This window comes from Zea mays, chromosome 1, assembly GCF_902167145.1.
Source record: "Zea mays cultivar B73 chromosome 1, Zm-B73-REFERENCE-NAM-5.0, whole genome shotgun sequence".
NCBI lineage: Eukaryota > Viridiplantae > Streptophyta > Magnoliopsida > Poales > Poaceae > Zea > Zea mays.
The window spans coordinates 26,960,610-27,032,433 of record NC_050096.1 but is presented as its reverse complement, the minus strand read 5'-3'; the positions used below and the strand labels follow the sequence as shown (position 1 = coordinate 27,032,433).

Genomic DNA, 71,824 nt, shown 5'->3' with positions numbered 1-71,824 from the left:
AACCAGAGAGCTATCCCGCAGATTCCGTCGTCCCCCACTAGAGATCCCCCCACTCTCCCCACCGACGCGAGATCCGCACGGACGCCGGTCGCCGCTGTCTGGGACCTGATTCAACAGCGCCGCCCGTGAGTTTGTGATTGTTGTTCTTCATTCATTGAACTTCTCTCCCTCAGTCGTACCCTACCCCAACCAGATTTAGCTCATTGTCATTGTTCAGTGGGTCCAGCATGGACGATTTGGAGCTGTATAATGACGCAGACATTGTGATTTCTTCGCCTCAAGGTACTTATTATTGGTCGGCTGTGGTATGAATCGTGTGCATTGAAGCATTGATGCTGTAAATCTTTGGTTGAATTATTGGCAGGTGCCGTAATTTCTTCACCGCCTAGCTCAAGTTCCTTACGACTAGTTCCATTAGGTGGTAATACTGCTAATAAGGTTAGTTTTGCTTCATTTTTGTACACTATAGTGTGGTTAGGATTGTATGTGAGATCACTTAGTCATGCAGGTCAATGATTGGGAATCTTTTGTACTATCTGATTTTTGGGATGACGAAGGGAGACAAGATGTTCCAAGTGAGATGGAGATGTATTCTGAACTAGGATTGAATGAAGAGGACAAGGCAAAGGAAAATAAAAGAGATGAAGCTGGTTTAGGATGTACAAGTAATTTGGATCAATCGGAGCCTATTAAATTTGGAGACAATAGTGACGACCAACCTTGCGAGGACTTCCTACCAAATGAGAAGAGGGTTATGTATGATAAAATGAATCCGTCAATGCAACCTGGTAGTTTGTTCCCCAATATGAAGGAATTTCGAATTGCTATGAGGCAATATGCCATAAAGCATGAGTTCGAGCTTGGAATCGAAGTAACTTCGACTACCAGATACGTCGGATATTGTAAAGGTGGTGATTGTCATTGGAGGATTTATGCTCGAGAAGAAAAGAAAGGATTACCAACCATTGTGGTATGTTAATTCATAGCTATGTTGTGACTTTAGGGTTTGTTTGTGTACAAAGTTGTGATTCGACTATTTTTGCAGGTTGCGGTTTTGCATGATTCGCATACTTGCACATCCAGCGGTAGGCGGAAGACGACTACACCAAGCTGTGGATGGGTAGCTTTTCACGCTTTACCACTACTCATGAAGAAACCCCAGATGGGTGCCAAGGAATTGCAAGACACACTTCAAGGAGTTCACAATGTGACTATTGGTTACGACACAGTTTGGAAGGGGAAGGAGAAGGCATTAAAAGAGTTGTTTGGCAGTTGGGAGGAGAGTTTCAAGCAACTATTCTCTTGGCGGGAGGCAGTACTTGCTATGGAGCCTGATAGCATTGTAGAGATTGATGTGGTTTTAGAGGATGGGAAGTACTATTTCAACCGATTCTTTTGTGCCCTAGGTCCGTGCATCTCAGGATTTAGGGATGGTTGTAGACCGTACTTAAGTGTTGACTCGACCGCACTTAATGGTAGATGGAATGGCCAGCTTGCTTCAGCAACCGGTGTTGACGGGCATAATTGGATGTATCCTTTAGCATTTGGATTTTTCCAATCAGAGACAGTAGATAACTGGATTTGGTTCATGTCACAATTGAAGAAGGCTGTTGGAGAACATGGAGTACTCGCTATTTGTTCGGACGCTCAAAAAGGCTTAATGCATGCAGTGACGCATTGTTTCCCTCATGCTGAGAAGAGAGAGTGCTTCCGACATCTCATGGGCAATTATGTCAAAAGCTACTTAGGTTCTGAACACATGTATCCAGCTGCCAGGGCATATAGGAGTGAAGTGTTTGAGCATCATGTCAGCAAAGTAAGAAGTGTTCCTAAGATAGCTGAATATTTGGATCAACATCACAAATTCCTTTGGTATAGGAGTGGTTTCGACCCATCTGTTAAATGTGATTACATAACAAACAACATGGCTGAGGTGTTTAACAACTGGGTGAAGGATCATAAGGACCTACCAATTTGTGACTTAGCTGATAAGATTAGGGAGATGACCATGGAGTTGTTTCATAGAAGGAGAAAGATTGGTGAAAAACTGCATGGTCTGATCTTGCCATCTGTTATGGCTACATTGAAAGCTCAGACTAGAGGGTTGGGCCATTTGACAATTGTCAAAAGCGACAATTACTTGGCAGAAGTGAGAGATAGTACAAATTGTTTGACAAAACATGTGGTGAAGGCAGAGTCGAGACAATGTTCTTGTGAAGAGTGGCAGCACATAGGGAAACCATGTCAACATGGATTGGCGGTGATTATTGCCCAGGATGTAAGGAATGTTGGTATGGAGAACTTTGTCGATGATTATTATTCTGTTGACAAGTTTAGAAAAGCTTACATGGGAAAGATTCCACCAATTGGTGACCGTTCTTTTTGGCCGAAGGTGGATTTTGCAAATGAAGTATGTGCACCAATGGCTAAAAGAGGGGTTGGTCGACAAAGGAAAAACAGAATCAAGAGCTGTCTAGAGGGTGGCAGTGGGAAAAAACGAAAGGTCGTAGAAACTGCTCAAGGAACATCAAAGATAAAAAGACAGTACACTTGCCCAAACTGTGGTCAACTAGGTCATCGAAAAACCAGTTATAAGTGCCCTTTAAATGGAACAAAGAAAAGGTTATAACTTGATTTTTTATTTTATTGACCTCTGTGAGTCGTCAGTACTTACATATTTTGTTTCTTTGTAGGAAGAGGAAGCCTAGGAAGAATACCACTAAAAATTGGATCCCGAAAGAGTTGCGGACTTCAACATCACAACCTAGTGGTCCTAATGAAGATGTAGAAGCTGTTGGTGATGCAGAGGCGACTCAAGATGCAGAAACAGTTGTAACAGACCATGGTGCAGTAGTAGTCCGTGTGCCGGCTGAAGATGCAGCAGTAGTCCGTGTGCCGGCTGAAGATGCAGCAGTAGTCTGTTTGCAAACTCCTCCTAGTTCTCCACCAACAAGTGTCAAGTGGCTCGTCAAGAAAATTACTCCGAGGAAAAACTTGAAGCGTGCTGCGCAAAGTCCGTAGATGTGTGTCTGTTTGTGAGAGACTACTGATGTATTATTCTCTGTTTGTGAAAGACTACTGTTGTATGAACTCATCTGTGCTTGCTGTTTGCTATCTAGGAAAACACACCTTCTTGCTGCAATCTGAGAAAAAATACTGCTTGCTGTGTTCCCACAAAATTTCTGGGAAAAATTACTGGGAACTGCTTCTGAGAAAAATTACTGCTTGCTGTGTTCCCACAAAATTTTTGGGAACTGCTTCTGAGAAAAAATACTGCTTGCTAACTGTCTGCGTGCCCAGAAAAACAAACAAGCAGTTCCCAGAAAAATTTCTGGGTGCCCAGTTCTGCTTGCTAACTGTCTGCGTGCCCAGAAGCAGTTCCCAGAAACAAACCAGCATGTAAGCTTTGTGGGAAAACAGCAAGTTAGCCTTTTCTTCGATGAGTAGTCGCAAGCAAGCAGTAATTTCTGGGAACTAGTCGTAAGGAACTTTCTGGGCACCCATGTTAGCCTTGCTGCGTTCCCAGAAAGTGAGCTGTGAGCCCAGTCCCCAGAAGCACGCTGCTCCCAGAAGTACATAGCAAACAGTTCCCAGAAGTAAACAAGCAGAAGCAGAAGCAAACAGTTCCCAGAAGCAAACAGCAAGCTAACATGGGTGCCCAGAACTAAGTGAACCAGAAGCAGTTGCCCAGAACATAGAGAATTAAGTGAACCAGAAGCAGTTGCCCAGAATTAAGTGAACACAATAATAAAATAACTGAACACACTAATACATTAACTGCATAGATAGTCTTCAGTACATAGAGAGTCTTACATAAACACAAGCACATCACATAGTCTTGACATCACAAAAGTCTTGACATCACAAAAGCCTACATAGCCAGTTACAAGTTCATCTCATGAGAAAACTGGTTACAAGTTCATCTCATGACCACAAAAGATACAATCACAGAAGATTCATTTCGTCTCGCGATCAAACATCTGGTCGTAGTCGTAGCCCATAATACGACAATGCTCGAACAAAGAGACAGGCACTTTGTTCTGCTCCCACTTCATGTCTTCAAAAACCATTTCCCACAGCTCCGGATCTTCTGACACATATCCATCCACTTGGTCCTCAAAATCAGAAGGGTGAGAGTTGTCATCAACATCTGAAGGGGGATGATCAAGGTCCCAACCAGGACATTTGTTCTCTAGATCTTCTTCACACACAATTGAAGTCTTCTCGAGACTCTTGCACACTTCCTTCAAATGGCCAGCAAGCTTTCCAACCTTACCCCCTTCAACTTCTGGGATGCTACAACACAACCTATTCATATTTTGTAAAAGTGAACTTTGCCTCCTCATCTCTTGAATGGCATATCGCAGTGAGTTCTTGATGCTAATATGATACTTCAAATCAACATGTTCCTGTACAACATTCAACTACTTGTTGGTCCAGTGGACGACATAATTACCAGAGAACAACAACCATGTACCCTATGAAGAACTAATTACCATGCTTGTGAAGAACTAACCCTAACTAGAAAGAACAACAGCCATGTACCCTATGCAGCAAAATAAGAGAGAAAAAATCAGTCACCTGTGATTCCACCGTGGAGTCGTCTTCAACAAATCTTCGATAATTCACAGCAGAGACGGCCAGGTTAACCTTATCTGCGGCAATGGTGGCATATTCAACAGCCGCACGCGCCTCCTTCTCAGCAACCAACGCCGCACATCTCGCCTCCGCAGCTGCAACAGCCGCAGCACGAGCAGCATCAACAGCTTCTGCAACAGCGACGACCGGAGCTGTGCTATCCATCTCTGCGATTTGGGTGAGGCGCCTAAGGTGCGGCGGCTAGGGTTTCTGGGGCAGGAAGAGAAGAGATATCGGAAGAGAATAGGAGAAACTAAACGGCGGCTGCAAGGAGAAAGGTAACGGATCAAAACGACGTGAGCATCAACGACAGTAATCGTTTAAGTTACCGTGTAATGTCGTGGTCCAGTCCATTTTGGAGTGTGGGTTGTCCCCAATTTTTCCATAAGAGCGAATCCCTCGCCTACGCCTCCAAAATGTCGAAGCCGCACGTGAAGATCTCCATAATGGCAAATTTCTCGGCTGGGAGGGAGGCTCGTTGCCTCGCGGCCGGAGTCCTGGAAGAGGTGTCAGCGGGTGGGACCCCACTGGAGAGCCTGGGCTGGGTGTTGAGTACTAGGAGAGTGGGCCGGGCTGCGTTGTTCACTGCGGGCCAAATCCCTCGTGAGAGCCACGGAGTTCTTAGCCCAGTGCTCCACGCAGTTTTTTTACGAGCCAATTCGAGATGGGCTAAACCGAGGCCCAGCTTCACATGTTGGAGCTTACTTCGACGCGCTGCCATCATTGAAAAAGATGATGACGACTCATGAGGCAAGTGAAAGTCATTTGTTTTTCCCAGTTATATCATCAGTTGTGCATGCACACTTGCAACTGCTGCCTTGCCATCTAAGGCACTCGTCGCCGGATCGGAGCGAACCACATGCACCACAATTGTTGCCCATGATGACGCATCATGGCGTGTGGCACAGGCATGTCATTTACGTTGTTATTATCAAGCAGGCCTGCCAAAAGTGCAAAGACATCCGAGCGAAGCAAATAACAGCGGAGAGCCCACCAAAAGTCCAAAACCCATCGATATGCTAATTGATGGCTAGATGCACTAAAAAGCTTAGAGAACATAGCGAAAAAGATTGAAATTGGGAAGGGAAAGAACCACAAAAAGGCCTTACAAAATGCAGAGTAAAATGAACCTGCTCAGGGTGCAATATCGGATCCTTCGATATGAATATCGGACCTCCCTGAGAATTCAGTCCAACGGTTTTCAGCAAGCTTAAAACATCATTAAACAGTATAAAAACCCATAAAAATTTTGAATCACACACTCACAGCACCATATAGAATATCTCATAAAAAGATAAGCTCAAAATCCTAGAGTATTCGTATTGGATCAATAGAAATTCACACCGGATCATACGGTATTGACAAACTGCACGTTAGAAAATTTAATCCAATGATCCAAACTTATTCAAATCAATTCCAATTGATTTCAAACTTTGCACTAGGAGTGTTGGAATGATATCATCAGAGCATCAACATCTCGAAGAACTCAAAAATGAGTTTTTTTTTAAAAAAATTGCTTCAAAAGATATGAAGCTGCGTGCTCGCGAGTAATCTACCAAACTATTTCCATAGGGATGATTTTCAAAGGTCTTGACCCGTATCCATCCAACCAAAGCAACCCAAAAATATTGGAACACAAATCCATAAAAAAGTGAAGAGAGGGAAACCAGAGAGAAAAAATGAATCAAACATTAGTAAAGGAACTCATATTCAATTCAGAGGAAAAATTACTTAATTTCAACACCAACCAGATCTGAAACTTATAGAGAAAACCTTACAGAGCAGAGCAATCACTCTCGGATCTCAACAGTTAAAACTAAATGAAAGATCAAAACTACTACAACTAGACTCTTGCGCTAGAAAATGAAAATTGAAGAGATGGGCTGGTTGGGCATCCTCCTATCTAATCAATTACACATTTTCAACTCACGCTTATATTTATATATCTTGGTTAAACCACTTAACCCAAGGATAAAATGATCTAACTCAAGATCTATGCATTCGAGAGTCACGAGCTCTTCACGACTTTGCTTCGTCTCGATGCAATCTTTACCATGACACTAGTGGAAGACCCACCTCCCGGGTGGGGCGGACGGACACATGACTCTTGTTTCTGTTGACAATGGCTCGATAGACCCGTATCCTATCATTTGTATTGGATAAAACACAAGTTGCACACCTTGACGCCTGCACATATGATCATAGGTCTGCTGCTATGGCACAGGCCGTGGCGAGACCATGGCCCAAACGTCGCTTGCTACAAATTATGACCCATTTGTTTCAGCTTAAATCCATATTCTGGTCAACAAAAGCTGCGGGGGACTACCAAACTCCTAACTTTTTAGCTTGCTTGTGAGAGAATCACTTTGATGAAAATAGTCCAAAATCAACGTGAGCACACAATCGACCGAGTCGTCCTGATTAGAGAAATCTTTCACTTCCTAGATCCTAAACCCTACGACATATTCATCTTCTTCCGGACGTAATCCCCACGATACTTAGATCCTCTCCACAGTCAGATTCTCCGAAAAGCTCATTGGAAAAAAAGTTGAACCAAACATGCCCTATATACGCTGATTGTTGGGAGCGCTGCTTGCTGATTTCATACGTGATGTTTGGCTTTCCCTCCTCGCGCACGCGCTACAGCGGCGTTGGACCTCGGCTCGTCCTGTTGTCGCCTCTTGGGCCTCGATAAGCGACGGTCGGTGACGCCTGCGTTAGCATTTGCAGTTCTACTCAAAGGCTCCAAGTCTAATCCAAAATCCTGTAAAGAGCTATCGTCTGTTCGATGTTTTTCTTCCTGTAGATTTGTACTATTTAATGTGTTTTTATATGGACATTAAGTGTGACTAGGACATGAAACCTTGTTTCAATACTTCAACTACTCAACTTAAATAAATTGTTCAAACTTTCATGATCTATGATGTGCTAATCATATACATTTATATTGCAGGGTTTATTTTTATAAATTATAATATATTATGCATAGTACTTTTGGAGTGCAAACCATTCAAAATCTTCTACTTCTGCGAACATTTTTAGAAGTTATGCTCTTATTTTTAAATGTTTGCACGTGTATTAGGTAACGTATCCAGTAAAAAATGTCGGTGATGAATAAATTTATACATGTCTTTATATATGTATATGTAGTCGTTCATAGACTAGCCTAGGCTCTTTATGAATCTTGCCACCAGTACCTTCGCGAGGAGTATATTTGACACGCTCTCTCCACGATTTCGACGTTGCGAGTACTCAACCTTCGACCATTAAGTCACTTGGGATCTCCACTTGATTTGATCGGCCACAATTTTGACTTAGTCAACATGGTTAGCTATATGTATTTCTCCTCTTATCGATGACTAGTCCCTCAGTCTAATCCTCAGTATATGTCTTCCTCCGTTCTCAATCTAGCAAGGCATCAACACGAACATGATTGGTCTTTATCTTCACCGCCAATCACCTTTAAGTTTTATATCTATGCACCATAAGACCGTTTCTAGCAGCTTGCTCATATGGCAAAACACTGTTTTTACATTATACATTGTATTGTTTTGCACTGTAGACTGCACTATTTATAGAGTTATGTTTGAAATAGAAGATATGATGAGTAAGATGCTATAGACAACTAAAACTCAACCTAAGCCAAGAGTAGTATATAAAACGGAGACCTTGTGTTTCATGCTCGAAGAAGATCTATATCTATCTGCATGCCTAGCCAATATAGCCATGATTTTCAGTTAAATTATCCACCGAAATCGATCCTCCATGCATGCTTGGTTGCCATGATTCCGGTCTGACCCCATATAGCCGCCCTCGCTGGTATGTTCATGGTTAATTATACCTACTCGAAGTGGGAGCCGGCCTAGAGTGTTTTGGCAATTATGATTAGAGCGTGTGTATAAGCCGTGGAGGTACTCAGAATTTCAGTGAGCTAAGAGAAGGCGAGGCCCATGAACTGCGGCGTGTGCGTACTCATCACTTTGCTCCGTTCCACTGCTAAGTGCGTTGCATCATGCGCATTATTTGCCACCATACCAATCGGACTACTCTATCAAATCATGCCTGTCATTCGTCAAAGTAACAGTATTAATTGTTCTGAGGTCATAATTAATATCCACACAAGCAAAAAGTCTTGTTATGAAAATTTCCATCTCTCTCAAGCAGTGCCGGAGTAATCCCAAAACCGAAGCTTGGGCACGCTCCACTTTTGGATTGGCTCCGTCGTCACTGGGCTGTCTCGCCGCTGCTTGGGGTGGCGGTGCGCCGGCCGGTTGGTGGTCTCGTAGTTAGAGGTGTCAACTGCCCTCTGCCGTCGTCGCTGCATTAATCTCTAGAACTCGGCTTGCACGTTTGTCCTTTGTACTATATAAACAAATGTAGGGGTACTCTAACGGTAATACATTATAATGGGCAATCCAACGCAAGTCATTACGCCACACAGTATACAGGGTATTACGCTATCTAATAGTTGAAGCCTGTATAAATCATTGTCTCGCATTCTTCATCAGATTATGTTTACGTTGAAGCCTACCAATTTTTACTATGGGTAACTCGATACTAGATTTATCGGTCATCAGACACACAAATAGAACATTGACATGAGCATCGACGTTGAAGATCGGCGACATCTTCAACGGTGGTGTCAATGTAGAGCTTGTTGTGTTGATAATGTGTCCTGAAACATGTCGTTTGCCTTTAAGACATTTTCTTTCCTCGTCAACACTCAAAAACCTGTTCGTTTGGTTTTAATCCGTACCGACTTCTACTGTTTATACAATATTTTGTTTCTATCGATTGCAGATGCAACAGTCTGAACATCTGGCTTTAATCTGAAGCGAAGAACCTCTACATAATAGATAAAAGTAGAACACAAACACACAAGGGATAGAGATACTGTCGTTACTCTGACTATTGGTGATTGTAACATAGAGCTACCATATGTATATATATAGCCCTGTTAAGGTCTAAGGTTTCAGTAAAAGCACACGTACAAAACAGACTATAACTATTGTTTCTTCTACTCCTTCCGTATTAAGATAGAGTTCCTATATTTTACATCAGAACCTATTAACAAATTTAAGGTATATTAGTGTATCTACCATGACGTGCGATCTCATGAGTGTGATCTCATGACCATATTGTTCTAGTAGTCCATCTAGACAATCGCCTCTGCGTCTTCCTGCGTAGACTGCGCTAATATGGCGATCGCAACACCGTCCATTTCCTTTAACTTAAAGAAAAGGCTCTCGATCAAGGAGTTACTAACTATATATTTGGTTTGAGATTAAAGTAGAATGAGGCATGAACGATATCGTCCACTTGATGTTTTGGGATCATGCCGTCACAAAAAATTCTCCGGTGTTCATGTCGCTCCTGTGTGACTTTCATTCAAACACTGTAGAAAATGTGGCCAGCTCTTTTAACCAAACAAATGGTAAACAGTGTGCATAAAAAGGCTGAGGCACTGCAGCCAGCAAAAATCATTGACATGAAGCTTCAAACATGCCTTTCGTTCCTACATAAACCGATCACCAAGGCAAGCCGCGGCAACCAATCAGCACCATAGCAAGTTATCGACGCGCGCGCAACTTGGAACAAAGACGTGGTGATGGCACCTGCGGGCAATGGCGCGGACGACCATGAGCTGCCACTCTTCCATCCGTCCCCGTGCGCTCACTACTACGTGCAGAGCCCCTCCGCGGCGTCGCACACGCTGAGCCACCCGGCGTCCGACTCCATGGCGCTCATCCTCTCCCCGTTCCCGAACCTCCACCACGACGCGGACGCCCGCCACTCCAGCGACGGCCGCGACCACGAGCACGACCACGAGGAGGCCTCGCGCCTGACCCTGTCCCGCTACTCCTCCTCGCGCGGATCCAACAGCTCCTTCCCGGTCGGTGACAAGAAGCCCGGCCGCCGGCGGCATGCGCTGTCGGGGCGGTCGTCAGGCCGCCACGACGATGGCGACGACGACGCGGACGGCGAGGCCCAGAGGAGCGGGGCGTGGAGGTACGTGAAGCTGGACCCGGAGGCCCCCTGCTGCTGCATCGCGTTCCAGGTGGCGTGGAGGGTGGCGGCCAGCGCGGCGTTGGCGCTGCTCGTCTTCGTCCTGGCCACCAGGCCGCGGCACCCCCGGGTGTCCTTCAGGGTGGGCAAGGTCCAGCGGTTCGCGCTGGGGGAAGGGCTGGACGGCTCCGGCGTGGAGACCAGCTTCCTCAACTGCAACTCCTCCGTGGACATGGCGGTCGAGAACCACTCCAAGGTCTTCACGCTGCGCGTCGGCCCGCCGCGGCTCGAGATGTCCTTCGGCCGGTTCGTCTTCGCGACCTCACAGGCACGCCTCGTGCTCGATCTCTCGTCTCGATCGATTAACCGACAAGCTGAGGCTGTCACTACAAGGCCGGCAAGATTAATTAAGCCGTCCCGTGCGTGTTCTTGCAGGGAGACGGCTGGTCACACGACGTCGGACCGCGCGGCACCTCGACGGTGAGGCTCTTTGTGGCGGCGCAGGACAAGCCCATGTACGCGGCGGGGCGGGGCATGCAGGACCTGCTCGAGTCCAGCCACGGCCTGCCACTCACCGTCACGGTCAGGGCGCGGTCCCGGTACCGAGTGGTGGGGAGCCTGGTCCGGCTGACGTACCGCCACGACTCCGAGTGCGTCGTGCTCCTCAGAAGGACGCCCGACAGGAGCAACGGCATCCGTGCCGCTGCCGGCAGCAGGGCCACGACCACCTGCTCCGCCTTAAGCTAGAGTGCCCGATAGCTGCCGATGTCGCTTCTGCCCTTCGCGTTTTTTTCACTTGATTCTCTACCCTGAAGGGTTGAAGTTTGTTGGCATGCAGTGTAGCGTGCATTGGCCAGTTCTCGGTATTGGCTCGTTGAAACCGCGTGTGATCTAGAAACATGGATGTTGAGGTATTCATGTTAGGCTCGTTCGGTTGCATAAAAATCCATATAAATTAGAGAAGATCGGGTGTGTTTCAATTCATAGCAAGTCAAGATACTTCATATTGTTCTTAATTCCTTCTAAATCCATGAGGCATAGAAATAGCTCAACAAGGCTCGTGATGCAATGGGCGAGCCGTATCTCGGCGTTGGGCTGCAGCCATGGACGGAAGGACATGGCGTCGAACGCGCGGACACTCGCTAGCCAGCGTGCGCAGGACCTCGGCGCGATGAGGAGCAATCCACGGCTTCGGGGCTCCGTCGCGGGGGTGAGCCCTTGGCGATGGTGGACCTGACCGTGGGACGTTGTTGCCTTGTGCTGGGTGTGTAGTGCGTACACCAAGTGGGTAGTGCGCGTCGAACAAAGCCCCTTCGTCAGCGTACTCTGCACGTTGTGGCATTCCACGGGTTCTCCAGCCTGCGGCAAGCTGCTGCACTCGGACACACTAAAGAACCCAAAAGTGTTGTTTTATACTATTTGTAGAGTGGAGTTTGAATATAGGTATGAAGATGGGTAAGCTGCTGGAGATAGCATCAAGTGCGGGAACACCCGGATGGCGTTGAGGGAGTTCGACTTCGACGAGATCTTCCGGATTAAGATCTGCTACTTGATAGGCCGACGCTGCTCTTCTCTTTGATGCTGCCGGCACAAGTCCATCGGATCGTGCGATGTGTTCCTGGCCTGCTCTCAGCTGGAATAGCTGCCAAGCCGGATTGACGAACCAGCCACTGCTATTCATGGACTGTAGGGCGTAAATGGTATACATATTATCTATTCGTATTTAAATTCTACTCATCTAAGAGGAGAGAAAGTCCGGGTACTTACGGCGTGTTTGGTTAGGGGATTGGCTCCATCCGGAACCAGCCGATCCGGAATGGATTCATTCCTCACAGGATTGGATGGTTTTTTCTTTATGTTTGTTAAAGAAATGAGGTGAATCCATTTTTTGTTTGTTTTGAGGAAGCAGGTCATCAAGCGACGCTCAATCTGCTTTCACTCACCACACCAAAAAGGTTGCATTTTTATCCAACATACATAAAAATTGAAAGTTATAACATAGATAAAACTAAAAATTGAAACTTGTATCTTCACGAGTACTTATCCAGCATACAATTTCATCCAGCATTATCCAACATACATTAAAAACTGAGAATTTATCCAACATACATATTCAACATTATCCAGCATATAAATAAAATTGAGAAGTTATCCAGCATACATATCAATGTTCAAAGAGAAGTTTCAGAGACGCCATCCATCATAGAAATAACTAAAAAGTTTCAGATACAAGTTTTAGGCTAATCTGCTTTTTTGATGCATCAATTAGAAAGATGACTCTTGATGTACCTAGACACCCATACCATTTGATCAACTAGTCCCATCTCTAGAAAGGCATAAGCAAGGGCTGGATTCTCACACAAGTAGCCATAGTAGTGTGCTATATGTTCTCTTTCAAAGACAAGAATATGTTTCATCATAGTCCATAGGTTGGGTGGGATTATCGGACGTGGTTGTGGTGCTGACTGCTTGATTGCATCTGAAAGAGTCTTAAAAGCTTCAGTGACAGTGCATATCAATGGATCCTCATCTTCCATCATCATGCGCCCTCTCTTCCTTCTTGCACCACTTCGAGTAGATGAGTCTCCACCATCACGAATTGGACCACTTGGGTTCAATGATTCTCCACTATCACGAGTTCGACTTGCTTTGTTACTCTCATGACCAGCCAAGTCTCTAGAATAACCCACATCATATGTACCTGCACTTTCAGATGTGTCGAAACCTAGGGGATCACTGGTGCATTTTGCAAACAGTCCAGTTGCTTGTTGATTCCCAAATATGACAGCCATGTAATGGTAGTTCTCAAGTGGCTTGTTGAAAAATTTAGCTTCGAATGGTTTTTCTGAAATAATGTATAGATTCAAATTAAGCAATATTGTTTACAAAAATTGTAAAATCTGAAATAGCTATAGCATTTTGTAGACACTATAAAACAGATTATAGTAACAATAAAACATAAATTGTAAGACAGTAAAACAGCTTACTGCTATAGCAACTGTAAAACATTCTAACAAATCATACACACCTGCACCCGTTCCAAGTAGTTCTTCTCATCAAGCAATATTGTTCCAGTTTGCTCATCAAAATGGGCTGAGCTAATCTTCTTATAATTGCATATGTTTGACCAGCGAGTTCTCCATGTCTTAAGATGATTAGTAACTTGAGAACCAGAAACTTGAACCTGAAATCTTTCCTTCACCACTTGCACATTGATTATAGTGCGAGCTTTTGAAACCTTTGTCTACTCGAATTCCATCAGCAACCAACTAGGCCAAATATTTCAAAGCACATGCAGACATTTCTTGTGTCCAAAAAATTTGTGGTTGGGACCTTTGTTCAATTTCTTGGACATCATCCATCTCCCTACAATATTAGAACATTTGAGAATATATATCACATCTAAGCAAATGAGCAAATAGACAAAACAACAAAATATCTCACATCCAAAGAATGATGCCATTTTTCAATTTATGCTCTAGTTTTCTTGTACATTGGAAGCTGCTCTAGTTTCCCACATCCAATTTGCACGTTGCTGCCTCCACTGAACCCATTGTCTGTTTTCTTGTACTTGCTCCTGATGGGAACTTGTTGAACTAGAAGGTTGGTTTGTTGTCCATGCTTCCTCAGGTGGGAGAAAAAATCTGCCCCATGCGATAATATCCAATTGTGGAGGATGCAACATGCAAGGACAACATCTACTTGTGTTTTGAAAGGAAAGAAAGGTCGAGCATCATCAAGAAACTTAAAACGGTTCTTCAGGGATCCAAAGGCACGCTCAACAGTGACCCGTAGTTGTGAATGCCTTAAATTAAATAATTCCTTCTCATTTTCTGGCATGTTATCATTACCCCCACTCTTTTAAGTGGTATCGGACACCGCGAAAAGGTGGTAAGAACCCCGGTTTTGCACCATAACCACAATCAACCAGGTAATATTTTCCTACAATACCATGATGGCATGATAACATCGTTAGGGAATGATCTATCTTATGGTGGTGCACATTTTAAGTGGAATCGTTACAGAATATTACCTTTAGGGACGACAAGACCATTCTGCCTTTGTAAGGCATCGACTAGAATGATGGCATCATGTGCCGAACCCTCCCAAACAGCTAGCACATATGTGAAGCGAAGGTCAAAGTCTACCGCGGCCATCACATTTTGGGTTGTGAAACTCTTTCTACCTCGAAAAGCAGCCTCACGAGACTTGGGGACACTAGCTCGTATGTGTGTACCATCAATTGCACCAATACAGTTCTACATTATAATTTTAACTTGATGAGAAGTAAGAATACGATTATGTGCAACTCAAAAACCATTTATTGTGCCTAGACCAGACCTCAAAGTAAGGATACCATCGAGGACTTCCAAGGATTTTGGCTGAAGTTTCAAGAGATGGAGGCCTAATAAGGTCATCACGAAGTTCACCGATAGCACAGAGTACTAACTTAAAGTAGCGACTGACAGTTTCCCTTGATCTCTTGAAATTTTTCCCTACAACAGCATTCCTCTCGTTGTGGCCAATTGCGTGAAGGAACATCGCTACTTGTTCCTCAACACAACAATGGATACTATCAGAAAGAAGGCCTCTTTGTTTCAGTGTATCACACAACAAAAAGAATGGTGCTCTCCTCAATCTTAGCATGCCCAAACAACTCGTGTCATCTTTATGGTAAATACTAGAAAGGTAGTCATTTCGTTTCACTTCCATATCAATCATTGGGGCATATGAAACCCGTTTTCGTTTCATCTCCCCCCTCACAATCAAAATATAATAAAATGTAGCAACAGCTAGAGCAACAACTTTAATAATTAAAGATCTTATTTCATTTGCATCCATCTACATGAAGGGCGTCATAAAATTTAGAGAGCATGTATGCTAGCAATTCAGGATAACACAAGTATATAGCACAATACAGAAAAAATACATAAGCAAGGAGACTTATTACCTATCACACAATACATAATAAATATAACATAAACAATGCATAAAAGGGATGAAAGAAGACAGAAAAAGATGAAAATAAACATAACAGATTTAATTATTACCTTAAAACAGGCCACCAAGTGAATTAGTAATCAGTTCAACAAACAGGCCACCAAGTGAATTAGTAAATATGTTGCAATCAGTTCAACAAAAAGGCCACCAAGTGAATTAGTAAATATGTAGAATCAAACAGGCTAGGGTCAAGTTATCTGCCAATACAGACTAAACATGTAGAATCAAGCCCTAACCAACAAATACCATCAAATCTGGTAAAGTTATTAGGCAACAAGTTATCTGGCTAGAACAAATAATACCGCCTCTGCATAGAACTTCTTTACAAATACCAATTAATTCCAGGAAATACAGATTGACAGCAAATACAGATCTGGCTGAGCAAAATAATGTGGAAATACAGATCTAGCTTAGTGGTTACAAGGGCCACAATGCCGCATTAGTATTTTATGTTCTGGCTTCGACACTCTGTAGAAGGAAAAAAAATACAAGAGTTTGTTGAGGAAGATAATGAATTCAGATGGGGGACGATGAATGGCATGTCAATTCGGCCATTCTTGTTTCTATTTTTCTCTTGGGGTAGGGGCCGGGCCGAGGGCAGATAGAGACAAGTACTCAGATGAATGAAGACTATTGAAAGAATACGTTTGTAAATGCCCTGACTGACTATTGATAGCAAATACAAATCCGTTTTCGCAGTTGGAAAGGGCGAGGCGATTTGCTGGAAACGACCATAACAGGGATGAAAACAGAGAGACAAACTAATAAAGGGCGAGGCAGATCAATCAGGCAGATGCAGTTTTCACTCACTGGCTCAATAATAGGGATGAAAACCGCGAGGAGCTGGAAAGGGCGAGGCGAGCGACTCACAACCAGAACCCAGCTGACGCGAGCACCGGAATCAGAGGACCTCACCTGAGGCGAGCGACGACTAGATCTGGTAGTGTGAGGAGCGGCGGTTGGGTGAGTGCCTCGAGCCTGGGGTGGAGGGTTGCTGTCGCTGAGGCGAGATGCCCCTGGGAGCCACGTCGCCGTCGCCGAGGTGAGATCCCCTCAGAGCTGCCACGCCACCACCCCTGTGCGAGATGCGAACGGGAGTGAGCTCGTCCGGTTGATTTGGAGGAATGGGTCGCTCCTAGGGTTCCGTTGTATTTTGGAATGAGTGGATGACAGATGGGTGGGCTCCGTGTCGCTATCCAAACGATTTTGTAGGTTCGGATCACTCTGGACCATGCTGCGCTGCTAACCAAACACGCTGTTAATGTCTATCTAATAAACTACTTACGTGTATACAAAACCACGCAAGAGGAGCGGCTGGCGTTACCCTGCATCTGGCAGGTCACTGTGCATCACGCTTGCACTGTAGCAATTATAGCGGTGAGCGCTGCAACATGTAGGGTTGCTCTACACACACTAAGCCAAAGGGAGGGGGTGCCTGGCGGGATACGCTGCGCATAGCCTCAGAGTTGCCGATGTCGGAGGGAGGCGAACGGTTCTGGACATTTTTTCTTTAAAAAAAAAAAGAGAAATGTACGCCGGCAGGGGCACGAATGCTCACAACTCTCGAAGTCACACTGCCTGATGCTGGGAGATGGAATGGGTGCATGTGCTGTCAGGGAGAAAATGACTGCAATATGGAATAAAAATTATATAAGTTTATATGAAATGATGATGTAGATGCAGACGTTAAAATTTCAAGAACAAACCCAATTTAATTTATTAGATAGTATATATGAGATTGACAAATCATGGACACAAAGTGAAGATAATACAGGTGTTCTCTTCTGTCAGTTGCATTTGACATTAAACTTTTACATGCGTGTATATCACACTTTCTCTACATGTATGTATTTTCTTTTGCGAGCTTTCAAACTTATATGTTTTTTAAGATTGCACCTAGAAGGGATTTGTACAGCACCATCAGTCATACCTCCTAGGAGAAACTTACAAGTTACTGTACCACAATCTCATAACTCATGAGGCCCATATAACCATATTGCGGGAAACAATGATGCTTTGTATATACTCAGGCACAAGGAACTAGCTCCAACAAGGAACTTTAAACGGTTCTGTACCTTAAATTTAGAGGATCAGAACGTCCTCTACTCACTCCAACAACGTCCTCTAAACAATCCTCTAAATTTAGAGAACGCTGTTGGATCCTCTATATATAGAGTTTCTCTAAACGTTACTCTATCCATTTGAATACTTTAAACAACCGATTTAGCAAAACTAAAATATGTACAACACATTTGAGAGTATGACAAATATGTATGTACAAAAATTAAAAATTAAAAAATGTCTCTAATGTATGTATTTGCGTATAGAGGACGTGATTTAGAGGACGTTGTTGGAGAGGAAGGATATATAGAGGATGAAATCTTTTAGAGTAGACTGTAAAGGACGGATATAGAGGATAGATATAGAGGACGTTGCTGGAGACAAGTTATCTCAGGCTAGATGAAACCTATCATCATACTGTAAAAGCTTGATCCAAACGACTACATACAGGAAAAGTGATCTCCTCTAACAGCATAGCTACAGCACCATAAAAATGGCAGCGTACGGTACCCTGAAAGTTCACACATAATGAGATATTACTTCATTTTGAGCTGATCTGGCTGTAAATACTTGATAAAAGCTGTTCAGAAACTAGTTCTGACTTCTAAAGTCGTAACAATTGAACAGTTGTCAAGAACCTACACAGCAACTAGTTGCAGAACCAATGACTAGAATGCTGTATCGCGATGTCATGACGTGGATAGTAAGAATTTTAAGCCTTAAATTCTGAAGTATAAGAACAACAAAACAATGGTATAATTGGTGATGAAAAATCATGTGATCATGAAGTTGTTCCTAAATTTAACAGACTGACTAAAACAACAAGAGCAGCATAAACAACTTATTGAAGTGAAGGATTATAGAAAAAAGTTAGCAAGCAACGTAAGGAATATCACCAACTTGTTTTCATCTGATGCCAGAAGTTGATTTAGCGGCCAGGCTTGCCCACTCACGTTTGATTCCTGGTCCAGGCGAATGGCAGGTGCCACACCGGGGAATTCCCGCAGACGAGTTCTGCTAATTCTCAGGCAGTCTCAGCACATAGTCAAGTGTAGTTGCTCATTTAACTGGGGGAGGCCCTGTTTGTTTGGGCTTTTTCCAGCTTCTGGCCACCAAAAGCTACTGCAGATCGCCAAACGCCCCAGCTTTTCAGCAAGCTTCTATAAGAATCGCTTTTGTAAAAATCGTCTAAAATCAACATGAACACAAAATCGTCGAATTGTCACGATAGTAGGAATCTGTTGCTTTCTAGATCCTAAACCCTTTGGACCACTTCGTCTTCCTTCGCACGCAATCCACACAATACTCAGATTCTCCCTAAAGTCAGATTCTCTCCACAGCTAGATTCTCAAAAAAGCTGTCCAGAAAAAAAAGCTAAACCAAACAGATGTACGCTTGTGTGGATTGCATAGGATAGTACGCCAATGCTTCTGGCGAGTTAAGAAAGGCATTGATAACCCAAACAGTGAAAATTCCTTAAACCCTCTTGGCCATACAAGTCCATCACACCTATTTAAGCAAAGATAACAATCAATAAAAATCAGCTCAGCAATATACTTAGACTACTGATGACTGAAGGGCAACACATTGTTGAGGTAGTCGTAAACACGCTGTCCTACATACATGCTCTTCTAATCATTCAATATATATACAATGAAGAGGCATGCTGAAACCTTCCAATTGACATCAAAACATATTTACATCCTAGTGTCAGTTTACAGTTTTGACAGGAGTGGGGAACATGCCAAAATTTATAATGTTATACAGTACAACTGTGACAATGAGAAAACTAAAGTAAAAAATTATTGAACATCTAAAAATTCTACTGGAAATAACAGCACATTGCAAAACTAATGATGAATTAAAATTTAGCAACTGTATTGTCCATACGAGAAGAAAATCATAAGCCAAAGAGCATACCTTTAGGCTCCACGATAACCTTGTTTGGACTGCTTGAAAATATGTGCCACATAAAGCCATAGCTTAGTCCTACTAACCTGAAAAGTTAGAAGGAACTGACATCATGTATACGAACCAATAAAGCATATAAACAGGATAATATCTGTTCAGAACCTAGTTGACTTCTGAAGTTGTAACAATTGAATTGTTGTCAAGAACCTACACAGCAACTAGTTGCAAAACCAATGACTAGAATCCTGTATCGCAATGTCATGCTGTAGAGAATAAGAATTTTAAGCCTTTAAATTCCAAAGTATAAGAACAACAACACGATGGTATAATTGGTGATGAAAAACCATGTGATCATGAAGTTCTTCCTAAATTTAACAGCCAGACTAAAAACAACAAGAACATAATAAACAACTTAATGAATTCAAGGACAATAGAAAATAGTTAGCAAGGAAAGGCATCTACTTATCACCAACTTGTTTTCATCTGATGCCAGAAACTGATTTACCGCTGGCAGTGGCCAGGATTGCCACCCACGTTCGATTCCCAGTCCAGGCGAACGGTGGGTATCGCACCGGGGAATTTCCCAAAGGGACTGTTGGTGTGGGTGTGTATAGGGTGCGTGTGCCATAGTAGACGAGTTCTATGAATTCTCAGGCAGTCTCAGCTGCGCTTGAGCACATGGTAAAGTGTAGTTGCCCATATACGAGCCTTACACGATATGTCAATGTTCTAGCGAGTTTTAAAAAAGGCATCGATAACCCATACAGTGAAAATTCCTTAAACCCTCTGGCAATACAGATCCATCACACCTATTTAATCAAAGATAATGAGCTATAAAAATCAGCTGAGTAATATACTTGACTACTGATGACTGAAGGGCAACACGTTCTTGTGGTAGTTAGCCACAAAAACAATGTCCCACATACATGCTCTTCTAAGGCTGCCTCCATCAACATTGCGGATGCGGTTCCGTGGCGTTTGTGGGAGGGAGAGCGTCGCACAAAATATACCGTTACTAGCAGATCGTGCATACGGTCGCGCATCCATTCAATATCAGCTCATGCACGAATATCGAGGCTGTGGGTTTCACTGTGCACCACTGAGATGCAGGATTTTGTGCGATGGGTAGGAGCACGCGAATATGCGCGACTCGAGGGAGGACATGCATTTTTTGCGCAACCGTATGCACGATCTGCTGGACACGTGAACAGTGCTCATTTCTTACTCAAATTCCGCATGTGCAGTCGCATTCGCAACCTGCTGAATGTAGCCTAATCATTCAATATATACAATGAAGAGGCATGTCGGAACCTTTCAATTGACATCAAAACTTATTTACATCCTAACGTCAGTTTACAGTTTTGACAGGAGTTGGGAACATATCAAAATCTATAATGTTATACAATACAAATGTGCGAAAGAGCCTCTAGCTGAGTTAGTCAGGTGGTCTGAGTAGCACTCCTTATGTCCTGAGTTCGAATCTCAGCGGGAGCGAATTTTAGGCTGAGGTTAAAAAAGAATAAAAGATCACACACTGGTTCCTCTGGTTGTGTGCACACGAGATGGACTGGCCTATGGGGGCGGATCCTTGTGTAGGGGCTGGGAGGGCTCAAATCACGAGTAAAGATCTGACCTATAGGGGGTGGACCCTCATGCTGCACGGGGGCCAGCTTTCGTGATCTTTCTCGGTCAAGGCTCTGATTGAACTTCTTCTTAATATAATATCGTGGGGACGGTCTTTCCCCTACCGTCCGAGTTTTTTATGCAGTACAAATGTGACACTGAGAAGGAAACTAAAGTCCAAAAAAATATTTAACATCTAAAAATTTCACCGGAAAGAAAAACAGATTGCAAAATTAATGATGGATTAAAACTTAGCAACCTGTCCATACGGGAAGAAAATCATAAGCCAAATAGCATACCTTTAGGCTCATCACGATAATCTTGTTTGGACTGCTTGAATAGTTGTGCCACATAAAGCCATAGCTTAGCTCCTCCTAAGCTGAAAAGTTAGAAGGAACTGAAATCATGTATATGAACCATTAAAGCATATAAATAGAACAATTTGTTGTCATCAGTCCCAACTGACCTGGTGAAGACCATTAAGTAGTTCAATGTATTACTGAACAGCTAGTTGAAGAGCTTAGGGAAGTTGACAACAAACTGGATTTTTGCATGATTATACAGTTACACCACTGGCTGACTTGTGCTGTGTGCTGGAGAGACATTCCAGCATACTGTCAAGTATAAGAGAAACTTCACAAAAAGTTTCACGATTACAGTACCCCTCACAGCAAAACATCCTAACCAATGAATTAAATAAGCAAACATCTAGCACAAGACCTTTAGAACGCATTGTGCGGAGCAGGGTCAGTAAATATTCCCATCCTTTTGCTTTTACCAACCAAGTATTCAGGCGAAAAAAATGATCAGGAACTAAACATCCTTCTGAATATTCAAGAAAAACTTTGATTGCTGCACCAAATTCTCGATTTTTGCAGAAACTGTCAATTACCATACCAATGGTAAAGTTGTTTGGAAAAACATTTCTACTGGTCATATCCATATAGGTTTGCAACATTTCATGTAGCTCTCCAGCCATGCACAAACCATGAATCAAAGTATTGAATGCCACGACGTCATATTCAATTCCCTTATTATCCAGTAGGCATTTTGCCACCTTGAATTTTCCAGCCCTACAGAGGCTCCGGATTGCAATAGTAAAACTAAACATATCTGGCCCAATTCCCTTCTTTACAAGATCAACTAACAGCTTCAGGACTCTAGCAATATCACCAGTGTCGCAGAGCCTACTCATCATAGTGTTATAGCAGAACACATCAACATCCCAGTTGAGTTCTTCACTGCATTCCAGCAATGTCAATGCTTCTGAAAACATCGAGCCACGGCACAAGCAATCGAATAGAATATTCACTGTCTCAATGGTCATGTACACTCCTCTGCTATGCATAACATCTACTTGCCGGAATGCCTCATCCAAGAAACCCATTCTGCACAGGGCAGACATGTAAATATTGTAGGTGACAGCATTCGGCGTCCACCCCTTCGCCTCACTCTCCCCTAAAATTCTTTCCACCTTGCCAAATTCCCCTACACGACAAAGCCCCTGGATGAGCACGCTGTATGAGATGACATCCGGTGCGCATCCGACTTGAATCATGGTATCAAGTAACCTCTCCGCCTCGAGGACCCTGCCCTGCTTACAGTACCCGTGCAGGATCGCGGTGTAGGAGCGGACGGTGGGGCACACGCCTACCTCTAGCATGCTGTCAAGGACGCCCCATGCCTCGTCCAGCCGCTGGGAATCGCAGAGTATCCAAATGAGGCAGTTGTACGTGGCAGCGTCAGGGGCGCACTCCATAGCGGCCATGGTTGCGAAGAAGGCACGATACACCGACTCGGAAGAGGCAGCGTCGATGGACTTAAGCAGCGCGGTGAAGGCGGAGGTGGTGGGTCCGATGCCGGAAGCAAGGAGGGAGAAGGCGTCCAATGCGGCGCTTTTGCTGCCGGAGGCGGCGAGAGAGGAAATCAGGGTGGTGAAGAGTGGCGCAGTAGGCGCGAAAGGAAGGGAGAAGAAGAGACGAAGAACCTCGTCGTGGCGGCCGGCGCGGGAGTAGGCGGACATAAGGGCGTTGTAGGCAGTGGGAGTGAGAGTTGCAGGCACAGCGCCGGCAGGGGGGAAGGGCGAGCGGGAGCGGGAGTCGGCGAGGGAGGCGACCGCCGACAGGAAGGACGTGAGCTTGCGGTCAAAGGGACAGCGGCAAGGTAGGGAGGGGCGGAAGGGCATAGGAGGCGGCGACGGCGGCGGGCGGCGAGGGGGGCAGCACGGGAAATGGCAGGGTTTTTGCTGAGGGGGGTTTTAGGGGAATTTGCAGTTCCCGTCTCAAACGGGCTGCTGGGTCATTGGGCCGAGCCGGCCAGCTGGATTTCAGCCTCTATTGACGTTTGGTTCACATTTTCATGTTTCTTTTATCTTTTCTCCATCTACTATATTAAAGCACTAGTATCATACGTCACATGTAAGACATATAGGTTCATTTTTCTCCGATTCTTGCCTAACAAATATACGTCACATGTAAGACATATAGGTTCATTTTTCTCCGATTCATGCCTAACAAATGAGACATGTTCCTCTTCCCTGCTTCACGCCTAAAATAGGCTTTAAGAAACCACTCAAGCCTAACACGACAGAAAGTCAAATGCAGCTAGAGTTGGTAATGAATCATGTTCCAAATGGTTATTCACAAAATGTTTGGTCCTAAATAAATTTTAGTTTAAAAAGAAATATAAATAGAGACCGATCATAATCTGATTCGATATTAAATCTTATAGTGTAAAATCTAGAGCCCATTGTCACCCCTACACACAGCACAACACTCCCATATAATACCACCCTCGCTAGATGAAGAAGAATAAGCGATTGAGCAGCCTATAAAAAAAGGGGTTGAGTTATTAAACTCATATCTTTCTTGGCTTTTGGCTAAGATAATGTGTAATATTTGTTCTCATCAGTTTAATATCTAGTATGCAGACTATATGTTTAGTCTAATATTAAATTTATTTTTATAGATATATTACATGTCATTGCAAAGCACGATCATTGTACTATTTTTTGAAAGAAATACCGCTGTCAACATTTTTCATTGTACCTTTGGAACCATTACTTTCCTTTTTAAAATGAACCATGTTTTTTCCTAAAAAAACTATAACAACACTTCTTCCTCATGCCATGACCCCGCCCTAAAACCATAACCTCGTTCCTCACAAATACTAGTAGAACTATAAAACCATACAAAAAATATGTTGTCATATTTTTGTCACAAATTTTCCACATTAGTAGAATCTAAAACAAAAACAAAAACCGTTAACAACCATGAGGAATTTCTTTTCAATTAAGTTAGAAAAGAGTTGATTCAATTTATCCAAAAAAATGGGTCTAAAACCTTACAATTGAAAGGAAAACCACTAAAACCCTAAAATAAGCACCATGGCCAAAGATGGTTAACCCAAATCCTACCAGTTATTCCATGTGTTACAATTTATAATCTGTTTGACTTTTCGTACCAAATTTGTTGGGCTCGTCTTATTCATTTTTGCAAAAAAATCAAAGACAAACTTAAAGTATATTATACGGTAAACAAATTCACGATAAAAATGATAATAATTGTTAGATTTTTTAATAAGATGAGTGGTTCAAACTTAGGCTAAAAAGTCAAACAAATTATAATTTGTGACGGAGGGAGTACAAATCATTGTTTTGAGCTCGATAACATAGCCGAGTAGCTCCAATTTTTTGTACTGGACTAAACCCAAACCTCAAAATCACAAACACACCAGTAAGAAAACTTCACGTACCCTTAAGAGATTGTTGAAAATCATTGTGTCCGAGCTGCACTAGAACTCTGCACACACAATCAAGCAAGACAAGTGTCCATGCATGGTGCGGTGCAAAACCAAAGTAAAAGCTATTGGGGAATAAGACCTCTGAAATGACACTTCTAGGAAGGATGCAATGACAGAAGCATTGTCATTGCTCGTCCACAAAATTTCAATAGGGATTCCACCCGAAGAGCCCTACAAAGTGGAGGAATTGCCACATCAATGACATCCCTATTAGGGAGGGTAATGCCCATGAGCATTGTTGGGGACTTGTTCTCAAATGCTATGAATTAAGAACAAGGCAACATAAAATGTTAAATTTCAATGCCCTTCGTCCGCTGAAGCATTATTTCCCCAAGGATGTACTTCGGACGAAGGTTATAATGGCAGAATTACGAAGGTTATACCTTCATAATTCAACTCACAAAGATAATATAAAATAACGTAAGACATAAGGCATTAAAGACAAGTAAATTGGAGATAAATAGCATCATTTATATACTATAAATTTAGGATGTTCAAACATAATATTTAGACACATTTATACCTCTGCCTTGACAAAGGGTAATTTCCGAGGGATGCAATTGCAATTACAGGGATGCCTGAACAGTAAAGGAATATTGTTCACTATTTATAGGCACAGGACACAGCCCGTGAGGAATTACAATCGTACCCCTCATAAAAGTTTACAACAATGACTCGGACTCTTATGGACTAAAAGGTCATTCTATCTTTAAGTCGGTTTGTAATTCCGAAGCTTCACGAAATGGCACCTTCGGCATCGCGTACGAGCAGCTTCAGCCGAAGCTGTTTCTTTCTGCAGGACCTTCGGCGACGAAGCATGGTCCCAACAGTAGCCCCTTCGTGGTGCTAGATCGTTTTTCGTAACGAGCTTGATCCGTGAAAAAAGTCTCTTAGGCTTCAGGAAGCCGAAGGTCCGAAAAACACCTTCCCTGAGCTCGTTGTCGAGAAACGATACAGTTTCTGAGCGCAGAGCGGTCCCACAGTGCAGGTTCACTATTTGGTTTTTGCGGCCCACCACGCAGCGGGTGCGAGCAACTGTTTGCCTGGTGTAAAAATCCTGACGATTCACCTTCTTACCTGCAGCACTATATAAACAGACAGGTAGGTGTGAAGTTACCACAACATTCATTGCTATTGCACTGTTTTGCTGCCAAAATTTTTAACCATAGCCGAAGCTTGACTTTCGCATTCAAACGAAGCTTATGTTTGGCGTTTGCTTCGTCAGAAGGAGAGCTTCGGAAGAAAAGGTTATTAATTTCGAAGAAATCTTTCAAGGAATTCAAAATTAAATGGCCAGAGTGCGCTCTACTGCTAGAGTTGAGTGTGAGGGAGACGAAGTCGAAGGTGTGGAGACTGTTCCTATCTCGGAAGCAATGCAGCGATCTGGATTAGTGACATCAGAAGAAGTTCCCGCTGCCGAAGCAGAACAAGCCGCTGCCGAAGCAGAACAAGGAGATATTGAGGAGGCTGATTCTGACGATGATTACAATATCTCAGTACTGAGCAAGCCTAGCCATCTGGACTTTGGAAAGTCGACTATCTCCAAGGCTGATCTTCCCAAGATGGTGAAATCGGGCTACTTCAGCGAAGATGAGAAAAAGCTGATTCGCTTCGGTGGAGAGGAAACTACCCCAAAGCCAGAGAAGGATGAAATAGTGATTTTCAAGAGTTTTCTTAAAGCTGGCTTGAGATTTCCTTTGAATAGGATGATTGCTGATGTGCTTCAAAAGTTTGGGATTTATTTTCACCAACTGACTCCTAACGCCATTGTTAGGCTTAGTGTTTATATCTGGGCTCTCCGAAGCCAGGCGGTGGAGGCATTTGCCGAAGGTTTCTGCCGGGTACACGAGCTACATTACCAAACCAAGGCCAGAGAGGATGGGTTGCACGAAAATTTTGGTTGTTATAATTTTGCCTATCGGAAAACCACAAAATTTCATGTGATCAGCTACCGAAGCAAGTGGCCGGCAGGCTGGAAATCAGAATGGTTCTACGTCAAAGTTGACGATGACAAGGAGAAGCTGATACAGAGTCCACTTGAACTGATCTTCGGAGAAACCAGACCCCGATGCAATATGACAGTAGAAGGTCCAACCCGGATCGCGCTGGCTGAATTCAGGACTATTGCAGAGCACATTGGCACTAGAGATTTAGTGCAGGAATTTCTGGCCTTCAGAGTATTTCCAACTATGAAGGAGTGGACTATGCCGAAGCTTACAGGGGAGAAGAAAGAGGGGGAGCTTGTCCGACTACCCTACCATTATAAGTTCAAGAAATATTTTAAGGCACCCTGCCAAGAATGGCTTGATACAATCGAAATAATGAGTACTGAAATTCTTGGAAATTACTCTAAAAAATAGGACCAATTGATGACAGCAGCCTTCGATACCCGGCCGAAACGAAGGCTAAACAGAGTACTTGATGCTATAGGCTTCGAATATCCTGACTATGGGCGATTGGGCGGAGATGCTGGCGGCCCGAAGAGAAAAAGAATTGCCAGCGCTGTTGACGAAGAGAGCACCAAAGTGGCCAAAAAGAAAAAAAGGAGATTTCTAAAAAACTGAGTCCTGAAAAGTTGAGCACTGAGCCGAAGGTGGCTGCTGCAAGAAAGAGAAAAACTGCATCTCCAGAACCAAAAACGTTGGTTCGAGAAGGAGATACTCCTGCAACGCCTTCTGCTGCCGATGTAGAAGAGATTATGAAGGTAATGACTGAACCCTTGCCTGTCAAGCTAAGTCCACTGGCGCCGGAACTGACGAAGTTTTTTCAGAAGGACAAAGCAGCTTCGGCAGAAGAAGGTCCTGCACTGCCGAAAAAACGAAGAATTATTCAGATAGCAGATGTGATTCATCAGACGCCGCCATCGGCGATAGTGTCAAAAGTTGCTTTTGTCGAGACCGCCGAAGCCAAAGGCGCTGCAGCCGAAGCCACCAGAGTAGAAGCCCGCGAAGCTGAAACCGGCGCAGCCGAAACCGGGGCCACAGAAGATCCAAACCTGGAAGACACACTTGAAGTTATTGATAATATACTCCTGAAAATGGCTGAGGAAGAAGCTGCTGTGGTTGCAACGAGCACAGCTACTGAAAAAGGGAAAAAGCAAGTTGAAGACATTTTGGAGGAAAGAGATTTTAAGTTTCAAGATTTACTTGGGCAAGAATTGACAGATGCTGAAAAAGAAGAGCTTAAAAAATATGCCATACCTTGCGGATATAAGCCAGGGGCTACACTGTTTGGTGGGGTTAACGAAGGAAAGCTGAGATGCCTTCGAAACCGCAGCGAAGCTAAAATTGTTAGAACCCTCTCCAAAAACATTGGCCTGCCGAAGCTAGAAGCGGACCTCTGCCGCTACCAACGACACCATATCGCCGGAAACTTACTTTATGCTAATTTTAAGGTAACAAATATTATTGCTATTTTATTATTATTATTATTATTTAGGTCGTTTTTAACGAAGATTGTTTTGACAGAGCATATTGTTAAGTAAGGTTCTAAAAATACAACAAGATCTCGAAGACGAGAAGAACAAAGCCATCATCCAAGATTTGGCTGAAAAAGTTGAAAATTACGAAGCTGATCTGAAAAAGAAGGATTTCACCATCCAAGACCTTGAAATCATGGTTAAAGAGCATGAAGGTGCATTAGAAAAGAAAGACTTTGTTATCCAGTCTATAGAAGGCTCCTTGGCTGAAGTCCAAGCAGAGAACGACAACTTAAAGAATGAATTGCTGAAACAATCAGAAAAATTTGAGCAAGAAAAGAAACACCTTGAAGCAAGCCTTAAAACTGAGATGGATAAAAATTCAAATTTGCAAAAATCCTTGAAGGAACTTCAAGGGAAATGTCTAAGCTTCGGCAGCCGATGCGTGCATCGGCTGAAGGATGTGTTTCATTCTGTCGGAGCCAGCTCTGCAAAATTTACACCTTCAGCTAAAAATCTGCCCAGCACATTAGAATATATTGAAGGTGAGGTTGATGCCCTTGACGAAGTTATTGGTGGGCATGCCGACTTCTGCGCCCTGGTAGCTTCTCGGGGCACAGCTACCGCTTTTCTGAAGGCTGGCTGTACGCATGGAAATATTGTGAATAGACCAAACTTCAGCTTATCAGCATCAGATCTGATAGATATCCCAAGCCTGGCCCGAAGCATTGGAAATAGAATCATGACCTAGATCTGGGTAAGTGGCGGGCGAAAAATGGCGGGTGACGAAGCTCGAAGTCATCTTAAGCCGGTAAGAAACTTATATTTGTTATTTTTACTTTCTCCTTGAATTTGCACCTTTCTTATTCTGCTGTTTGATATACGCAGGATGACGAAGCGGAAGAATGACGAAGCTGAAGTTTGACGAAGCCTAGCCTGAAGTTTGATAGTTGCTTACAATATATTTTCCTGCAAAAATTCTGGAGAAACTTTTGTAATATAGTTATGGAACAACTCATGTAAATTTGTACATACCTTGTAATATATTTTGTTTCTGCTATCTATGTACAATCTGCTTTGCTGTGGACGAAACTTCTCTTTTGAGCCGAAGGCGAAAAACACCTTCCCTTCTTTTCGTTCACAACGAAGCATAAAAATTTTTCCTTCGAAGTTTTTCCTCATTGCTGAAGCACCTGTCTTGTTTGTGTGGTATGATGATGATTCTACATATGTCTAAATGAATGTTTATGAATGCAAATGACATGATGAAATGTATTGTGCAAATGAATATTGGGACACATGTTCAAAAACCATAATCACAGCCCTTCATCCCCTTAGGAATGATTCAAATCTTTTTGTCGTTTACTTTTCAGCTTCACCGTTTACTTTTCGGTGTATCAGCGTTGACTTTTCGCTGTAAGCCTCCCTTGGGAGCTTCTTCGCCTTTTACTTTCAGCGGAATCAGCGTTTATTTTTCGCTGTAAGCCTCCCTTAGGAGCTTCTTCGCCTTTTACTTTCGGCGGAATCAGCGTTTATTTTTCGCTGTAAGCCTCCCTTAGGAGCTTCTTCGCCTTTTACTTTCGGCGGAATCAGCGTTTATTTTTCGCTGTAAGCTCTGCATTCCCTTAGGAACGACTTTTGAGCTTCTCCCTGTTTCCTTTTTCTTTTTTCCTTTGCATTTACATTTATATTTTTGGGGGATATCACTCTTATAGAATTGAAATAAGGAAAATTACATGTTGTGGCCCCATTAAAAACCTTTCTCCCCCTTTGGAAAGGAAAAGGGTGCCACAAAAAAGAATAGAAAACATTACATTAAGCTAAACATAATATCGCCGAAGCTCATCCGCATTCCATGATCTAGGAATGTCGTTGCCGTCCATATCCTTCAATCTGTAGGAACCGGGTCTTGACGAAGATACTACCAAAAAGGGGCCTTCCCACTTCAGCTGTAATTTGCCTACTGTTTCAGGGTTGGCTACTCTTCGAAGTACCAAGTGTCCTGGTTCAATGTTCTTCAGCTTGACCTTTCTGTCACGCCATTTTATTGTTTCAGCTTGATATTTATTGATGTTTTCCACAGCTTGAAGTCTGAACCCTTCTATAGCATCTTTTTCTACAGAGCAATCAGCTTCGTCTTCGCCTTCTGCCGAAGCTACTGTTCTTATTGATCCTGCTTTGGCCTCCTCCGGGGTTATTGCTTCGTCACCAAACAATAGTTTGAAGGGCGTAAAACCTGTTGATCTTGATATGGTTGTGTTATGGCTCCACACCACTTTGATTAACTCGTCTGGCCACTTTCCCCTGGGCTGATTGAAGATTGACTTCATTATTCTTGTCATTATGATCCCATTAGCTCTTTCGACAAGTCCATTTGACTCTGGATGTCGGACTGATGCAAAATGGATTTTCGTGCCAATTTGATCACAAAATTCTCTGAAGGCTTCAGAATCAAACTGTGTCCCATTGTCCACAGTAATGGCCTTCGGCACTCCGAAGCGACAAACAATGTTTTGCCAGAAAAACTTTTGAATAGTAAATGAAGTTATTGTGGCTAAGGGCTTTGCCTCAATCCACTTGAAGAAATATTCCACTGCCACTACCACATATCTTAAGTTCCCCTGTGCTGGTGGTAATGGGCCTAGCAAATCAAGGTCCCACCTTTGCAACGGCCAAGTGGGTTGTATTAATTGAGTTAAATACGAAGGTTGTTTTTTATCTCTTGCACATTTCTGACAACCTTCGCACTTTTGGACTAAATCCGCTGCATCCGAAGCTGCCTTTGGCCAATAAAATCCTTGACGAAAAACTTTCCCAAGCAAAGGCCTAGATCCAATGTGAGATCCACACAGGCCTGCGTGTATTTCCTTAATCAATTCTATGCCTTCGGATCTGGATAAACACTTGAGCAACGAGGAACAGACCCCTCGCTTGTATAGCTCCCCTTCTATTATGACATATGGTCGAGTTCTTGCTTCTATCCTCCTGTTATAAGCTTCGTCATTTGAAAGAAAATTACCCTGAAGGAAAGAGATGATTTCAGTTCTCCAATCTTCACTATAGACAGGGGATATGTTAAGAACCGCTCTTTCAAGAAGCTCGACCGAAGGTGCTTTTATTGTTTCGAAAAATACTTCCGAAGGTAAAGGCAGCCCCTGTGCTGCTGACTTGGCCAATAGATCAGCGTATTCATTTTCTCCACGAGGAATATTTTTGACATAGAATCCTTCGAAGGAAGCCTCAATCCTTCGGACTGTATCTAAATATTTTTCAAGCTTCAGGTCTCTTGCTTTATAGCTCTTATCAATATGACCAGAAATAACTTGGGAGTCAGTTTTAAGAATGGCCCTTCTGATTCCCATTGCCTTTAACTTCCGAAGACCCAAGAGCAGAGCTTCGTACTCAGCGATATTATTTGTGCAACTAAAATCAAGTCTTGCCGCATAACAAGTTTTAACTTTGGAAGGTGAAATCAACACAGCAGCCGCTCCTACTCCGAAGGTTCCCCAAGACCCATCGCAAAATACTGTCCATGCTTCGGCATCTTTATTCGTTTATTCCTCCTGAGCCCCTGGCGTCCAGTCAGCAATGAAGTTTGCCAACGCTTGGGACTGAATCGAAGATCTATGGACATAATCAATACAAAATTCATTGAGCTCTGCAGCACATTTTCCAATCCTTCCAGTAGCTTCTCGGTTTCTCATAATATCCTTCAGAGGTTGTGAAGAAGGAACAATTATGTTGTAAGGTTGAAAATAATGCTGAAGCTTCCTGGAGGCCATCAAAACAGCATACAGTACCTTCTCCAATTCTGTATAATTTTTCTTTGATAAACTAAGAACTTCGGATATTAAATATATTGGGGCCTGCCTCTTAACTTGGCCTTCAAGCTTCTCCTGGACAAGTGCTGCACTTACCGCTGAGTGCGAAGCTGCCACATATAATAACAAAGGAGCCCCTGGCGTTGGTGGAGTTAATGTTGTTAGATCTATCAAATATTGCTTCAGTTCTTCGAAGGCTCTCTGCTGGACTGGTCCCCATTGAAAAACTTTGGCTGACTTCAGCACTTCGAAAAATGGTAAATTTCTCTCTGCTGATCTAGATATGAATCTGTTGAGAGATGCCAGCCTTCCTGTCAATCTTTGATCCCCCTTCTTTGTACTTGGTGGTTCCATTCGAAGTATAGCTTCGATTTTGCTTGGTTTAGCCTCAATTCCCTTTGTTGAAACTAAGCAACCAAGAAATTTCCCCTTCTTTACTCCGAAGACACATTTTTCTGGATTCAGCTTTAAGCCAGCCTGTCTAAAATTAGCGAAGGTCTCCTGCAGATCAGCAATGTGGTTATCTTGCTTCGTGCTTTTTACAATGATATCATCAACATAAGTTAGCACATTCCTGCCTATCTGAGAATGGAGGACCTTCGCTGTCATTCTGCTGAAACTTCCTCTGGCATTCTTGAGCCCCTCAGGCATCCGAAGGTAACAATATGTTCCACTGGGGGTTATGAAGCTGGTTTTCGGTTCATCCTCCTTCTTCATCCAGATTTGGTGATAACCTGAATAGCAATCCAGCAGACTCATAAGCTCTGATGAAGCTGCTGTATCGACTAAGGAATCTATCCTTGGCAATGGAAACTCGTCCTTCGGACAAGCCTTATTGAGATCAGTAAAATCGATGCACATTCTCCATTTACCATTGGCCTTCTTTACCATAACAGTGTTAGCCAACCATTCTGGATATTTTACCTCTCTGATAACTCCAGCACTGAGGAGTCTTTTCACTTCGTTGTGAGCACCTTCGGCTTTGTCATCAGACATCTTCCGAAGCCTTTGCTTTCTTGGTCTGAAGGATGGATCAACATTGAGCGAGTGTTCAATAACATCCCTGTTTACTCCGCAAAGATCATTAGCTGACCAAGCAAAAACATCTTTGTTGTTGAACAAAAACCTTATCAAGGTTTTCTCCTGCTCTTCGGACAGTTGAGATCCCAGTAGCACCTTCTGCTCTGCTATGTCTTCACATAAGAGCATGGGCTTCGACTGATCAGCCGAAGCAGCTTTTTCCCTTCTGAACTTGTATTGCTCACAAGCTTCAGCTCCATCTATGTTATGGATTGCTTTTGAGTCTGTCCAATTTCCTTCGGCCCTTCTGGCAGCTTCCTGACTTCCATGAATAGCAATGGACCCTTGGTCCGAAGGTATCTTCATGCAAAGATAGGCTGGATGAAGGATTGCTTCGAAGACATTGAGAGTACCACGACCAATGATTGCATTGTAAGGGTATTCCATATCAACAATATCAAATACAACTTGTTCAGTCCTTGTGTTGTTAATGAATCCGAAGGTTATTGGCATTGTGATTTTTCCAAGTGCTACGATTTGCCTTCCTCCGAAGCCACAAAGGGGATGTGTGGCATCATGAATTTTATCCTCGGGCTCTTGCATCTGTCTGAAGGCCTTAGCAAATATGATATCAGTTGCGCTGCCTGTATCAACCAAAACATTATGGACCAGGAATCCTTTGATCACACAAGAGATAACCATATCATCATTGTGTGGGTAATCCTTGAGTTGGAGATCCTCTTGAGAGAAGGTAATTGGAATGTGAGACCATCTTGACTTGATGAAGGGTCCTTGCACCCCAACGTGCTGTACCCTTCTCTGTGCTTCTTTCTTCTGCTTCTTGTTGGCTGGCTCTGAGCATGAACCGCCTGTTATCGGGAGTACCAGCTTCAGAGCCGAAGCAGCTCTGGCTTGATCGTTGAACGAAGCCATCAGCTCAAAAAAGTGGAAGTGAGTTCACCCACGGTGGGCGCCAATGTTGGGGACTTGTTCTCAAATGCTATGAATTAAGAACAAGGCAACATAAAATGTTAAATTTCAATGCCCTTCGTCCGCTGAAGCATTATTTCCCCAAGGATGTACTTCGGACGAAGGTTATAATGGCAGAATTACGAAGGTTATACCTTCATAATTCAACTCACAAAGATAATATAAAATAACGTAAGACATAAGGCATTAAAGACAAGTAAATTGGAGATAAATAGCATCATTTATATACTATAAATTTAGGATGTTCAAACATAATATTTAGACACATTTATACCTCTGCCTTGACAAAGGGTAATTTCTGAGGGATGCAATTGCAATTACAGGGATGCCTGAACAGTAAAGGAATACTGTTCACTATTTATAGGCACAGGACACAACCCGTGAGGAATTACAATCGTACCCCTCATAAAAGTTTACAATAATGACTCGGACTCTTATGGACTAAAAGGTCATTCTATCTTTAAGTCGGTTTGTAATTCCGAAGCTTCACAAAATGGCACCTTCAGCATCGCGTACGAGCAGCTTCAGCCGAAGCTGTTTCTTTCTGCAGGACCTTCGGCGATGAAGCATGGTCCCAACAAGCATTGTCGTCAATTGGCTCAAGTTGCACCAGCCAAGCCTTAAGCATTAAGCTAATCCTCCATACCCAACACATCAAGGAGTGGCATGCCAAGTGGGGAAGCTCGCCAAAACCATGACACAAATGCCAAATGTGGTTCTGTCGAGTTTTCATTGCCGATGTCTCCTAATGGCATAGCCAAGGCAACCACCACCAGCGCTTAGAGATGGAGGAATCGCTCCACCACCACCATTTGCCCTGTCGTCGTAACACGGTTATGCCTTAGAAACACCCTCAGAGCGTTGACATTTATATGGATGCCCCATGCCAGAACAAGGAGGATGAGTGTGAGATCTAGGTGTATGACCATCGGATCCGTCAATGTCAAGCCATGGCCGCTCAAGACTCCCTATGGGAGGCGACACAAGGACGTTGGTGTTGAGGCTATGCATTCCAAATAGTAGACCATTACCCACACATGCCCTATCCCTAGGACCTACATTTAAATATTCTGAAACTCCTAATGCAAAGCTCTGACTCGAAGGGAACTCTGGAACTCATGAGACAAAGCTCAGACTCGACTCTAACTTCTCAAGTGAGCTCTATAACTAAAGATACTAAGATATAGATATGATGCTTTGTAAAGTGTTGTCCACTATCTCTCCCCCCACTCTTCATCCAACAGTCCCAAACGCTTCCTAGAGGTAGGTTTGACGGTTATTTCTCATGGTCATTGGATTGGAGTTGTGTTTCTTCCTTAGCCGCTAGATCAAAGTGTCTTAGGTTGATGATGTGGTGATATTCCTGCTGTTTGACGTGTTATCCACATGGCTACACCCTCAAGTTGTGTCGCTTGCATCGTGACAAGTGTGCTGGAAATAGGGAAGTGAATTTTGCAAAGCCAAGTGGTTGGGTGGCCATGGACATGGCCGAGCGGCCAAGGGGTCCCCAAACTTAGCCATTTTCGGCCTCAAGTAGCCATTTTCACTCTTTTTGCATGTTTTCTCAACCTGCGTTCAAATATTCCAACCAAAACTTGTGGAACTCAATTAGTAACAAGTTTAGTTACTTTGTTCATGAAATCCTTCTCATCCTATGGTAGTCGATGGCTGAAAACACGGAATAACGGTCGTCAACACATACCCAAATGTCTAACTCTTTTAAATTCATATACCGAGAGATAAGAGAACACATTATTCCAAGCCTCGTTCTTCGAGACATGGCTCTTTATTTCATGAGGACCATAAGTGCGATCGAGGCAAATTTCCCAAACCTACGAGCCAATTCTCTAAAGATATGCGACAAGTGGATCTTCTAGTGTGGGTAATTCGTCCCATCGAAGAATAGTGCTTTGCTAACATCACGTTGCATTGTCACTTTCTTGGATCACAAACCAAATGAGGTGAATGATCCTTAACCTAATCTGATACCAATTGAAGGATTGAAATAGGCGACTAGAGGGGGTGAATGAGAGCCAAAAAAATTCTTTGTGCTTGGGCAATCTTGGCTCGCTTCTCAATGCTACATCCAAACCCCCAAAACTCCAAAAGGCACAAAAGAGATGTGTAAGCGCTAACTGGTGGTAAGATATTCTTGGTGACTATTGAAGATCACAACAAAGCGTTCAAATCAGTTATAGATGTCTTTGCAAGAAAAATCTTTCGAACTCGAGAGAATGGGCGCTTAACTTCATTAGAGATGAAGGAAAAGCTCAAATAAAAAGTATATCAGCCAACCAGCGATTTCATATTTTGGAAATATTTCCAGGACACACGAGAGTCCAGTAAAACAAATGGATCGCAAAATGGACACCAAAAAGTCCGGAACGATCCAAAACTATACCGATGGACACCAAAAAGTTCGGAACGATCCAAAACTATACCGCTTACTCAGTTTGATTTTAGCAACCCAAAATTAAGTTCCAAAATGAAAAAAAAATCCAAATAGACTCTAATTGAGCTAAAATTTTGCATAAACTTTTAAAAGGGAGTTTTAAAGGTGTCCACAAAAAATGAGCTTAAAAAATTTAAACTTCATTGTCAAATCGAAAAATACAATTTTGAATCGAGGTTTTCTCATGCTCAAGCGATTGAAAATGTGTGCTCTGGGTTAATCAACCCATACCACTTGGTGGCAATGATCCTAGAAGGTTCTACCATGTTTCTATCAAGCCCAAGTGTCCCTAAGTACTCATATTATCAAAATCACTTAAAACTCAAACTTGAAGAGTATAGAGGAGAAGAAACAACTTAAAATCAAAATCCATTAGATTTGGAATGAATTGAAAACTACATAGTGAAAAGTGTGGCTACATCCCCACTTTCTCTAAATTGCATGAACTTAGATGTCAAGGTTCAAAGCATCTAAGGATCGCCTAACAAAATGTGAAGAAAAATGAAGATTACAAGTTAAAGAGGTGCTGGAGAAATGGTTGAATGGTTCAACCCTCCCTCATACTTACAGAGGGTTTTACTCTTTCCTAAATTATTCCTATATATAGAGTCTATCCACTCAGTCAGGGCAAAATGGATCAACTTTTGGAATTTTGATTTGACAACCGCACAATGTTCAAGAAGTTTCTTTGCCTTGACACACCCTTCGTGATGATGTCATGTGCCGCCTCCGATTCCCTATGGAACCGTGGCGTCGGGTTTTGAGGCTAAAACCTGGCGAAACCTGCGGACTGTCTCGCGATTCCCCATAGGTAGCATACTCCATACACACATTTTGGGCATGTGTCATGCCGATTCGCAACTGCATCAGCAACATGATATGCTCCTCCATATCCTTGTGTCTGTCAATGTCCCTAGGTGTCAACCACCACGGATAGTCGCCTGATTTCTCCAATCCCTCGGTCAAGACTTATTAGCGCTCATTCTACGCCGCTTTCGGTCCATCGGCACGAATCCTCATGACTTTCATCTTTGTCGTCATTCATCATCTCTCAACACATGCGCGTCACAAACCAAAAGACATGTTGCACAAATACACTCATGCGGTCATGCCCCAGTTAATCCACACGGCTTAACCTATAGTGCTACACTTGTTGACAATCACTTATTACAATCCGAACTATAAGGGTATATAGCAACCTTGTGTTTGTATGTGAAAGGGAAATGTGTCCTCAGGTCATTTCTATAATGTTTTGGTGATTAAATGTCCAACACGTATTGAATAAGCTATTATGTGCTAAATGAGTGAGAAGTGCAAATCAAAGAACAAGGTACGTTTCTAGACTTGGTGAATTGCTTTTTAGTACTAACATGTGTGTCCAAGTGTTGGAAACATTGCAGAGAAAAGAGAAACAAATTTGGAAAAGGATTGGCTGTGAGCAGCCAACATCAGCTCGGGCCAAGCACACTGGATTGTCCGGTGGTGCACCGGACAGTGTTCGGTATGCCAGGATGGCCGACGGTGAACTAGCTGCTCTCGAGAAAACAACAGAGGCATACGGCTAAAATTCACCGGACTGTTCGGTGGTGCACCAGACTGTCCGGTGAGCCAACTGCGCCAGCGTTAACGGTCGTCCGCGCGATCAGCGCGCGACACGTGGCTCGCTCCAACGGTCGGCTGGGTGCACCGGACTGTCCGGTGCGCCAACCAGCCCCTAGGAGCAACGATCGGATGCGCCTGATTTGGAAGGAGATCGCGCACCAGACTGCTACAGTGACTGTCCGGTGCACCACTCGACAGAAGGCAAGAAATGCCTTCCAAAATGGTCCTCAATGGCTCCTAGCTGCCTTAGGGCTATAAAAGGGACCCCTAGGCGCATGGAGCATGACACCAAGTATTCTCTAAGCATACTAAGACATCCAGACTCCGCTCCCACGCATTTGATTCGTTGTGTTAGTGATTTGAGCTCCATTCGAGTTGTGAACTCCCTGTGTTGTCAGTTGAGCTCAAGTCTTCACTTGTGTGTGTGGTTGTGCTGCATATTTGAGTCTTGTGTGTGTTGCTCTCCTCCCTTACTTCTGTGTTTCTTTTGTGATCATCAATGTAAGGGCGATGTAACACCCCTGGTGTTACTGACACTAAAACTTGAGCATAACATCATAAGCATTGGCATATCATGTGTTTGTTATACCTAGAGTGCACTCACTAGGCAAAAATTTCAAACAAAGTTGTATTGATGTGACATTTTATAAGTGAAACCCTAGGGTACAGTGCTTAACCCTAGATTGGGCTTAAAAGAGTAAATAAAGCCTAATAAGAGAAAACTTCAAAACTCATTAGAGATGGTCATAAAATGTCACCATGGATGAACTTAAGTAGCATCCAAACCCTAGAAGTATCAAAAAACCCTAAATAGAACCCAGGAAAACCCTAGACTAAAACCCTAGGGGGCTAAGTGCAAAACTAGTGCACTTTTGGACTAAAGTGCAAAAACCAAGGCATTAGGGTACCTTAAGTCATATGGTTCACATATTTGGGGATTCCCAAGTCAAAGGATGTGAATTGGACTTATTTGCAAAAGGCACCACTTAAACCCTATGGAGTTAAGTCTGATTTTCAGTGCATTTGGCAACTTTGGGGCCCTATATCTTCCAAATTATGAAGATTTTGCCCTAGGTCAACACATCAAGTTTGTAGAGCTATAAAAGGGGAACAACTTTGCTATAGAGATTAAGGCTTGGTACTATGAAAAGTTTTTAGAAAATTGGACCCAAAGATGGGCTGTCAGACTGTCTTAAGTCTGAATTTAGACTGACAGTGTGATTGAGCCACCTTTGAGCTGGGATTCGAGCATGATCCAGTAAGAATCTGGGAGTGACTGCTATAGTAAGATTGAAGCTGGATAGTAGAGCAACAACTTTCTTAAAGATGGATTAGGAAGTCGCTGCATGAAAAATTAAGATCCAGGCCTTGCAAGTTGGGCTGTCAGGCTGACTGAAGAACCATCCCATGGTACAGTAACTGAAACAGATCACGGATTCATCCCCCCTCGCCGCCAGTGACCTTTGCACCGTGATTTGCATCGTCACCGCGATTTGTGCTCTCTGGTAAGTGGATAACCACGGTGGAGTAAAGATCTTGGCACCGGATCACCTCGGGCTCGGTCGCGGATGAGTTTCACCGTACCCACTTGCTCGTCGTGCGACCGGGATAGACCTCGCCGCCGTTGGCCGCTCACCGCTGTGCGCCATGTGCTAAAGCGCTTGACCACATCATAGTGAAACATGTCGTGCATGCCCAGTGATCGTCGGAGAGCTGCCACGGTGAAAGCCACTAACCCCGAGCGCCAGTAACCTTCTTCCTCCCGGCCGCCAGCGCATCGTCGTGAAATTGGACGCCACCGCTCAAGCCTGCTATAAATTGCTGACCCCGCTTGCTCCGCTAGGTAGTTGCACAACCAGTAAAGCAAACCGTGCCTCCAATCATCCCCTAGGACTCCTCAATTTGGGATTTCCCCCAAATCACTCAAGAACACCGAGCGGTTTGACCTCGCCGTGGCCAGCGCATCTCAGGTCCGTTCATATCCTCTGATTCCTTGTTTCAGTATCCTTGGATGCTCCTGATATTCTCTGACCCATCCAATTGAGCTAGAATCCCTAGGATCGTCGGGAACGTGTTCGGTTACCCGTAGTGTCCGCTGTCACCGTGAACAGAGCGTGTTAGGGTCCCGTTAATGAAATTAGTTGAGGGGAAACACTCATTAGGACTTGAATTAGGTTTAAATCGAAGAAGAGCATCGGTCGTTGCGTGAATCGACCGGTGTAAGTTCACCGGAGCTCGACCCCGCGCTGTCCGCTGTCGGGGACTTCGGACTGTAAAGAGATAGAAGTGCAAGGACCTTTTCGCAAATGTCAGTGACTTAGTTAAATAGTGCGCATGATTCTTCTTTAGATATTCAAACCCCGGAGGGCTCCAGTGTAAAACCGCCCCACGGGCGCGCGTAGATTCTCCCCTGCTGTAGGCCGGTTGGGCTGAATTAAGCCCAACACTATTCATTGCTTTTTCTTTTCTTTTTCTGCCTAGGTTTAAGGATTTCTAGAAAATTGTAGAAAAATGCTAAAAAATACCAAACCAATTTTGCTAGGCTTCTAATTTTCTATAGTATTTAATAAAAATAGTTTCATGATTTTTAGCTCCAATAGAGAATTTTGGGACATTTAAAACAACCAAAAACCATGCTTCTGGAATTTTAGAGAGTAATTTATAATCCCAAAATTCACCAAACTTGTTAGGTAAACTTTAAATATTATTTACAAGCCTTGGGTAAAATTTGGTATGGTTTGGACCATGTTTGATACTTAGAACCCAAAACCATAGCCCCTGCCCTATGAACTTCACTATAGACTCCGCGAACCCTAGTTTCTCGGGGATCAGTGAAGGAAAGTTATATTCAAGACCTTAGAGAATAAACTTTTATTATCTTTGCATTTTCATGAGCATTACATGAGCATTCATGATTATATATGGCTATATCTAGAAAACGAGGAGGAAATAGAAGTTGAAGAAGCAAGGACTTCACCACCACCACCTGAAGAACCTCAGGCAGGAAACTGCTTCTACTTTGATTTCTGTGGAGCAGAACCTGACTCACCAGTAACACAAGGCAAGCCCCGGTGCATTTGCCACCTCCTTGTTACTTTTAAAATCTTTCTCACTTGTTTGATGCATTAGGTGATAGGAGTTGTGTGCTAAACCAATTCCTGCATTTCCTTCCTTGGATTTGATTACTTCTCCTTAATCCCTGATTTACAAAAAGGTTTCTCTTATGCTTAGCTTTGCTCTAGAAAAACAAAATGTTTTGTTTTGACAAAAGATGATGCTTCAAGTGGGTGGGATATTTTCAAAAATAAAATTTGATGGTGAATCCATCATGGCCGTGATGGGTTCAACATCGGAAAATATGTACCTCTGCCAGGTACCAAACTTTGGGTTTGAAATGACAAAGCTGAGACCGGGCGGGTGACTTGCACAAGAAAGAGAGTCTCGGTGTATTGTCTCCGTCTGAGTCGATTAAGTACCGTGTCGATGTAGGCTTGATGATCGTGGACCCTTTAACTGGTCACATGCCTCGTCATGGGTAAGCTTTGCCTCGGGTAGACTAATACCAGAATAAGATAACACGCAATGGGAGTGGAGAGATGGCGAGAGTAGCGTGTACCCTCCGTGACAAGAGGCTGGACGGTGGTGTATCTGTGCTCTCGGTTGGCGTGAACCTGATCTGGTCTTAAGAACCCCGGTGACGAGTTGACATATGCAAGGGTTAAGTGCTACATATGTCGTGTGATTGGAGATCCTCAGCTTAGTATAATTGATTCGGATCGCCGTAACTTCGCGGATATGAAGACTTGGTCACTGTCCTACACGTAGCAATCCAGTGAAGATGAAGGGTTGTTAAGAAATTGGCTAGTATAGGTCAAGTGAATGAATTAGGGTAGAAAGAACCCTAGATGCAGGTAACTTTACTTAACCTGACAAATAAAACTGGATTTTTAAGGATCCACTGTTAGTAAGCATTTCTGCAAACAAAGTCTTTGACTATTGATAAGCCTTACCTTGATTCCCAAAGGCCAGCATATCCTTGAGAGTCTTTTATTTTGATGGGTAAGACTTGCGAAAGTACATTTCGTACTCAAGGCTTTGTCCCATGTTGTTTTAGGTGAGGAAGTGGCAAATTTTTGCTGCTTTTGTTCGAAGGTGGTGCCCAAAGAAGAAAATCAAGACTGAAGACTCAGGAGGAAGTGCCCTCCATTAAGAAAAACTTTTTACTATTTATCGGGAGGGGTTTTTGCCTCCCAGGTTATGTAATAATAATACTCAGCACTCCTATATTTTGTTATGGTCTGTAACTATATAACTCTGTCTTACTTTTCAATAAAGTAAGTTATTGTACCTGCTTCCGCATTTTCGTACCTCCGATGTATTGTAATGTCTGCGTGACGGGTGAAACGCTCTTGGGAAAGGTAAAGAATACAGATACCGAACTTGTCAAGTGATTCAGGGGCACCTGCAGGCTTGTCTGAGGTCCGTTGGACAAGGACAACTGTAGGTGGGCCTAATGACTTGGGAGGTTCTGTCACAGCTGGTATCGGAGCAAAGCCCATCTCTGCAGATGTTATGAGACATTTTCAAAAAGAATTTTCAAAGACTTATCTAGAAAATTTCTTTCCTTCTTATCTAACTACCTTCTATACTTAAAAGACCAGATAGTGGAGTGCAATGTATAGAAGGTTGTGAATCAACTAAGGTTGATTCTGTAATTATGCATGCATCATGATAAAAACTATGCTAATAAGATTTTCCCCCTCATGGAGATATGCCGGCGAGCACAAGAAAAACCGCGCGCAAGTCTACCGGACCAATTGGCGTACCTCGCCATCAACTAGCCCCAAGGCATGAAGACAGTAGTAGTGGTAGCAATGATCCAACCGGAGATCTGGAAGCTCAAGTAGAACAACTTCGATCGGAGCTCTGTCACAGGAACGATGTATGGGTCGAGGATAGTGAGAGAATAAACGAATTAAGAACTAACATCCGCCACCTGCAAGACCAACTTGCTGAACGAGATTTAGCGCTCGATTGGGCTGTTAACTCACGTTCACTTGCTTGGGCCAAGGAAGCCAAAGCTCGAGCCCGTGTGGAGCAGCTTAGAACAGCCGTGGACAACTTGCAGGTTTACTGTAATACACTACATGAGGAAGTTCATGTATTGTATTCACAACTGCACCCTAACGTACCTGCGGATCCTGTCGGAATGGGAGCCGGACCTTCTGGAGCAGCAGGTGAAGCCCTTGGTGGGGAATTGGACCTTTTCAGGCCCCCTCCTTCAATGAATCTGGTCGACGAATGGTCTCCTACACCTGACAGCGAAGCTACCAAAAGTGACAAGAAGCTAGAGTAGTATAGTATAGAAATAGTGATAATGTGTAATAGGTAATGTAATCCTGTTGTAAATTCGAGTCTGTATCATTACTCTTTTAAGTAATGTAAAATGGATGGTTTGCTTTGGCATATTATATGTTCCACATGTTCTTTGCCTCAGATGCCGTCTAGGACTAGTGGACAGGATGGTGCGGGAACCTCACGTGGGAGGGAAGCTACTCCTAACCCGCCCCAGTACCTCCAACATTAGCTGAGGCCATCGCAGCCTTAGTTAATGCTACAGCCGACAATACCCGCTTTCTCCAGGAAATGGCGGGACAACAAATGCAACAGCAAGGCGGGCGAGCACATCCGCAAGGACCCCACGAAACGTCATATCTAGACTTCTCATAGACACGTCCCCCGCTATTTGTCAAGGCAGAAGATCCTCTTGAAGCGGATGAGTGAATCCGGGTTATCGAACAAAAGTTCGGGCTTCTCCGATGCACGGAGACTCAAAAGCCCTTATTTGCGGTACAATAGTTGCGAGGACCTGCCAGCACTTGGTAGGGAAATTACGTGGCTATCCAGCCTGCTGGTCATCAAATTACCTTGGACGAATTCAAACTGGCTTTCCGGGAGCACTATATTCCTGAAGGGGTGCTCCATATGAAACATGAAGAATTTATGAAGCTCAAACAAGGTGGAGATACTGTCACTCAGTATCTCAACAAATTCAACCACTTGTCCTAGTATGCCATTGATTAGGTCAATACTGATCTAAAGAATAAAAATTGTTTTACAAGAGGTCTCAATGACCGATTGCAGCGGAAAATGGCCACATGTCTCGACCTTACTTACAGCAGGGCTGTTAGCACGACGCTGGCAGTTGAAGCCAAATATGCAGGCCCGGGAAAATCAAAGAGCTATGGAGGCGACAGGCCCAATCAGGGGCCTGAGAAAAGACAAAGATTGGTAATCCGACCTTTTAATCAGAATCGTTCTTCACCACGTCCACCCTCCTACAAACAATCGGTCTTTATCTGTCCTGCTACTGCCCCCACCTCAACAAATTAGCCGGGTGCCCCTGGTACTCGTTTCCTCGCCCTCCCAAGCTCTTCCACAGGCTACTTTAATTGTGGAAAGTCCAAACATTTTATCAAGGACTGTCCATAACCGAAGTAGAATAGATCAAATAACTAGCAGAGTTCTCGGAGTTCCGCCCAAGGCAAGGGAAATGCGATGAACAATACCGCAGGCAAAAATATGAAGAAAACCGGGCGGATTTATTATACTCAAGCGGCCACGACACCGGAAGGAGAACCGGTTATGATGGGTACGTTTCTCGTGGCCAATCACCCTGCAGTTATTCTTTTTTATTCTGGTGCTTCACATACATTCATAAGCAAGAAGTTTGCGGAGCAACATTGCATTCCATACAATGAATCAAGGGAAGGGTTTATAATTCATTCGCCTGGGGGATAAATATTCACGAAAGAGGTGGCTTACCATGTGCCCGTAACATTGGCTAAACGAGACTTTCCTACAAACATGATTGTTCTAAAAGGCCAAGATATAGATGTAATTTTGGACATGAATTGGTTAGCCCAGCATAAAGCAATCCTCAACACTGATCTGAGAACCATCAGGTTGAGTTATGGCCAAGAAGAGGTTCTTTTGTCCATCCCCGTAGCTATTCCAGCTAAACCAACTAGCAGAGTTTATGAAGCCATTATACCGGAGATCCAAGATATTCCGGTAGTATGTGAATTTCCAGACGTCTTCTCGGAAGATCTGCCTAGATTGCCTCTAGAAAGAGATGTAGAATTTGTGATTGAGTTGAAGCTCGGTACGACTCCTATTTCTAGAAGGTCGTACCGAATGCCTCCAAATGAATTGGCAGAACTCAAGACCCAATTACAAGATCTACTAGAAAAGGATTCATCCGACCAAGTTCATCACCTTGGGGTTGTCCGACCATCTTTGTTAAGAAGGACCAAACACTACGGATGTGCGTGGATTATAGACCCCTTAATGAGGTCACCATCAAGAATAAGTACCCTCTTCCCTGGATTGACATTCTATTTGATCAACTTACCAAAGCTCGGGTATTCTCCAAAATTGACCTCAGGTCGGGTTATCATCAGACCCGTATCCGACCCGAAGATATATCCAAGACCGCATTCACTACACGGTATGGATTATTTGAATATCTGGTTATGTCTTTCGGACTAACAAATGCTCCTGCCCACTTCACATATCTTATGAACTCGGTATTCATGCCCGAGTTGGATAAATTCGTGGTGGTATTCATTGATGATATCTTGATATATTCTAAGAATGAAGAGGAGCATGCTCGGCATTTGCGGATCATGTTAACGCGCTTAAGGGAGCACCAATTATATGCTAAGTTCAGTAAGTGTGCGTTCTGGCTGGAGGAGATCCAATTTCTAGGACATGTATTATCTGTCAAGGGGATTGCGGTGGATCCCAGCAAAGTCAAGGATATTTTGGAGTGGAAACCCCCAACCACTGTACATCAAGTCCGAAGTTTCCTTGGACTAGCTGGTTATTACCGCCGATTCATTCCAGATTTTTCCAAGCTTGTGAAACCAATCACAAGTTTATTGAAGAATGATATTAAATTTAATTGGTCTTCAAGGTGTAATGAAGCCTTTGAGCAGCTGAAAGTATTATTGACCACTGCTCCGGTATTAGTTCAACCGGACATTGAAAAGCCCTTTGATGTGTATTGTGACACATCAGGCAGTGGTCTCGGCTGTGTTATAATGCAAGAAGGTCGAGTGATAGCTTATGCTTCAAGGCAGTTGCGCCGGCATGAGGAACATTATCCAACTCATGACCTGGAGTTAGCTGTTGTGGTTCATGCCCTGAAAATATGGTGTCATTATCTACTGGGGAATGTCTGTCACATTTATACAGATCATAAAAGTTTGAAGTATATCTTCACCCAGTCAGAGCTTAATATGAGACAAAGGAGATGGCTTGAGCTTATTAAGGATTATGAACTGGAGATTCACTATCACCCAGGCAAGGCTAATGTAGTGGCAGATGCGTTAAGTCGCAAGGCTTCCTGCCATTGTCTGACGATGAAGACTTCTGACATTATGTTATGCCAAGAAATGGAGAAGTTGAACCTGGGAATGATACAACACGGAACTTCAAATCACTTGAAGCTTGAGTCAGTCCTGCTGCAAAGGATAATTGATGCTCAAAGAAATGATGAGGGTATGAAACACATTCATGAGAAGATAAAGGTCGAAAAAGCCAACTGCTTCAGAAGAGATGATCAAGGTGTTGTATGGTTTAACAACCGCATAGTTGTGCCTAAGAATGATGAGATCCGCCAGCAAATTCTAAATGAAGCACATCTTAGTTGCTATTCTATTCATCCCGGAAGCACTAAGATGTATCATGATCTAAAGCAGCATTATTGGTGGACAAAGATGAAGATTGAAATCGCACGCTATGTGGCAAGATGTGACACTTGCAAACGTGTCAAGGCCATACACATGAAAGCCGCTGGTCCATTACAATCTTTACCTATACCAGCATGGAAATGGGAGGATATAAGCATGGACTTTATTGTGGGATTGCCCAGGACAGCAAAAGGGTATGATTCCATCTAGGTTATCATAGATCGACTTACAAAGATTGCCCACTTCCTCCCAGTCAAAGTAAAGTATCCAATAATCGCATATGCGAAACTGTACATTGCTCGCATCCTTAGTCTGCACGGTGTTCCAAAGACTATAGTGTCGGATCGTGGACCTCAATTCGTATCCAAATTTTGGGAAGAACTTCACAAATCTTTGGGTACTAAATTACTCCACAGTTCGGCCTATCATCCCCAAACTAGTGGTCAGACTGAAAGGGTAAATCAGATACTTGAATACATGTTGCGAGCATGTGTTCTGGAATTCCCACAGAAATGGGATGATTGTTTACCATTAGCGGAGTTCTCATATAATAATAGCTATCAAGAAAGCATTAAGATGGCACCCTTTGAAGCTTTATATGGACGACGGTGTCGTACTCTGTTAAACTGGTCTGAACCAGGTGAAAGAAATTTTTTTAGGCCTGATATGGTAAAGGAAACAGAAGAGAAAGTTCAACGAATAATTCATAATTTGAAGGAACCCAATCCCGACAGAAGAGTTACGCAGACAAACGCCGGATACCCTTGTACTTTCTAGTTGGAGATTATGTCTACCTAAAAGTTTCACCAATGAAGGGTGTATCACGTTTCGGGTAAAAGGGAAGCTTGCACCCCGTTACATTGGTCCTTTTCCTGTTCTTGAATAATGTGGACCAGTAGCATACCGACTTCAGTTACCCGAAACATTATCTGTTGTGCATAATGTGTTCCACGTGTCTCAATTGAAGAAGTGTCTTCGGATTCCCGATCGAACCATTGAAGTAACGAATGTTGCCTTAGAACCAGACTTGACATATGCAGAACATCCTATTCGAGTCTTGGATCAAAAGGACATGATTACTTGAAGAAAAACTCTCAAGTTTTACAAGATACAGTGGAACCAACATTCAGAAGATGAGGCTACATGGGAAACTCAAGACTTTTTAGAAAAGAATTTCCCAGGCTTTTTAGCCTCATGCAATTTGTAAAGTATGTACATTTGTTGTAATAAAGGAATGAGCCCTATACCACTTATGCCTTGTACCAAAAATAAGGAAATAAAAATATGTCGCGTTTCCTTTTCCATTACTTGTCCTAGGACTTTTAATCTCGGGACAAGATTCATTTATGGGGGGGAGGATGTAACACCCCTGGTGTTACTGAGACTAAAACTTGAGCATAACATCATAAGCATTGGTATATCATGTAATAATAATACTCAGCACTCCTATATTTTGTTCTGGTCTGTAACTATATAACTCTGTCTTACTTTTCAATAAAGTAAGTTATTGTACCTGCTTCCGCATTTTCGTACCTCCGATGTATTGTAATGTCTGCGTGACGGGTGAAACGCTCTTGGGAAAGGTAAAGAATACAGATACCGAACTTGTCAAGTGATTCAGGGGCACCTGCAGGGTTGTCTGAGGTCCGTTGGACAAGGACAACTGTAGGTGGGCCTAATGACTTGGGAGGTTCTGTCACAGCTGGTATCGGAGCGAAGCCCATCTCTGCAGATGTTATGAGACATTTTCAAAAAGAATTTTCAAAGACTTATCTAGAAAATTTCTTTCCTTCTTATCTAACTACCTTCTATACTTAAAAGACCAGATAGTGGAGTGCAATGTATAGAAGGTTGTGAAACAACTAAGGCTGATTATGTAATTATGCATGCATCATTATAAAAACTATGCTAATAAGATTTCCCCCTCATGGAGATATGCCGGCGTGCACAAGAAAAACCGCGCGCAAGTCTACCGGACCAATTGGCGTACCTCGCCATCAACTAGCCCCAAGGCATGAAGACATTAGTAGTGGTAGCAATGATCCAATCGGAGATCTGGAAGCTCAAGTAGAACAACTTCGATCGGAGCTCCGTCACAGGAAAGATGTATGGGTCGAGGATAGTGAGAGAATAAACGAATTAAGAACTGACATCTGCCACCTGCAAGACCAACTTGCTGAACGAGATTTAGCGCTCGATTGGGCTGTTAACTCACGTTCACTTGCTTGGGCCAAGGAAGCCAAAGCTCGAGCCCATGTGGAGTAGCTTAGCACAGCCATGGACAACTTGCAGGTTTACTGTAATACACTACATGAGGAAGTTCATGTATTGTATTCACAACTGCACCCTAACGTACCTGCGGATCCTGTCGGAATGGGAGCCGGACCTTCTGGAGCAGCGGGTGAAGCCCTTGGTGGGGAACTGGATCTTTTCAGGCCCCCTCCTTCAATGAATCTGGTCGATGAATGGTCTCCTACACCTGACAGCGAAGCTACCAAAAGTGACAAGAAGCAAGAGTAGTATAGTATAGAAACAATGATAATGTGTAATATGTAATGTAATCCTGTTGTAAATTCGAGTCTGTATCATTACTCTTTTAAGTAATGTAAAATGGATGGTTTGCTTTGGCATATTATATGTTCCACATGTTCTTTGCCTCAGATGCCGTCCAGGACTCGTGGACATGATGGTGTGGGAACCTCATGTGGGAGGGAAGCTACTCCTAACCCGCCACTAGTACCTCCAACATTAGATGAGGCCATCGCTACCTTAGTTAATGCTACAGCCGACAATACCTACTTTCTCCGGGAAATGGCGGGACAACAAATGCAACAGCAAGGCGGGCGAGCATATCCGCAAGGACTCCACGAAACGTCATATCTGGACTTCTCAGAGACACGTCCCCTGCTATTTGTCAAGGCAGAAGATCCTCTTGAAGCGGATGAGTGGATCCGAGTTATCGAACAAAAGTCCGGGCTTCTCCGATGCACGGAGACTCAAAAGCCCTTATTTGTGGCACAACAGTTGCGAGGCCCTGCCAGCACTTGGTGGGGAAATTACGGGGCTATCCAGCCTGCTGGTCATCAAATTACCTGAGACGAATTCAAACTGGCTTTCTGGGAGCACTATATTCCTGAAGGGGTGCTCCATATGAAACAGGAAGAATTTATGAAGCTCAAACAAGGTGGAGATATTGTCACTCAGTATCTCAACAAATTCAACCACTTGTCCCAGTATGCCATCGATCAGGTCAATACTGATCTGAAGAATAAAATTTGTTTTATGAGAGGTCTCAATGACCGGTTGTAGTGGAAAATGGCCACATGTCTCGACCTTACTTACAGCAGGGCTGTCAGCATGGCGCTGACAGTTGAAGCCAAATATGCAGGCCCGGGAAAATCAAAGAGCTATGGAGGCGACAGGCCCAATCAGGGGCCTGAGAAAAGACAAAGGTTGGTAATCCGACCTTTTAATCAGAATCGTTCTTCACCACGTCCACCCTCCTACAAACAACCGGTCTTTATCCGTCCTGCTACTGCCCCCACCTCAACAAATCAGCCGGGTGCCCCTGGTACTGGTTTCCTCGCCCTCCCAAGCTCTTCCACAGGCTGCTTTAATTGTGGAAAGTCCGGACATTTTATCAAGGAATGTCCATAACCGAAGCAGAACAGATCAAATAATCAGAAGAGTTCTGGGAGTTCTGCTCAAGGCAAGGAAAATGCGACGAACAATACCGCGGGCAAAAATATGAAGAAAACCGGGCGAATTTATTATACTCAAGTGGCCACGACACCAGAAGGAGAACCGGTTATGATGGGTACGTTTCTCATGGCCAATCACTCTGCAGTTATTCTCTTTGATTCTGGTGCTTCACATACATTCATAAGCAAGAAGTTTGTGGAGCAACATTGCATTCCATACAATGAATCAAGGGAAGGGTTTATAATTCATTCGCCTGGGGGACAAATATTCACGAAAGAGGTGGCTTACCATGTGCCCGTAACATTGGCTAAATGAGACTTTCCTACAAACATGATTGTTCTAAAAGGCCAAGATATAGATGTAATTTTGGACATGAATTGGTTAGCCCAGCATAAAGCAATCCTCAACACTGATCTAAGAACCATCAGGTTGAGTTATGGCCAAGAAGAGGTTCTTTTGTCCATCCCCATAGCTATTCCAGCTAAACCAACTAGCAGAGTATATGAAGCCATTATACCGGAGATCCAAGATATTCCGGTAGTATGTGAATTTCCGGACGTCTTCTCGGAAGATCTGCCTGGATTGCCTCTAGAAAGAGATGTAGATTTTGTGATTGAGTTGAAGCCCGGTACGACTCCTATTTCTAGAAGGTCATACCGAATGCCTCCGAATGAATTGGCAGAACTCAAGACCCAATTACAAGATCTACTAGAAAAAGGATTCATCCGACCAAGTTCATCACCTTGGGGTTGTCCAACCATCTTTGTCAAGAAGAAGGACCAAACACTATGGATGTGCGTGGATTATAGACCCCTTAATGAGGTCACCATCAAGAATAAGTACCCTCTTCCCCGGATTGACATTCTATTTGATCAACTTACCGGAGCTCGGGTATTTTCCAAAATTGACCTCAGGTCGGGTTATCATCAGATCCATATCCGACCCGAAGATATACCCAAGACCGCATTCACTACGCGGTATGGATTATTTGAATATCTGGTTATGTCTTTCGGACTAACAAATGCTCCTGCCCACTTCACATATCTTATGAACTCGGTATTCATGCCCGAGTTGGATAAATTCATGGTTGTCACACCCGGTTTTAGAAGGCAAACCGAATGCGAACCATGTACGTGCCAGGATCAGTTATTCACGTACACAGCAGTTACATAACATGGACATCATCACACAGTGCTCAAAATAGTATTAAGAAGGGAAATAGTCGATTACATCATATGTCTGAGACGCCCATTTAGTCCTTACAATAAATCAAAGTGCGGAAAAGAAACGTAGATAACCGCGGCCTTCACAGGCAGCCGACTGGGGGTTGTCGCTAACCCACGCCTAGAACTCGTCGTAGTCTTGGAACTCCTGGAAGTCTCCTTCCACAGCTTCATCTTCGCCTGAGCAGTGGTTGCAATGCTGACAACCTGGGGATGGGGGGGGGTTTGGTGTGTAGAGCAAGGGTGAGTACACATCAACATACTCAGCAAGTATCCTGTTTGGCTGTAGTGGACTAGCTTTATGTGGGGATAAGTCAAGCAGTTGCTTTTAGTTGGTCAGATTATTATTTACTAATAGAAAGCCGAGTTTTAGCATTAACCCAAGTTATTAGCCCGATGTACCCTTTCCAAACGGAAAGAATACCACTTACCAGCACCATAGACATAACCGAAACCATCGATCTCATAGCCACCTGTACCAAAGTATCTCTGATCAAGTACCACTAATCACTGGAGCTCCCTTGGCCGCTCATAACCGCGAGCACGGCTGATATATCAGTTTTCAAACACTCCGCAGAGGTTGTGCACTTTACCCACAAGCCGTGATTCCCTTTTTGCCCGGAGATCATGACTCTCCATTGATCACTACCAAGGTGACCCAGCAGGGCATCACTACGTAGCCTTTACAAAGATTCCCCGGGGCTGTAGCCACCCGTTAGGTTTCCTAAATGCACCGCACTCCTCCCCAAGGGGCGAACCCAAACTTGGCAGAGCGAGCCGCATACACCGAGCCCCATTGACGGCACAACGGCTAAGCGAACTACACCCCGGATCCTCTAATTATTCAGCTAAGGGCATCCCATTCCACCCTCATGGTTGCACTGTTTTCCCGGGCGGTCATCCATAGAACAGGTCCTTACGGAGAGGCACTCAAGAAACCGCTCGAGCCCCCTTAAGGCCACAAGTACAACATCATAATAAGAGAAGGGAAAACAGCGTATCATAGATAATCTCATCATGTTCATTGATTAGAGTTTGAGCAATAGCATAAAGCTAAACAATAATAATCCAACCCAGATAGGTAGACAAGGACATGGATAACAAAAGCTAGTCAATCCTTAGGTATAAATGTGTAAAGCGGGAGGTGAATTAAATAATGAATAGGACAGAGATAGGTCAAGGGACACTTGCCTCCACCAACCGACTGCTGCTCAGGGGCTTCTCCTGCGAGTTCCTCGGGCTCTTCGACCGGATCGTTCTCTATGCGATTGCAAGCATACATACATCCATCCATTCAAATTAGGAAACAAACAGTACACCACACAAGGGGACAAATAAAGTAAATATGCATCAAGTATGACATTCGATATCACATTCGTTAAGGTTAGAAAGAAACGGGGAAAGGTCTCGCAGGGGTTAAAGCTTATGCGCTAGTGATTAGTTAAATTATGCGCTCTAGTTCCAATTGGTCCTAACAAGAGAATTAGTTATATGCACTAACGGAAACCTAGCCCCTTTTTAGTTGATCGACCTTAAGCGAAATGAACAATTGACTATATGAATTGACTAATGTAACGGAATTCTAAATTAAGCTTCCTATTTTATTAACATGAACGATGATTAGCTTGCCCAAAATAAAATAAATAATCAATAATGAAAGAAAATAAAATAAAATAAATAAAAAGGGGGGGGGGGGGTTGAACCGGCCAGGGGCAGGGGCGGGGGCGGCCAAGCCGGCGGCGGGCGGTCGAGCTAGGGCAGGGGGGCGGCCGAGCTGGGCGCGCAGGGGCGGCTGGGCAGGGGCGGCCGAACCGGCGGGGGGGGGGGGGGGGCTGGGCCGGCCGAGGCGGCGGCCGAGCCGGCGGCCGAGCTGGGGCGGACGGGCGGCCGGACCGGGGCGCGGGGGCGGGCGGGCGGTGGGGGCCGAGCCGGGGCAGGCGGGTGGCCGAGCGGCGGGGGCCGAGCCGGGTAGGGGGGAGAGGAGGGGAGATGGGAGAGGGAGGAGAGGGGGAGGGGGACCTCACCGGGGACGGGGACGGGCGGCCGAACCGGCGACGAGCAGGGGCGGCGGCTAGGGCAGGGGCCGCGGTTGGGGTGGGGAAGAGAGAGATTGGGAGGGCGAGAGAGGGATTTGGGGGGGGGGGGGAAGGGGAGGGGCGGCTGGGCCGGCCGAGGCGGCCCACGGCGCGGGAGAGAGAAAAAGGGAGGAGGGAGAGAAGGCAAAAAAGAAAGAAAAGAAAAAAAAGAAAAAAAAGGTTTTCTCCTTTTCGAAATCCGTTTTTTCCTGGATGAATGCACTTACATTTTTAAGCAATCGAAAGAATGCATGGTTCGACATGATGCATCAAACAACATAAAGTGTTTTAAGGTTTTGCTTAACACGGGAATTCCAAGCCGAACCCCGCTATAACTTTGGAAAAGATCAAGGTTTAGCGAGGGAACGAGAAAAGAAAAGGGTAACGCCTGAATTTGGTGAGAGAAGAGAAGAAAAAATTCTACCCCCAAATTCAGGGCGTTACAAACCTATCCCCCTTAAAAGAATCTCGCCCTCGAGATTCAGGGTTGGCTAGCAAAGAGCTCAGGGTATTTAGCCATCAGATCATCTTCACGCTCCCAGGTTGCTTCTTCCTCAGAGTGATGATTCCATTTGACCTTGCACATTCTGATGGTCTTCCTTTGGGTGACTCTGTCTGCAACCTCAAGGATCTGCACTGGCTTCTCAACGTAGGTCAAGTCCTCCTGGACTTCAAGACCTTCCACTGGCAACTGCTCTTCTGGCACACGCAAGCACTTCTTCAATTGAGACACATGAAAGACATCATGCACTGCAGACAAATTCTCGGGCAAACTGAGCTGATAGGCCACTTCTCCACGTCTTGCAAGAATCTGATACGGACCAATGTAGCGGGGTGCTAACTTGCCTTTGACTCCGAACCTCTTGACTCCTCTGATCGATGACACTTTCAGATAGACAAAGTCTCCGACTTCGAAACTCAGCTCTCTTCTTCTTGTGTCTGCATAGCTTCGCTGCCTCGATTGCGCTATCTTCAGATTCTCTCGGACCATCTTGATGTTCTCTTCGACTTCAAGCAAAATGTCTGGCCCAAACACTTGCCTTTCTCCAGGCTGATCCCATTGCAACGGAGTTCTGCAACTCCTTCCATAGAGCGCCTGAAATGGTGACATCTTCAAACTGGCATGGTAACTGTTGTTATAGGAAAACTCTGCATAAGGCAATCGCTTGTCCCATCCGGACTGATCTTGCAACGCACAGGCTCTCAACATGTCTTCAAGAATTTGATTGGTCCTTTCGGTCTGGCCATCTGTCTGCGGATGATAAGCCGAACTGAAATTCAGATGCGTGCCCAAGGCTTTATGCAACTGCTGCCAGAAATGAGAGGTGAACTGCGTTCCTCTGTCTGACACTATCTTCTTTGGCACACCATGAAGACAAACGATCCGAGACATATACAATTCTGCCAATACTGCACTGCTGTAGTTGGTCTTGACAGGTATGAAGTGGGCTGACTTGGTCAAGCGGTCCACCACTATCCAAATGGAATCGTAGCCGGCTTGAGTGCGAGGCAATCCGACTATGAAATCCATACCAATTTCATCCCATTTCCACTGAGGGATCTGCAACGGTTGCAACAACCCAGCAGGTCTCTGGTGCTCTGCCTTAATTCTTCGGCAACTATCGCACATAGCCACATGCTCTGCGATTTCCCTCTTCATTCCGTACCACCAGAATTTCTTCTTCAGATCCTGATACATCTTCTCACTGCCAGGGTGAATCGAATAGGCTGTCTCATGAGCTTCCTTGAGAATCAACTCCCGAATGGACTGGACATTGGGAACACACAAGCGGTCTTTGAACCATACCACGCCTTCTGCATCTTCTCGAAAATCTTTGCCTCTGCCATCTAGAATCAGTCGCCGGATCTCACTGATTTTCTCATCATTCTTCTGCGCTTCTTTGATTTTGCGCTCTAAGGTAGGTTCCAACTCGACTGTGACTCCTCGCGAATTGTTCAGAAATCCGAGACTCAACCTGTCAAACTCCTTGGCCAACTCATAAGGCATCGGACGAGCGACCATCAGATTGACTTGACTCTTTCTGCTCAAAGCATCTGCCACTACGTTTGCTTTGCCTGGATGGTAATGAATCTCCAACTCATAATCTTTGATCAACTCCAACCATCTTCGTTGCCTCATGTTCAACTCTGACTGAGTGAATATGTACTTCAGACTCTTGTGGTCCGTGTAAACATCGCATTTCTGTCCATACAGATAGTGCCTCCATGTCTTCAGTGCGTGAACCACTGCTGCCAACTCTAGATCATGGATTGGGTAGTTCTTCTCATGAACCTTCAACTGTCGGGACGAGTAAGCCACAACTCTTCCCTCTTGCATCAACACACATCCCAAACCTGTGTAACAAGCATCGCAATACACCGAGAAGGGCTTGTGTACATCAGGCAAGACTAGGATAGGCGCTGTAGTCAACTTTTCTTTCAGCGCTTCAAAGGCCTCTTGACATTTCTGGGTCCACTTGAACTCAACTTTGTTGCCTAGCAACGCTGTCATTGGTTTCGCATTCTTCGAAAACCCTTCAATGAATCGCCGATAATATCCGGCCATTCCAATGAAACTCTTGATTCCTCTAGCATCTGTTGGCGCCTTCCAGTTCAAAATGTCTGCCACTTTCTTCGGATCCACAGCCAATCCTTCTTTGTTGATTATGTGACCCAAGAACAGGACTTCACTGATCCAGAACTCGCACTTGCTCAACTTTGCATACAACTGGTGCTCTCGCAATCTCTGCAATACCATCCTCAAATGATCTGCGTGCTCTTCTTCGCTTTGAGAATAAACCAGAATGTCATCAATGAATACCACCACAAACTTATCGAGATAATCCATGAATACACTGTTCATCAAGTTCATGAAGAACGCTGGCGCATTGGTCAAACCAAAAGACATCACTGTGAACTCATACAACCCATACTTGGTAATGAATGCCGTCTTCGGAATGTCCGAAGGTCGGATCCTGAGCTGATGATAACCTGACCTCAGATCAATCTTGGAGAACACACTGGCTCCTCTCAACTGGTCGAACAGATCTTCTATCCTGGGCAAGGGATACTTGTTCTTGATCGTGACCTCATTCAAAGCTCGATAATCAATACACATCCTTTTGGTGCCATCTTTCTTCTCCACAAATAGGACAGGGGCGGCCAAAGGCGAGGTGCTTGGCCGGATGTAACCTTTCTCTGATAACTCATCAATCTGCTCCTTAAGCTCAACCAACTCTGGTCCAGATATTCTGTAAGCTCTCTTAAAGATAGGGGAGGTTCCAGGAAGAAGCTCTATAGCAAACTCAACTTTCCGCTCTGGTGGCATACCCGGTAAGTCCTTTGGAAACACATCTGGGAACTCGGACACAACCTTGATACTCTCAATTGGGTCTGCCTCACTGCTATCAACAGCTATCTGATAACAACTTCCTTTCTTTGGCTCAGGCGGGACTAACTCAGTCACCACTTCCTCTCCTAGTGGGGACACCAACTTGATGGTCCTTTTATCACAACTGATAACTGCCTGATACTTATCTAGCCAATTCATCCCTAGGATGACATCTATTCCCTGAGTACCCATTACTATAAGGTTGGCGGGAAACGCTATCCCCCTTATTTCCACACTTATATTCAAACAAATGCTATCGGCTCGAATTCTACCACTGGCTGAGTCAATTTGAATGGGGGTTGACATGGTAGTAATTGGAAGATTATGTGCTTCTACCCATGATGCAGTAATGAAAGAATGCGTTGCTCCAGTATCAAATAACACTTCTGCAATATGGGAGTCGACTGGGAACATACCTACTATCATGCCGGGGGTCTCCTGAACTGCTTCAGCCTCCAAGTGGTCCAGTCTCCCATGATTATAGCGCGGCTGAGAGCGGTTGCCTGCTCCAGGCTGAGGCACATTCTGCTTTGCTGGGGCATTGGGGCCTGACTGCTGCTGGGCTGCCTTCTTCGGACATTGCATCACCCAGTGGCCTTACTCTCCACAGTGGAAACATGCTCTGTTTCCAACCTGAGCTGGTGCCGCCTGATTGTTCTGCTGGGCTGTTGGGGCAGGGAGACGAGGTGCCTGCTGATTCTGCCTCTGAAACTGACCTCCTGACTGATTGCTCTGACGGTTCTGATACTGGTGCTAAGGATACTGCCTTTGGAACTGCTGCTGCTGAGGTGGACGCTGGTTCTGCCTAAACTGCTGAGGTTGATTGCCGGAGAAACGAGGACGGTTGCTGCTTCCAGGCTGGGGTCCACTGATCTTGCGCTTACGATCCTCCATCTCCTTACGCTTCCTCTCTGTCATGATTGCTCTGTCAATCAGGTGCTGGAATGTCGGGAAGGTGTGATTCATCAGTTGGTACTGCAGAGGGTCAACCAAGCCTCTCAGGAAACGGTACTGTCGCTTGGCGTCGGTGTTGACATCTTCAGGAGCATAGCGAGACAACTGCAGAAACCTGTCCCGGTACTCACTGACAGACGATGACCCTTGCTTAAGGGCCAGGAACTCCTCCTTCTTTATTGTCATCAGACCTGCAGGAACATGGTACTGACGGAAGCTCCCTCTAAACTCTTCCTAGGTGATGGCGTCAGGATGGGCATGGGTGGCGAGGTAAGACTCCCACCATGACTGGGCTGCTCCTCTCAACAGACGGGGACCATACAGGACTTTCTCCCTGTCATCGCACTGAGCGGTATGCAACTCCCGCTCCACAGTGCGTAGCCAGTCTTCAGCATCTATGGGGTCAGAAGAATGAGCGAACGTTGGTGGATGACCTCTCATGAATTCAACACGCTTGTCTCTGGGCATCTGAGGCATCTGAGGCTGAGGTGGGGCCTGATGCTGTTGCTGCTGCTGCTGCTGAATGGCGGCCAAAGTCTGACCGATGGCTTGAACTGCCTGAGTCTGCATCAGAAACATCTGCTCGATGGACATCGGAGGCGGGGGCGGTAGGTGCTGCTGCTGGGGAACCTCCTCCTGTTGAGCGGCTCGCTCCTGCTGAGCACGCCTTCCTCCTCTGCGCCTGTTCTCTGACATCTGCAGAATGCAACCACACATCAGAACTGATCTGGCAAATCTTGCAGCATAAGAAAAGAGTATAGAATTCTTCAACAGCACTGAACAGATGAGCATCTTCACTGATCTCCAACACAGACCACACAGCTTCTCAGATAAAGAGGAAAGTGGAATAAAAGGTTTCCCAACTATATAACTAACTCCATTAACATATAACAGATAAACCAAAATGCAGGGGATACCCACACTCTGGTGACAGTCATTACAAAGATCCAAACCAAACATAGTTCATCATGACAAACATAAATGCACAGGATATAGCAAACTACCCTGTCTAACTAAGACTAACTAAGACCGAGACTAACGCTAAGACTGTAGCTTCTACGTATATATTTCGTATTAATTACAAGATCCAACTCTAACGATCTATGGTTCTAGAGTTATCTTGGTCTTGCAGTCGGGATTGCCATAAGACTGGTGTCCACGCCGAGGTGAGTGGTACGGGTGCTGAGTCCCAACGGGAGCGGGGGAACCATCGTCCAGGTGACGACGTTCCGCGCGCTCAGGCCGCAGCAGGGCGATCTCAGCACGAGCCCTACTCAGCTCGTCTAGTGCATGGTCCAGCTCCGTGTTTAGCACGGCGGCTAGGTTGACTGTGCTGCTCAACCTAGGATTGCCCTCACCGACAGGTGAGACAATCACGCCTCCTGTGCTGCCAGATGGACGGCGAGGTTAATACTTCAGGTCAAGGCCGTCAGCTACCCCACCGAAAACCGAGCAGTAGTGCGAAAGCGCACGGCGTGCAGCATCTTGCATGGCTGCCTCAGCTGAGTCCCGCTCAGAGATAGAATAGTGCTCTGAGCAGGCCTCCGCACCCTGGAGACTGTTCTCCGGACGGCGCACCAAGCAGGTTGCCTCCCAGCGGTCTGGGTAGACCCCGCGACTGTGCTGGTAGACCACACAGCGATACTCGATGGACCAAGTATGCCGGTTAAGTGCCCGACGTAGCAGGGTGTCGAGCGCATCGTGGAAGTGACACCCGCGAGCAGCGTCGCGAGTGATGGGTCGAGCAACCCATCCTTCCGGCTCAGGGTTAGCAGAGAAGTCGATGTCGTGGCTCGAGCTGTCGTCGCCACCTCCGTCGTCTGGGTCTCCTCCAGCAGCTACTCCAGAAGCTGGGACGCCCAGTGATGGTGCAGGGGGCGCCTCCAGAGGAAGCACAGGGGAGCAGCTCCTCATGGACTCTATCTCCTGGTGGAGCGAGAAAGAAGAGCCCTGCTGCTCCTGTCGTCGACGTTCCTGCTCCTCACGCAGGCGGTGGTGCAGTCTCTCCAAGTGGCTGGACTGTCCGGTCACGGGACGGCGAAGCGGACGCTTAGCAAGGCGGGAGGGTAAGAAGGGGATGACGGACTTTCGTGCAGTGTGTCTAAGTCGAGCCATCTACAAAAGACATCGCAAGCAAAAGGGTGAGAACAGAATTAATATGACCAGCAAATAATGAATCATAAGTAAATAAAGGATTATAATAAAAGATAATTTTCAGCAAGGTATATTATATAGTAGAACATAGGTGTGGTCGGTATGACCAACTTTTGAAGAGATATCAAAGTCAAGGCAGGGACAGAGGTCTATAGTCCTTAGAACGACCATTCTATTCTAGGTTAGCGGTCCTACAGTCAGCACGACTTTGATACCACTTATGTCACACCCGGTTTTAGAAGGCAAACCGAATGCGAACCATGTACGTGCCAGGATCAGTTATTCACGTACACAGCAGTTACATAACATGGACATCATCACACAGTGCTCAAAATAGTATTAAGAAGGGAAATAGTCGATTACATCATACGTCTGAGACGTCCATATAGTCCTTACAATAAATCAAAGTGCGGAAAAGAAACGTAGATAACCGCGGCCTTTACAGGCAGCCGACTGGGGGTTGCCGCTAACCCACGCCTAGAACTCGTCGTAGTCTTGGAACTCCTGGAAGTCTCCTTCCACAGCTTCATCTTCGCCTGAGCAGTGGTTGCAATGCTGACAACCTGGGGATGGGGGGGGGGTTTGGTGTGTAGAGCAAGGGTGAGTACACATCAACATACTCAGCAAGTATCCTGTTTGGCTGTAGTGGACTAGCTTTATGTGGGGATAAGTCAAGCAGTTGCTTTTAGTTGGTCAGATTATTATTTACTAATAGAAAGCCGAGTTTTAGCATTAACCCAAGTTATTAGCCCGATGTACCCTTTCCAAACGGAAAGAATACCACTTACCAGCACCATAGACATAACCGAAACCATCGATCTCATAGCCACCTGTACCAAAGTATCTCTGATCAAGTACCACTAATCACTGGAGCTCCCTTGGCCGCTCATAACCGCGAGCACGGCTGATATATCAGTTTTCAAACACTCTGCAGAGGTTGTGCACTTTACCCACAAGCCGTGATTCCCTTTCTGCCCGGAGATCATGACTCTCCATTGATCACTACCAAGGTGACCCAGCAGGGCATCACTACGTAGCCTTTACAAAGATTCCCCGGGGTTGTAGCCACCCGTTAGGTTTCCTAAATGCACCGCACTCCTCCTCAAGGGGCGAACCCAAACTTGGCAGAGCGAGCCGCATACACCGAGCCCCATTGACGGCACAACGGTTAAGCGAACTACACCCCGGATCCTCTAATTATTCAGCTAAGGGCATCCCATTCCACCCTCATGGTTGCACTGTTTTCCCGGGCGGTCATCCATAGAACAGGTCCTTACGGAGAGGCACTCGAGAAACCGCTCGAGCCCCCTTAAGGCCACAAGTACAACATCATAATAAGAGAAGGGAAAACAGCGTATCATAGATAATCTCATCATGTTCATTGATTAGAGTTTGAGCAATAGCATAAAGCTAAACAATAATAATCCAACCCAGATAGGTAGACAAGGACATGGATAACAAAAGCTAGTCAATCCTTAGGTATAAATGTGTAAAGCGGGAGGTGAATTAAATAATGAATAGGACAGAGATAGGTCAAGGGACACTTGCCTCCACCAACCGACTGCTGCTCAGGGGCTTCTCCTGCGAGTTCCTCGGGCTCTTCGACCGGATCGTTCTCTATGCGATTGCAAGCATACATACATCCATCCATTCAAATTAGGAAACAAACAGTACACCACACAAGGGGACAAATAAAGTAAATATGCATCAAGTATGACATTCGATATCACATTCGTTAAGGTTAGAAAGAAACGGGGAAAGGTCTCGCAGGGGTTAAAGCTTATGCGCTAGTGATTAGTTAAATTATGCGCTCTAGTTCCAATTGGTCCTAACAAGAGAATTAGTTATATGCACTAACGGAAACCTAGCCCCTTTTTAGTTGATCGACCTTAAGCGAAATGAACAATTGACTATATGAATTGACTAATGTAACGGAATTCTAAATTAAGTTTCCTATTTTATTAACATGAACGATGATTAGCTTGCCCAAAATAAAATAAATAATCAATAATGAAATAAAATAAAATAAAATAAAATAAAATAAAATAAAAAAGGGGTGGGGGCGGTTGAACCGGCCGGGGGCAGGGGCGGGGGCGGCCGAGCTAGGGCAGGGGGGCGGCCGAGCTGGGCGCGCAGGGGCGGCTGGGCAGGGGCGGCCGAACCGGCGGGGGGGGGGGGGGGGGGGGGGCTGGGCCGGCCGAGGCGGCGGCCGAGCGGCCGGACCGGGGCGCGGGGGCGGGCGGGCGGTGGGGGCCGAGCCGGGGCAGGCGGGCGGCCGAGCGGCGGGGGCCGAGCCGGGTAGGGGGGAGAGGAGGGGAGATGGGAGAGGGAGGAGAGGGGGAGGGGGACCTCACCAGGGACGGGGACGGGCGGCCGAACCGGCGACGAGCAGGGGCGGCGGCTAGGGTGGGGAAGAGAGAGAATGGGAGGGAGAGAGAGGGATTTGGGGGGGGAAGGGGAGGGGCGGCTGGGCCAGCTGGGCCCAAAGGGGGCGCGGGGGGGGGGGGGGGGGCTGGGCCGGCCGGGGCGGCCCACGGCGCGGGAGAGAGAAAAAGGGAGGAGGGAGAGAAGGGAAAAAAGAAAGAAAAGAAAAAAAAAGAAAAAAAGGTTTTCTCCTTTTCGAAATCCGTTTTTTCCTGGATGAATGCACTTACATTTTTAAGCAATCGAAAGAATGCATGGTTCGGCATGATGCATCAAACAACATAAAATGTTTTAAGGTTTTGCTTAACACGGGAATTCCAAGCCGAACCCCGCTATAACTTTGGAAAAGATCAAGGTTTAGCGAGGGAACGAGAAAAGAAAAGGGTAACGCCTGAATTTGGTGAGAGAAAAGAAGAAAAAATTCTACCCCCAAATTCAGGGCGTTACAATGGTGGTATTCATTGATGATATCTTGATATATTCTAAGAATGAAGAGGAGCATGCTCGGCATTTGCGGATCGTGTTAACACGCTTAAGGGAGCACCAATTATATGCTAAGTTCAGTAAGTGCGCTATCTGGCTGGAGGAGATCCAATTTCTGGGACATGTATTATCTGCCAAGGGGATTGCGGTGGATCCCAGCAAAGTCAAGGATATTTTGGAGTGGAAACCCCCAACCACTGTACATCAAGTCCGAAGTTTCCTTGGACTGGCTGGTTATTACCGCCGATTCATTCCAGATTTTTCCAAGCTTGTGAAACCAATCACAAGTTTATTGAAGAATGATATTAAATTTAATTGGTCTTCAAGGTGTAATGAAGCCTTTGAGCAGGTGAAAGTATTATTGACCAGTGCTCCGGTATTAGCTCAACCGGACATTGAAAAGCCCTTTGATGTGTATTGTGACGCATCAGGCAGTGGTCTCGGCTGTGTTATAATGCAAGAAGGCCGAGTGATAGCTTATGCTTCAAGGCAGTTGCGCCGACATGAGGAACATTATCCAACTCATGACCTGGAGTTAGCTGTTGTGGTTTATGCCCTGAAAATATGGCGTCATTATCTACTGGGGAATGTCTGTCACATTTATATAGATCATAAAAATTTGAAGTATATCTTCACCCAGTCAGAGCTTAATATGAGACAAAGGAGATGGCTTGAGCTTATTAAGGATTATGAACTGGAGATTCACTATCACCCAGGCAAGGCTAATGTAGTGGCAGATGCGTTAAGTCGCAAGGCTTCCTACCATTGTCTAACGATGAAGACTTCTGACATTATGTTATGCCAAGAAATAGAGAAGTTGAACCTGGGAATGATACAACACGGAACTTCAAATCACTTGAAGCTTGAGTCAGTCCTGCTGCAAAGGATAATTGATGCTCAAAGAAATGATGAGGGTATGAAACACATTCATGAGAAGATAAAGGCCGGAAAAGCCAACTGCTTCAGAAGAGATGATCAAGGTGTTGTATGGTTTAACAACCGCATAGTTGTGCCTAAGAAGGATGAGATCCGCCAGCAAATTCTAGATGAAGCACATCTTAGTCGATATTCTATTCATCCCGGAAGCACTAAGATGTATCATGATCTAAAACAGCATTATTGGTGGACAAAGATGAAAATTGAAATCGCACGCTATGTGGCAAGATGTGACACTTGCAAACGTGTCAAGGCCATACACATGAAAGCTGCTAGTCCATTACAATCTTTACATATACCAGCATGGAAATGGGAGGATATAAGCATGGACTTTATTGTGGGATTGCCCAGGACAGCAAAAGGGTATGATTCCATCTGGGTTATCATAGATCGACTTACAAAGATCGCCCACTTCCTCCCAGTCAAAGTAAAGTATCCAGTAATCGCATATGCGAAACTGTACATTGCTGGCATCCTTAGTCTGCACAATGTTCCAAAGACTATAGTGTCGGATCGTGGACCTCAATTCGTATCCAAATTTTGGGAAGAACTTCACAAATCTTTGGGTACTAAATTACTCCATAGTTCGGCCTATCATCCCCAAACTAGTGGTCAGACTGAAAGGGTAAATCAGATACTTGAAGACATGTTGCAAGCATGTGTTCTGGAATTCCCACAGAAATGGGATGATTGTTTACCATTAGTGGAGTTCTCATATAATAATAGCTATCAAGAAAGCATTAAGATGGCACCCTTCGAAGCTTTATATGGACGACGGTGTCGTACTCCGTTAAACTGGTTTGAACCAGGTGAAAGAAATTTTTTCAGGCCTGATATGGTAAAGGAAACAGAAGAGAAAGTTCAATGAATAATTCATAATTTGAAGGAAGTCCAATCCCGACAGAAGAGTTACGCAGACAAACGCCGGATACCCTTGTACTTTCTAGTTGGAGATTATGTCTACCTAAAAGTTTCACCAATGAAGGGTGTATCACGTTTCGGGGTAAAAGGGAAGCTTGCACCCCGTTACATTGGTCCTTTTCCTGTTCTTGAACAATGTGGACCAGTAGCATACCGACTTCAGTTACCCGAAACATTGTCTGCTGTGCATAATGTGTTCCACGTGTCTCAATTGAAGATGTGTCTTCGGATTCCCGATCGAACCATTGAAGTAACAGATGTTGCCTTAGAACCAGACTTGACATATGCAGAACATCCTATTCGAGTCTTGGATCAAAAGGACAGGATTACCCGAAGAAAAACTCTCAAGTTTTACAAGATACAGTGGAACCAACATTCAGAAGATGAGGCTACATGGGAAACTCAAGACTTTTTAGAAAACAATTTCCCAGGCTTTTTAGCCTCATGCAATTTGTAAAGTATGTACATTTGTTGTAATAAAGGAATGAGCCCTATAACACCTATGCCTTGTACCAAAAATAAGGAAATAAAAATATGTTGTGTTTCCTTTTCCATTACTTGTCCTAGGACTTTTAATCTCGGGACGAGATTCTTTTATGGTGGGAAGGATGTAACACCCCCGGTGTTACTGACACTAAAACTTGAGCATAACATCATAAGCATTGGCATATCATGTGTTTGTTATACCTAGAGTGCATTCACTAGGCAAAAATTTCAAACAAAGTTGTATTGATGTGACATTTTATAAGTGAAACCCTAGGGTACAGTGCTTAACCCTAGATTGAGCTTAAAAGAGTAAATAAAGCCTAATAAGAGAAAACTTCAAAACTCATTATAGATGGCCATAAAATGTCACCATGGATGAACTTAAGTAGCATCCAAACCCTAGAAGTATCAAAAACCCTAAATAGAACCCAAGAAAACCCTAGACTAAAACCCTAGGGGGCTAAGTGCAAAACTAGTGCACTTTTGGACTAAAGTGCAAAAACCAAGGCATTAGGGTACCTTAAGTCATATGGTTCACATATTTTGGGATTCCCATGTCAAAGGATGTGAATTGGACTTATTTGCAAAAAGCACCACTTAAACCCTATGGAGTTAAGTCTGATTTTCAGTGCATTTGGCTCAACTTTGGGGCCCTATATCTTCCAAATTATGAAGATTTTGCCCTAGGTCAACACATCAAGTTTGTAGAGCTATAAAAGGGGAACAACTTTGCTATAGAGATTAAGGCTTGATACTATGAAAAGTTTTGATAAAATTGGACCCAAAGATGGGCTGTCAGACTGTCTTAAGTCTGAATTTAGACTGACAGTGTGATTGAGCCACCTTTAAGCTGGGATTCGAGCATGATCCAGTAAGAATTTGGGAGTGACTACTATAGTAAGATTGAAGCTGGATAGTAGAGCAACAACTTTCTTAAAGATGTATTAGGAAGTCGCTGCATGAAAAATTAAGATCCAGGCCTTGCAAGTTGGGTTGTCAGGCTGACTGAAGAACGATCCCATGGTATAGTAACTGAAACAGATCACAGATTCATCCCCCCCTCGCCGTCGGTGACCTTTGCGTCGTGATTTGCGCCGTCACCGTGATTCGTGCTCTCTGGTAAGTGGATAACCACTGCGGAGTAAAGATCTTGGCACCGGATAAGCTCGGGCTCGGTCGCAGATGAGTTTCACCGTACCCACTTGCTCGTCGTGCGGCCGGGATAGACCTCGCCGCCGTTGGCCGCTCACCGCTGTGCGCTATGTGCTAAAGCACTTGACCACGTCGCAGTGAAACACGTCGTGCATGCCCGGTGATCGCCGGAGAGCTGCCACGGTGAAAGCCACTAACACCAAGCACCAATAACCTTCTTCCTCTCCGGCCGCCAGCGCATCGTCGTGAAATTGGATGCCACCGCTCAAGCCTGCTATAAATTGCCGACCCCGCTTGCTCCGCTAGGTAGTTGTGCAACCAGTAAAGCAAACCGTGCCTCGAATCATCCCCTAGAACTCCCAATTTGGGATTTCCCCCAAATCGCTCAAGAACACCGAGCGGTTTGACCTCGCCGTGGCCAGCGCATCTCAGGTCCGTTCATGTCCTCTGAGTCCTTGTTTCAGTATCCTTGGATGCTCCTGATACTCTCTGACCCATCCAATTGAGCTAGAATCCCTAGGATCGCCGGGAACGTGTTCGGTTACCCGTAGTGTCCGCTGTCACCATGAACTGAGCGTGTTAGGGTCCCGTTAATGAAATTAGTTGAGGGGAAACACTCATTAGGAATTGAATTAGGTTTAAACCGAAGAATAGCATCGGTCGTCGCGTGAATCGACCGGTGTAAGTTCACCGGAGCTCGACCCCACGCTATCCGCCGTCGGGGACTTCAGACTGTAAAGAGATAGAAGTGCAAGGACCTTTTCGCAAATGTCAGTGACTTAGTTAAATAGTCTGCAGGATTCTTCTTTGGATATTCAAACCCCGGAGCGCGCGTAGATTCTCCCCTGCTGTAGGCCGGTTGGGCTGAATTCAGCCCAACACTATTCATTGCTTTTCCTTTTCTTTTTCTGCCTACGTTTAAGGATTTCTAGAAAATTGTAGAAAAATGCTAAAAATACCAAACCAATTTTGTATTCTTCTAATTTCCTATAGTATTTAATAAAAATAGTTTCATGATTTTTAGTTCCAATAAGGAATTTTGGGACATTTAAAACAGCCAAAAAACATGCTTCTGGAATTTTAGAGAGTAATTTATAATCCCAAAATTCACCAAACTTGTTAGGTAAACTTTAAATATTATTTAGAAGCCTTGGGTAAAATTTGGTATGTTTTGGACCATGTTTGATACTTAGAACCCAAAACCCTAGCCCCTGCCCTATGAACTTCACTATAGACTCCGCGTACCCTAGTTTCTCGGGGATCCATGAAGGAAAGTTATATTCAAGACCTTAGATAATAAACTTTTATTATCTTTGCATTTTCATGAGCATTACATGAGCATTCATGATTATATATGGCTATATCTAGAAAACAAGGAGGAAATAGAAGTTGAAGAAGCAAGGACTTCACCACCACCACGTGAAGAACCTCAGGCAGGAAACTGCTTCTACTTTGATATATGTAGAGCAGAACCTGACTCACCAGTAACACAAGGCAAGCCCCGGTGCATTTGCCACCTCCTTGTTACTTTTAAAATCTTTCTCACTTGTTTGATGCATTAGGTGATAGGAGTTGTGTGCTAAACCAATTCCTGCATTTCCTTCCTTGGATTTGATTACTTCTCCTTAATCCCTGATTTACAAAAAGGTTTCTCTTATTCTTAGCTTTGCTCTAGAAAAACAAAATGTTTTGTTTTGACAAAAGATTATGCTTCAAGTGGGTGGGATATTTTCAAAAATAAAATTTGATGGTGGATCCATCATGGTTGTGATGGGTTCAACATCGGAAAAGATGTACCTCTGCCAGGTACCAAACTTTGGGTTTGAAATGACAAAGCTGAGACCGGGCGGGTGACTTGCACGACAAAAAAGAGTCTCGATGTAGTGTCTTCGTCTGAGTCGATTAAGGACTGTGTCGATGTAGGCTTGATGATCGAGGACCCTTTAACTGGTCACATGCCTCGTCATGGGTAAGCTTTGCCTCGGGCAAACTAATACCAGAATAAGATAACACGCAATGGGAGTGAAGAGATGGCGAGAGTAGCGTGTACCCTCCATGGCAAGAGGCTGGACGGTGGTGTATCTGTGCTCTCGGTTGGCGTGAACCTAATCTGGTCTTAAGAACCCCGGTGGCGAGTTGACATATGCAAGGGTTAAGTGCTACATATGTCATGTGATTGGAGATCCTCAGCTGAGTATAATCGATTCGGATCGCCGTAACTTCGCGGATATGAAGACTTGGTCACTGCCCTACACGTAGCAATCCAGTGAAGATGAAGGGTTGTTAAGAAATTGGCTAGTATAGGTCAAGTGAATGAATTAGGGTAGAAAGAACCCTAGATGCAGGTAACTTTACTTAACCTGACAAATAAAACTGGATTTTTAAGGATCCACTGTTAGTAAACATTTCTGCAAACAGAGACTTTGACTATTGATAAGCCTTACCTTGATTCCCAAAGGCCAGCATATCCTTGAGAGTCTTTTATTTTGACGGGTAAGACTTGCGAAAGTATATTTCGTACTCAGGGCTTTGTCCCATGTTGTTTTAGGTGAAGAAGCGGCAAATTTTTGCTGCTTTTGTTCGAAGGTGGTGCCCAAAGAAGAAAATCAAGACTGAAGACTCGGGAGGAAGTGTCCTCCGTTAAGAAAAACTTTTTACTGTTTATCGGGAGGGTTTTTTGCCTCCCAGGTTATGTAATAATAATACTCAGCACTCCTATATTTTGTTCTGGTTTGTAACTATATAACTCGGACACTTTGACTCCCAAGACACCACTATACTCCTCGCCTCTCTATGTCGAGAGGAGTATAATAAGGTGCAAGGGTTGAAAAGTGCCAAAGAGATTTGGGACGTGCTTAAGACCGCGCACGAGGGAGATGAGGTGACCAAGATCACCAAGCGGGAGACGATCGAGGGGGGGCTCGGTCGGTTCATCCTCAACCAAGGAGAGGAGTCACAAGCAATGTACAACCGGCTCAAGACCTTGGTGCACCAAGTGCGCAACCTCGGGAGCACCAAATGGGATGACCATGAAATGGTCAAAGTTATTCTAAGATCACTTGTTTTTCATAATCCTACACAAGTTCAATTAATTCGTGGTGATCCTAGATATAAGCTGTAAGTGCAATCAACCCTAATTGAGGGTTTTGGTGATTAAATGACAAAACAAACTGAGATTCTAACAAGTTTGCTCCTAGCATGTACACAATAATTCTACAGACAGGAGAAGCACAGATCTTACGAGCATAAAAAAGAAAGCACAACGAATTTAAAATTCTACATCAAATGGTGTGCTCTAAGTGCTTGGAAACAACGGCAGTGCTCATTTTATAATTCTTGAGTTATAGGAATCGCCGTGCAATTAAGAGGGATCCGCAATGGTTAAGTAAGTTATGCAATGAGCTAAGTTCAAAATCCTTTGAAATCATCTTCGAGAACATTTTTCCAGATCATGAATGCCCTTGAGAAAAAACCAATTTTACTTCCCACAAGAGTAGGACACCTTTGTGGTGGTTGCCGAACCTCAAGTTATATTGCGTGTTCTTGTGTGTTCTTGTTAAGCGCTTTAAATTTGTTGGTTGGTTCATATTATCTATTCGAGTAGACTTTGTGTAGGGCAAGTCATTAGCAAAATTCTTCACTACTTCATATTTGTTTAATAGATTATCTAATCTAAGTTGAGCAGGTTCAAACTTGTTCAGTTGTAATTAAAATCAACTGAACCGGTTTGCACCAGTGCAACTTTAATTTAACCTATCTCGAAGTTTTTAGTGAAAAATTTTAGGTGTAGCCTATTCCCCCCTCTAGGCTACTTTCAATTGGTATCAAAGCTTCGTACCTCGTTTTACGCCTAACCGCGTGAGGAAACCATCATGTCTACTCAACGGGACCATGTGGATCCTCTCCTCGAGGAAATCCCCATCACATCTTTCGATGAGGAAGTGGACCCCAAGGTCCTCGACCTCGCCATGAAGATTGCCGAGAAGATGTTCCTCAAAATGAAAGAGGAAGATGCTAAGAAAAAGGCTGAAGAAGAAGAATAAAAAAGAAAGGCCGAAGAAGATAAAGGTAAGGGAAAATTTGATTACAATGATGATCTAGTGGATCTTTTGGTGTCGAAGGTGTTGAGCAAGGTAAGTCTCAACACCGAAGCATCATCTACCAAAAGCAAAGGTAACGAATTTAGTAAAGTTCACTTCGATTACTCTAGAAATTTTATTCCCAACTTCTCTTCCGCCCCACTTGGAAAGTTACCAACTCTTAGTGAGTTGAATTATGACGAATGGGTCGATAAGATGAAGTCGCATTTAATCGGTGTGCATCCTAGTCTTTGGGAGATTGTTAATGTAGGTATGTATATGCCCGCCCAAGGAGAAGAGATGACTCCGGAAATGATGCAAGAGGTTCATCGCAATGCTCAAGCGGTGAGCATAATTAAAGGAAGTCTTTGTCCGGAAGAATACCGGAAAGTTCAAGGAAGAGAAGATGCCCGTGACATTTGGAATATTCTTAAAATGTCACATGAAGGAGATCCCAAAGCTAAGAGACATAGAGTTGAAGCTTTGGAGAGTGAGCTTGCTAGATATGATTGGACTAAGGGTGAGTCGCTTCAATCACTCTTTGATCGGTTGATGGTGTTAGTAAACAAAATAAGAGTGCTTGGAAGTGAAGATTGGAGTGACTCCAAGGTCACAAGACTATTCATGAAAAGAAGTGTGTGGGTACCCAAGGCTATAACTAACACTGTAGGACCCAATTCAATTTGGGTACCTAAAAGCATAGCCTAAATTTGTTTTGCAGGTCTACTCCTCTAGTGGGTCAAG

The 71,824-nt window shown here is 44.4% G+C and overlaps 4 protein-coding genes and 1 pseudogene across 5 annotated transcripts in view; 3 read left to right on the top strand and 2 right to left on the bottom strand.

Annotated features, from left to right (window-relative positions):
• Positions 1–3,142, top strand: part of LOC103632794 (uncharacterized) — a 3,477-nt gene extending 335 nt beyond the window's left edge. The window contains exons 1-5 of the mRNA XM_020545594.2: positions 1–282; positions 365–438; positions 509–970; positions 1,046–2,622; positions 2,694–3,142. The exon at positions 1–282 is cut by the window's left edge and continues 335 nt beyond it. Coding sequence (XP_020401183.1) covers positions 228–282; positions 365–438; positions 509–970; positions 1,046–2,622; positions 2,694–3,021 — 2,496 coding nt within the window. The 5' untranslated portion in view covers positions 1–227 and the 3' untranslated portion in view covers positions 3,022–3,142. The remainder of the gene's footprint in view (positions 283–364; positions 439–508; positions 971–1,045; positions 2,623–2,693) is intronic.
• Positions 3,143–10,118: 6,976 nt separating this feature from the next.
• Positions 10,119–11,660, top strand: LOC103632788 (uncharacterized). The gene is made up of 2 exons (XM_008654523.4): positions 10,119–10,972; positions 11,080–11,660. The coding sequence occupies exons 1-2, from the start codon at positions 10,247–10,249 to the stop codon at positions 11,389–11,391; spliced, it is 1,038 nt and encodes a 345-aa protein (XP_008652745.1). The 5' UTR covers positions 10,119–10,246; the 3' UTR covers positions 11,392–11,660.
• Positions 11,661–12,667: 1,007 nt separating this feature from the next.
• On the bottom strand, positions 12,668–14,342 carry LOC118473499 (uncharacterized). Its single transcript, XM_035963065.1, has 2 exons — positions 13,673–14,342; positions 12,668–13,489 (listed from the first exon to the last, which is right to left on the bottom strand). The coding sequence occupies exon 2, from the start codon at positions 13,434–13,436 to the stop codon at positions 12,906–12,908; it is 531 nt and encodes a 176-aa protein (XP_035818958.1). The 5' UTR covers positions 13,437–13,489; positions 13,673–14,342; the 3' UTR covers positions 12,668–12,905.
• A 4,061-nt stretch (positions 14,343–18,403) lies between these two features.
• LOC103632776 (pentatricopeptide repeat-containing protein At1g63400) lies at positions 18,404–23,481 on the bottom strand. 2 transcript variants are annotated; one of them, XM_035963063.1, is made up of 5 exons: positions 21,707–23,462; positions 21,540–21,619; positions 19,780–19,880; positions 19,627–19,703; positions 18,404–19,215 (listed from the first exon to the last, which is right to left on the bottom strand). In XM_035963063.1, the coding sequence occupies exon 1, from the start codon at positions 23,423–23,425 to the stop codon at positions 21,797–21,799; it is 1,629 nt and encodes a 542-aa protein (XP_035818956.1). In that variant the 5' UTR covers positions 23,426–23,462; the 3' UTR covers positions 18,404–19,215; positions 19,627–19,703; positions 19,780–19,880; positions 21,540–21,619; positions 21,707–21,796. The 2 variants fall into 2 exon arrangements, with proteins under 2 accessions (XP_035818956.1, XP_020401169.1); XM_020545580.2 differs by lacking the exon at positions 19,780–19,880 and having other exon boundaries at positions 21,707–23,481.
• A 617-nt stretch (positions 23,482–24,098) lies between these two features.
• On the top strand, positions 24,099–24,238 carry LOC111590642 (uncharacterized; annotated as a pseudogene).
• The last annotated feature ends 47,586 nt before the right edge of the window (positions 24,239–71,824 follow it).

What these genes read in the sequence shown, in the direction of transcription:
- LOC103632788 (XM_008654523.4), top strand. Translation starts at nt 10,247, where the DNA reads ATGGCACCTGCGGGCAATGGCGCGGACGACCATGAGCTGCCACTCTTC. An exon ending in TCGTCTTCGCGACCTCACAG is followed by an intron (nt 10,973 to 11,079) that starts GCACGCCTCGTG and finishes GTGTTCTTGCAG; the next exon opens with GGAGACGGCTGGTCACACGA.
- LOC118473499 (XM_035963065.1), bottom strand. Translation starts at nt 13,436, where the DNA reads ATGGCTGTCATATTTGGGAATCAACAAGCAACTGGACTGTTTGCAAAA.
- LOC103632776 (XM_020545580.2), bottom strand. Translation starts at nt 23,425, where the DNA reads ATGCCCTTCCGCCCCTCCCTACCTTGCCGCTGTCCCTTTGACCGCAAG.